The 72,029-nt window shown below is 40.2% G+C and overlaps 4 protein-coding genes across 5 annotated transcripts; 2 read left to right on the top strand and 2 right to left on the bottom strand.

Moving 5' to 3' along the window:
• Positions 1 to 2,153: 2,153 nt before the first annotated feature.
• Positions 2,154 to 5,567, top strand: LOC135466176 (proton-coupled folate transporter-like). The gene is made up of 4 exons (XM_064743557.1): positions 2,154 to 3,147; positions 3,528 to 3,611; positions 4,733 to 4,893; positions 5,475 to 5,567. The coding sequence occupies exons 1-4, from the start codon at positions 2,154 to 2,156 to the stop codon at positions 5,565 to 5,567; spliced, it is 1,332 nt and encodes a 443-aa protein (XP_064599627.1).
• A 5,411-nt stretch (positions 5,568 to 10,978) lies between these two features.
• LOC135466175 (proton-coupled folate transporter-like) lies at positions 10,979 to 15,252 on the bottom strand. Its single transcript, XM_064743556.1, has 5 exons — positions 15,213 to 15,252; positions 12,613 to 13,730; positions 12,358 to 12,441; positions 11,202 to 11,283; positions 10,979 to 11,144 (listed from the first exon to the last, which is right to left on the bottom strand). The coding sequence occupies exons 2-5, from the start codon at positions 13,709 to 13,711 to the stop codon at positions 10,979 to 10,981; spliced, it is 1,431 nt and encodes a 476-aa protein (XP_064599626.1). The 5' UTR covers positions 13,712 to 13,730; positions 15,213 to 15,252.
• Positions 15,253 to 22,417: 7,165 nt separating this feature from the next.
• On the bottom strand, positions 22,418 to 26,440 carry LOC135468440 (microtubule-associated protein 10-like). The gene has a single exon (XM_064746703.1). It carries the CDS (start codon positions 26,301 to 26,303, stop codon positions 23,271 to 23,273), a length of 3,033 nt encoding a protein of 1,010 aa, XP_064602773.1. The 5' UTR covers positions 26,304 to 26,440; the 3' UTR covers positions 22,418 to 23,270.
• A 301-nt stretch (positions 26,441 to 26,741) lies between these two features.
• Positions 26,742 to 68,008, top strand: LOC135466739 (Fanconi anemia group M protein-like). Of its 2 annotated transcripts, XM_064744398.1 has the most exons (29): positions 26,774 to 26,786; positions 28,499 to 28,564; positions 28,671 to 29,374; positions 29,734 to 29,906; positions 30,303 to 30,380; positions 30,715 to 30,873; positions 31,677 to 31,808; positions 32,383 to 32,606; positions 32,786 to 32,913; positions 34,203 to 34,369; positions 38,188 to 38,394; positions 39,093 to 39,324; positions 39,757 to 39,899; positions 40,454 to 40,610; positions 41,270 to 43,909; positions 44,556 to 44,684; positions 45,384 to 45,487; positions 45,684 to 45,819; positions 46,073 to 46,137; positions 46,666 to 46,831; positions 48,250 to 48,441; positions 49,991 to 50,889; positions 51,459 to 51,524; positions 53,492 to 53,606; positions 54,380 to 54,512; positions 54,728 to 54,807; positions 63,384 to 63,481; positions 65,002 to 65,096; positions 67,781 to 68,008. In XM_064744398.1, exons 3-29 carry the CDS (start codon positions 28,705 to 28,707, stop codon positions 67,896 to 67,898), a joined length of 7,506 nt encoding a protein of 2,501 aa, XP_064600468.1. In that variant the 5' UTR covers positions 26,774 to 26,786; positions 28,499 to 28,564; positions 28,671 to 28,704; the 3' UTR covers positions 67,899 to 68,008. The 2 variants fall into 2 exon arrangements, with proteins under 2 accessions (XP_064600469.1, XP_064600468.1); XM_064744399.1 differs by lacking the exon at positions 28,499 to 28,564 and having other exon boundaries at positions 26,742 to 26,786.
• The last annotated feature ends 4,021 nt before the right edge of the window (positions 68,009 to 72,029 follow it).

The raw sequence follows: 72,029 nt of genomic DNA, 5'->3' as shown, positions 1-72,029 counted from the left end.
CGCGGCGTCTCTTTGTATCAGCTCAGGATAGTACGGTTGTTAGTCAAATCGCGGCGTCCCTTTGGATCAGCTGAGCATGGTACGGTTGTTAATCAAATCGCGGCGTCCCTTTGGATCAGCTGAGGATGGTACGGTTGTTAATCAAATCGCGGCGTCTCTTTGTATCAGCTGAGGATGGTACGGTTGTAAATCAAATCGCGGCGTCCCTTTGTATTAGATGAGCATGGTACGGTTGTTAGTCAAATCGCGGCGTCCCTTTGTATCAGCTGATGATGGTACGGTTGTTAATCAAATCGCGGCGTCCCTTTGTATTAGGTGAGCATGGTACGGTTGTTAATCAAATCGCGGCGTCCCTTTGTATTAGATGAGCATGGTACGGTTGTTAATCAAATCGCGGCGTCCCTTTGTATCAGCTGAGGATGGTACGGTTGTTAATCAAATCGCGGCGTCCCTTTGAATTAGATGATGATGGTACGGTTGTTAATCAGATCGCGGCGTCACTTTGTATTAGATGAGCATGGTACGGTTGTTAATCAAATCGCGACGTCTCTTTGTATCAGCTGGGCATGGTACGGTTGTTAATCAAATCGCGGCGTCCCTTTGTATCAGCTGAGCATGGTACGGTTGTTAATCAAATCGCGGCGGCTCTTTGTATCAGCTGAGGATGGTACGGTTGTTAATCAAATCGCGGCGTCCCTTTGTATTAGATGAGCATGGTACGGTTGTTAATCAAATCGCGGCGGCTCTTTGTGTCAGCTGAGGATGGTACGGTTGTTAATCAAATCGCGGCGTCCCTTTGGATCAGATGAGCATGGCACGGTTGTTAATCAAATCGCGGCGTCCCTTTGTATCAGCTGAGTATGATAGGGGATTTAATCCAAGTCTTCAGTATTGTACTAGGCCTAAATAATATTGTGTACCAGTGTATTAAATATGAACTAAAACTTCTGATGTTATACTTTGAGTATGGAAAACTGCATTGACTGCTGAGTTTGGCCGACATTTTGTATATAAAATATGACTTAATACCAGTATGAGCTAATACATAACTTCTCCAAGATATGTAGGTTCGAACGTCGCCAGGAATCAGACACAGTCGGGCACTGAAACATAAGCACGAAAATGTATCTTCTGAGACTCAAGAACGGCAGATCGAAAATTTGGCTTCTTCAAATGTTACTTTTACGTTTATTAATTCCTTAAGTACAGTTTATATACACACAAAAAATAATCGATGTGGAAACAAAAGCTGTTATGCATCCGCATATCAAAAACACACTCCACAATACAGATTAAGGACAAGAGCGGCAAGGAGAACACCAAAAACGCCTTCTTATACTAATGACCTGCGCGTCGCTGATCATAAGTATACACTATGTTAATGTAAGGGGGCTCCAGCGTCTGGTAACCGTGAAGAAATAATCTAAACGCCATGCATGCATCTAAGACGGGACCCTTTATGTGATTTTCTAGTAGGCATATAGCTTTAACCATCTAGATTACACGCTGCGTAGACCGGTCAGACTTATCTAAGTTTTAGGCCTACATATGATCCAGGGCTACATACATGCGATATCAGTCACTGATAAGTCTGACATGTATACTGTTAGGCCGCAAGGCTGACAGTAGGACGGATATCTGGACGAAGTGCATAGTGGTCACGGGATAGTGCCCATTGCCGTCCCAGTATAACTAACAGATAATAATATTACAGCCGACAGTTTACTATACTTGCTGTATTACGTTTTCTTGGCACAGGTCTTTAGTACTTATTACCTCTGAGGAATCAAGCAAGAGTTTGGATGTGATGCGGCTTTATGTCAAGCGGTTGATCAGCCTACCTTGCGAGTTGCGGTGGTTTCACCAAGTGGTCGGTTTCTTTCATTCATGAGCCTCCTGAGTGATTGGACATTGTGCGCTGCCGAAATTATTCATTTAAACCGCACTATATCAGTTGTAAATTTTATTCACCGTTCTCCATTTCAGCACGTGTTAGTATAGAAACATCGTTAAAGATGGATGGCGGTAAAAACTCCACTGACACAGATCCTTTAATTATGCCAAACGATGTCCAGCTGTCTAGCACAGCCCGTACATCCTACAGACAGTATCTTCTTGAATTCGTATTACTTTCTTATATGACCAATTACGTTATGGGAGACATGGTGTGTTACCAGTACATGTACAAGTTTGCCTCTGTTAAGCTGAATTTCAACCCGGACAATTTCAGTGACAACAGTTCGGTGTGTGATGTCAATAAGAGCAGCCGCCAGTACCAGCTGCAACAGCAAGTAAGTGCCTACGCATCCTCCTGGCAGCTGTACTTTGCCCTGGCCAGCGGAGTCCCTGGCTTATTTTCTGGAGTAATCTATGGAACCTACTCGGACAAAATTGGTCGCCGGTTCCTGATGGTTCTTTCTACAGTATTGGTGGCTTGCAGATACATTGCTTACATTATCGCCATACAGTTCAATTTGTCTTTGAGCTATGTGATTGTGGGATATATTCTCGAAGGCCTCGGTGGTTCTTTCAACACGATGATACTCGCATGTTCAGCCTACACTGCTGACGTCACACAGTCTGGCAAGAGTCGATCATTGAGGTTGATGATCGTGCTATCTGTATCAGGATTTTCCGAGATTGTGGCGTATTTGTCGTATGGTTATGCTACCCAATTCCTTGGTTTCAAATGCACGTTTCTGATCGTTCTCGGTACTGATGCCTTTACACTTTCTTTCATAGCCTTCTTACCCGAAAGCCGATCCGGGAAGCATATGCAGACTTTGTCATTCAGACAATACATCAACAGAGCTTTCCGCTTCTACACTGAAAAGTCCAAAACCAACCCTTACAGATATTTGTATTTCCTTTGCGGTGGGTCGTTGTTTTTCGCCGTCTTGGGAAGCATTCAGAGGCATGGAATGGAAGTGTTGTATCTACTAGATTCACCCTTTTGCTGGGATTCTGCGCGGATTGGAGACTACCAAGCTATATCTTCAGGCATTCGTAATGCGATTAGTCTAGCTGCTTTGGTAGTTCTTTTGAAATGCGCGACGGAAGAGCTCTCTGCTGTATTTCTTGGTCTTGTACTTGTTGGATCATTCTGTCTCGAGGCCTTTTCCAAAACAGCCATAATGATGTATGCAGGTAAGTTGAATTGTGTTTCAAAATTTGCCCTTTTGCTGCGTAAGGAAACGTCTGTGATAATTATAAACTCGTTTCAAAACCCGTAATATGTATGCAAATATTTGTTCATCGTATATTATTATATATCATGACATGATATCATGTATCTCATGAAGGACCGTAATCTTCCATCCACTTTCATCAACGTATAAACCTGTCCCCAACATAAACCCACATCATAAACAATCATCAAATAAACAAGTAAACAGATAACAATTTCATTCAATTCCGATTGCTGTATCAAATGACTATTCAACTGTCAGTCCTGGTAATTATATGAGCGTTTACTATGATTGCTTTTAAACGAGGTCTAAGGTCTTCACTGACCATCTTTTTTTCAGTGGCAACATTGGGATTCTCAGATACACCATATAAGTTGTTATTAAAAACAATGGCATCCTCCAAAACTGATGTCGACCACCAAGGTAATATAGTCTTTGTTATGTCTTTTTGGTCAGCAAGTGTTCGAATCCAGCAGCCGTTATGTCAATTTCAGCTTAATGTCTGTAGGTTTGACGCCTGTCTTGGTTCTTTTCAGTTTTTTCTCTTTCCATATTTTGTGAATTCTTCGTGAACACTGTTACGTTGCATGATTAACAATCTTGCATGTTATTGCTACATGTATTTTGTGAATTCTTCGTGAACCCTGTTACGTTGCATGCTTAACAGTCTTGCATGTTATTGCTGCAGGTATGTAGTAATTATGAGAGCTCTTCAGCAAAGTCTGTTTATTTGCATGCTTAGCAATCCTGGATGATTTCTTCATTGCACATACCTAAAGCTTACCTCTATATTTAGTGCTTGTGAAATGACCTCCTCGTTTGTTTGTTTTTTTTTTTTTGTTTTTTTTTTTCATGTATGACCGCTTCTTATTTTGTTCAACATTGTTCAACTCACACCTTTGTATTGGAGCACATTATCCAGCTGAAAGGAGACGCCAATAACTTCAACCAACCACCCAACCAATTTTCCGTATCTCACTGATCCATTATAAATACTTGTACACAAGTCTTCTAGCTCATCTTCTACGACCGTTGCCTGCTGGGGAAGCCCTATATTCCACAAGGGCTTGTTTCATCGGGCTGTGTTTAATTCCGTATTAGCCATGATGCATGATGGAATTTGTAGATTCCGGCGAGCAGGCTCTCGTTGTTCATAGAACCATGGTGATAATACGTATTCCAAGGCGATTAACCAAACTGGCTTGCAAGCGTGTACCTCGCATGTGGAAAGGTTGTTCAGTAATTTGCCAAAGGACGGTGGTTATCCCGAGCACTCAGGCCTTCTCCATCCATAACTCTAACTTCCATCGTATCAAGCAAACATTCTTGAGTGTGGTATTAGCAACAATCTACCAATCAGTTTGTCGGTAAATTGACAGCGACATATTCTCACTTCCAAATTATTCGTTTTGTTTCCAGAGTTAATCTCATGATTGATGTAGGAGATAATGTAACATCTAGATCTCCTGTCTGAGGAACAATTCTCAGAAGTACTCTAATATACTGAGTAGTAACTTGAATATGAATCAGTTCCATCATTCCAGGCGCCCTCTTCGCCAGCCTCCAGTTGGTTGATTCTTTCTGCAATACAGCCGGGACTGTGCTATGTAACATGGTGTACGAGTTGACCGTTGGGTTCATGAGAGGCGCCGTGTTCCTTTACATGGCAGGCCTCTGCATGATTAGTGCTCTTCTCATAATGCAAGTATTTCATCTGCCATTTCTGTTACTCTGTAGAAATACCTCACCGGAATTGAAATTGATACTTTAGTGTTTTTTGTGCATGTCCAAAATATTTCGATGTTTTAACAATTTTGTCATCGAAGTAAAGGCAAGTCATCATGACGATGAGATTAATATTCACAATATTTAATAGGTGTTAAAATTTCTCATAAACATCACTTTACTTTTACATCGAAGGACACGCTGTTAAAGAGTCCTGCACCTGTTTCCCCTCAATTTCCTAACCGTCATTCAGAGTTTGCTAAAACCAAAAGATCTCTTGAACAGTACCGTTATTCTTGCCTATATCGCAGCATGGTATATTAAATTATAACATTTTGATATGATATATTATTATGTTATATTATAAAGCAATTGGTCAACTACGGACCCATGAAAGGAACATGGCGGTTCCCTTATTTTTTTAAATGTGCTTTTTTTTTATTTTTTCCACCCTTGCATTCCGAATTTTTCTGTTTTTGTTTTTAAGCAGGTTAAAAAAAATTCCAGAAAAAGAGATTGCAGTTTTTCTTTCTTTCTTTTTTTTTTTTTTTTTTTGAGCAGACGAAAAACAAAAAGAAAAACTCAAAGAAAAAGACCTCGGACCCCAAGATAATCAGCCAATGGGATTACAACTTCGTTCGTGGTTTCGTCTAAATCGCGATAAATGATTGGCTGGTAACAGCCAGTCTTAGTATCACATACATGAGTGTTTCAACAAAAACGCGAAACAAAACGTACTCCGACTGGCTGATTATCTCGGGGTCGGAGATCTTTTTTCTGGGAATTCTTCTTTGTTTTGGAACTGCTTAAAAAAAAAGAGAAAAACAGCACAGTTAAAAAAAAAGAAAGTAAGCCCCCATGTCCATTTTACGCCTCCGTAGTAAACTGTCTAAATATCAAAAATAAGCCTTTTCAATCTTTACATTCTCATCAGAATTGTTCAAGTCAGGATGAAACGATGGAATTCCAATGCGGTTTTGACGGTGAATTAGATGTCAGGTAGACAGTCCGTTTGTAGACAAAACACAATTTTGCCTGTGGTGAACAATTTGTGTCGACGGTAAAGGATTATGGTGATGTCATCTTTTGACAAGAATTGAAAAGACAAGATGAAATAAAAAAAGAAAGAAAAAGAATGTCTTCTTTATACGTCTTCTAAAACCATAGCTTTACACTCGACCTTTCAGTGTTTGATTTTATTTATTTGATTGGTGTTTTACTCCGTACTCAAGAATATTTCACTTATAGGACTGCGGCCAGCATTATGGTGAGAGAAAACCCGGCAGAGCCCGGGGTAAACCCTCGACCTTCTGTGTTTGAAATGAGTTCATACATATCACGGAATAAACTGTGATGCTATATTAGACCCAGAAATAGCGCTGTCACAGATCTTCTGAAAACTTTTGTAGTGCTTCTTTTGTCACACATGGTTTCTTTCAGAGAGTTGATAATTCTGAAAACGGAATTCAGACAATGGAAATTCAGATGATGGTAAAAGGTATTGAATGAATCATTACTTCGGCAGTATTTCAAGTATATCGTCACGGGAAAAAGAGGAAGATCTAAGACGAAAAGCTGTTAAAGGTCAAGCTGTGCTATTTCTGAGGGGGACCCATGATTCCCAACAAGGTGTTGCTCTCGTTCAAATCTTGTGCATTATCCATATGGTAGCTTTGGGTTTGTCCCCACGATTTCTGACATATAATGACATTGTCTTCTCGGAGCGCCATGGCGAAGAAACGAGAAACACAGTTTATTGACACTAAGCCGAAAAGTATATACATGACTCCCCATGCCGAGCACTAAGTGTTGAATAAAGCCAGATAAGCAGCAGTATTAATTTAAACAAGTTGTCGAATGAGGAGAAATAATTCAGATTAAATTCTCCCACAAGGCAATACATATTGAAACTACGAACCGTATATAGGCGATTGATATAATTAACACAAAAATTAATCTTATCTTACTGATATGAAACACGTGAAAACAGTGCGCTAACCGGTAACAGTTCTTCGTCACAAATGACAACTTCTGTGGACATGGCCAATTGTCACTTTCATTAACACATGCAAAATCATTATCGTATGACTCAAACGAAATGGTTCCCTGAGATCAATACTGATTCATGACTTATCCCAAACGTCTCTAACCAAAAAGCTAAAAGCCACGTATAGCCCCAGCATTTTCTTGTGTGAAGTAAGCTTATAGGTCCTCCTTTGCCAATACCGGTTAAGCCACTTGAATATCAGGAAATGGGCGTAACGCCCTGTAACTGTATCTCTTGGCATGTTTACAAGAGTCGAACTATAATTTAACAGTTCACGACAGATTGTTGCAGATTTTACAAGTGATCATACCTAGTGAATGTTTCATTAATATAATGAAAAGTATCATTAAACTTTGTTGAGACAAGTTGAGGTCTGTTGTCTGTCGCAAGCTCTCTGGGAAATTTTGTTCAGGTGTGGGTTTTTCTACGCACAGGCAGGCATAGCTCGATTCTAGTAGTATTAGATTGATGTGAGTGTGTGGAGTTTTATCATGCTTTCTGCACGCGTAACACGGAGGTTTATTGATGCGAATCTCTGTTAAGGCCACCATAATGTCTGTATGAATCTCTTGGTTCCCTCAAAACGATATTTTCGTAAATCAGTATAGATCCTCAATTCCTCAGAACAAACTCAGGACTCCTATTCAAGGTAATTCCGCTCAGCTGATCTCAAGAAACATGACGACAAGTAACTGTACGTTCGGGACTATCGGGTTTCTCAACGCAGCACAAGATCTTTGATTTTTACATATTTATTTATATTATTTGTTCCTTTGGGGTTGAGAAAGTATGTAACACATATAGATTTATCAGCAGATCGAACTCAAAGCGTATGCTATATTGAGGGGAGGCTTGCGATCGCTCATAATCGGCCATGAACTCCATGTAAAAGCAACACACAATGGCACGAAGCGATGAGAGAAAGGTATGAAGCAATGACACGATGGCACCAAGGGATAACACTATATATGTGGTACGAGGCGATGGTCATCGTGTCATCGCTACTACGACGAAGGCGATGCTACAATGTTAACCTTTAGGTTAACACATTTCTCCAGCTGTCTAACCTGTGTTGCGAATTTTCTCTAGCTGTCTGAGGTCTTTCTCACATTTGTGTCTCACTTCTATGGACAATTAATAGTTGGGTGATTGTGACAGTTAGAACAGAAGCATTGGTTTTGATTATAGTTACTCCGTCTTGCTGTTTTATCGTGCCAATGGTCTCTACCTAAACAGTGTCACAGTCTTCTGAATATTATATGAATGGCATTAAATGAATAGTATTGAATTATACACTCTGATTTTCAGATGAATGGTATTGAATTATGCACTCTGGTTTTCAGATGAATGGTATAGAAATATGCACTTTTTTGGAGACGCATTGAATGATGCAATTTGAATTATAATGAATCAATCGTATCGAATGGCGCATTGTGGTTTTCAGATGAATCCTACCGAACAGCGCACTGTGGTTTTCAGATGAATCGTATCGAATGGCGCACTGTGGTTTTCAGATGAATCCTACCGAACGGCGCACTGTGGTTTTCAGATGAATGGTATTAAATGATGCTCTCTGGTTTTCAGATGAATGATGCTCTCTGTTTTTAAACTGAGTGTCGGTAGAAGTTAACGTTTGATTCTTTCGTGACGCTCTGTATTTCACGACAAAAAGGGTTTCTAAGGCTTTTGACTCGTTAAAAATTCGTCTGTAAGATTTCCCAAATCACAGGTCACCACTAGTACACGTGAGGTATGGACGTAATGAACAAACAGTTGTACCCGCTATTTGGGTCGTTCAGTAACAACATTTGATTCGGATGCGAAGAACTCTTTTTTCTACTTCGAATATTGACATGAACATGTAATTCTATATTTCGCCTTAGTATGCAGCTATGAATTAACAGGAATAGATATTCCTTTCGATGGCTGCTTAGTAAGCCCAAATGTAATATATCATATTGACTTTCAATATTTGAAGTTTCTTTGTTTTACGCAAAACTAATCTCCATAGTTCTTTATGAATTAAATTCTTTGACAAAAAGGGGTCTGATTTTAAATATCTGAGTAACAGACCTTCATGTCAAAATTGATTTAAATCCCGTAATGCATGGCATCATTAAAACATTAATCAATCGAGATCCTTTAAAAAACCTCAGACTTTATAACACTTTTGATATGGACGAATCGTCGAGACGTCAGTTATTTAATCACCAGGCGCACTGATTTTAAGAATAGAACTTGTGCAACTACTGTATGTATATAATTGCAACTAGGTGGTGAACATCTATTCCTCAAAATATATGCTCAGCTTATACGGCATGCACATGTACAGAACATGATAAAAAAAAGTGTGGGGCATCTGAAAAATAGGTGACATACTGTGAAATTCAATAGACATGTTTAAAATATGCAAATATTTCTTTCAAAAGGGTATCAATAGCATGCTTATGTAAAAAACCAAAGTTACAATTCAATAAGTACCAATCCATAGTGAGTTTTATGTTCGCTTGAGAGTCATGATCTAAACAAAGTCAATACAGCATATGATTTAACTAGCACTATATAGTGTACAAGCCATAACCTATAATCCACGCCGGTCTCAGAATTATCTCCCCTGTTTTAATATTTTTTTTATTTGATTGGCGTTTTACGCCGTACTCGAGAATATTTCGCTTATACGACGACGACCAGCATTATGGTGGGAGGAAACCGGGGAAACCCACGACCATCCGCAGGTTGCTGACAAACCTTCCCACGTATACCCGGAGCCCCTGTTTTAATAGTATATGTACCTAGTTTATAGAGAGTGGTCGGAGTTTTGAACAGCCAATCATGGCTTTCATTATCCGTTGCTCCTGGTGATTACATGTGTAGTGTCAACTCTAAAGCTGTGGCGACCGACAAACAAACAGGACATAGTTTCTCACTCTGGGCTGTAAGAAGCTCGTATTACTTAACACCCACACATCTCTGAGCACTACTGGCATTATTTCCGGCGTATTGTGACTGATATTGAAATATTTGTTTTTAACTTTGGAGGAAGTTGTTTGCTTGTGTATGTATGGTTGTTTATAACAGTTGAGTAATAACACTGGGAACAGCTCTGTTGGACTGTGTGCATTGATTGTCTACTTGTGTAAAACCACAGGAGACTGTGCTTATAATCTCACTTACAAGGATGATTTTTTGCCTTTTTGGTAATAATTTGCATTGTCCACATCACGTTGCATACATTAACAATTAATAGCAGATTTACAACTGAGAACCAGTATTTTCAGGAGAAATTATATTTCACAGACCATCTACGATGAGAAAAACAAACGATAAATTTGAAATGTTCTCTGAAACATAATCGTCGTATAGTATCTGGTAATTCATTTCATATTGTCTTCAAAGAAATATCTTCGCGTCTGGTTATCAAGTAATGGACGATCCTAGAAAGAAAGGAAAACATGTATGTCTATGTTGCACCGCTGTTAAAATAAATGTGTTTTCTAGTTATACTGACATGAGTATTTAACAACACATATATACATACATATGTGTACAATATATTCCACACTGTTTACATCATGAACTGCCTCAAAGGAACCAATTTATTTATTATGGGTATGTGATCAATCGTATTCTAATTTATTTATTTATTTGTTTGATTGGTATTTGTACTCAAGAATATTTAACTTGTACGACGGCGGCCAGCATTATGGTGGGAGAAAACCGGGCAGAGCCCGGGCGAAACCCACGACCATCCGCAGGTTGCTGCTAGACCTTCCCACGTACTGCCGGAGAGGAAGCCAGCATGAGCGTCAAAGCGACCACATTGGTGAGAGCCCCCTAGGGCATTACGCTGCGCTACCGCGCTAACCAACTGAGCGACATAGGCCCCCTGTATTCTAATTAAACTCATGGTCACTTATGTAATTGTGTTTGTTAAATTTCTTGTGAATGTCTTGTCACCAAATATTTAATAAAGTTCAGTGTCATTGATACCAACGTGTTCTCTTTGTCAACACAATAATTACCATTTTAGACTCTCTACGTACCCCATGAAAGCCATGGCGAGCAATATAATGCCGGCCATTACCAGAAACACTCCACCTGGCATTAGCTCTACTGTCCACTCATATATGGCGCTGAGCAAGATAGTTCCGGTGGCGGTAAAGATGGACGAACAGAGCTGAGTACTGGCGAAAAGGGCTCCTATCAAAACAACAGAGGTAACAGAGGCCAGGTTTCTCTACTGCTTGGAATTCTCAAGAGAATCTTGAAACTTGGCGTTGTAACACAAATTCACATTCCAGTCGTCAAACATACCGGACGATTCTGGTCAATAATCAAAAGGCCTGTTTAGAAAACAATGTTCAATACAAACAAGCAAAGAACTTGAAAGGTAAAAAAAAAACAATTAGGGCTAGGAAGGGCATATTTATATGTACCAATTTGTATGTGTCGACTTCCTACCAACGGATCTTAATTGGTTTATTAGTCGTAAGGAATTGTTGCAAAATTTGGTCTAAAGTACAATTTATGCTCAGTGGTTATATGTCTGTAGCGACTTTATTTAAGGCAATGAATGTCTTTGATATAATCCTAACTTTTTACAAAATACACTGTATGTCTCCGAGTTTACTGAAATTACTGATTGGTTCCGTTTAAAGAGACTATACCTGAGGGTTTTTTTTTTTATTTTTAAAAAAATTCCATATTCGCTAATCAAATCTATCCAAGAGTAGCTCTAATCATTGCCTTTCAGTAAATATCAGACTCGCACCTGTACTATTTATAGTGCTAAAAGGATTCTAAAGTTTAACCCGGTTGATAATCGGTATAACTTTTTTGCCGATTTTGAGCGCAAGACAAGCGCAGATGAGACTGATATTTTGTGAAAGGTTATTATACAGTCTATTCTAAATTAATAGGAAAAATTTAACTGGATTTGCGCTAAAAGATTTTTGGCCAAAAATCTCCGGTATAATTTTCAAACGTGGCTTTTTGTATGGAAATGGAAGTGTCTTGTGGAACTCGTCTTAGTTCGAACCGTTGTGATACAAAATACTGTAGAGTGCGCTTGTGAATGGTACTTCATGCCCTTTGCAATACACGCTGATCTGCTCTGGCGTATCACACACACGATAAACAACCTACCTCACGAGTTCAGTTTACTGTAAAACCTGCAGGAGACATACTGTATGTTCTTCCAGTCATTTGGTTGAATGCTTATTCAAAATCAAGTTAAATCTATACAGAGAAAGTTTTGTGGCATAAAACTGTAAACAACTGGGTGTGATAGAGTTTACAATGTACAATAGTACTGTATGTTATACACGTTTGGGGAATTTGGGAAGCTAAGGAGAAAGGGAAGCAAACCCTCGACTCATATTGGATCTGCCCACAAACCTTGATGATCTTTATCCGTGTTGCCAGATAGAACACTTCGTATAACTGTAGAAAATGAAGGACTTCCGACTCCCAAGCCTGCAGCTATATAGAGACAGAAAGAGTAGAACAGGCCCGTTAACCGTGTTATGAGGTTTGGCATAGAATACAGAAGGATATATATATGAAAGAACATCAGTCCAATCTCATGAAACACCAGGGAAACAACTACGACGAGTGCATCCAATTTGGGAAGACGTATCATAGATAACTTACCGATGATCATGAACATATCGTTCGTGGCAAAGGCCTCCACAGACAAGGATGAAATGTACAAGATGCCAATGACAACGATAATGGTATGCTCTCTACAACACCTGAGTAGTAGAGCTATTAGGCTTACACCAAGTACTCTCTCGAACGTCTGCTTGGCAGCGCCGAAGTCACCAATCTTAACAGACATCCAGCACAATGGAGAATTTAACATGAACAGAGTTTCTGTGCCGAATATACAGTTGTTAATGATGATTGCACAGGTAAAAGCTAACATACTGAATATGTAAAAATATCTGTTTGGATTCGTCCTGGATCCTTCGAAGTAGAATTTCACGGCCCTGTAAAGGTATTGTCTGAAAGTCATGTCTTCCATGCCTTGTCCTTGACGACTTTCAGGAAGGAAGAGAATCAGAATACAAGCGACAAGAAAGGTTCCGACCACCACTGCAAAAGTGTAATCGTACCCCAACCACACAATGGTATAACCCGATATGACATAAGCGGCAGCCGTTGCCAAACCTCCAACAGCATTGACCACAACCAAACGCAAGGTACGAGCTTTACCCACTGCGGAAATATCAGCTGAGTATGCCATGATTCCGAGTACCATGGTGGGTAACGATCCTGAGATGCCCTCAACTGCGTAGCCTATATAAAGGTAATACAATGACAGATTCCAGTGGCACACTCCAACATAGACTGCAGCTCGACCTCCAATCCCAACCATAGAGATTACCATCATAAATCTCCGCCCGATCTTGTCCGAGTACGTTCCAAAGATGACACAGGCCAGGACACCTGGGATTCCGGCAGCCAACCCGAAGTACAACTGGTACATTGCAGCTTCCTTGGCCACCTTCTGCTCCAGCACATAATTTGGATAGGATTTGTTAGCGATGCATTCCTTATCATTCGTGGAATTCTTGTCTTCTGTGTAGTTGAGTGCTGAAGCCACGCTTGTGTAGACATACTGGTAAGAAGTCAGGTCACCAATGGAATGAGCTGCGCAGAAGAGGAAGACGATCACTTCTAGCAGGTAATACCGCCAGGTGGAGCGTTTGGGTTGACCAGCCAGCAGGGGAGTGCTCTCTTCAGACATATCTGTTAGCTATATATACCTGAAACCAAGATCACAACCGGGATTAGAAGATCACCTGGAGCAGGTAATCCCACCAGGTGGAGCGTTTGTGATGACCATCTCTATATTGATAACGTCTAAATTCCATATCGTGCTGCTCTTTTGCTAGTCAGTCCATGCAAGAAGTCCAAGCAGGCAGGTTCCCCAAGATACTAGCAAGCGTAATAGTCGAAGCCAATGAATACTACTAAAATAAGCCGTGTACATCTTTCCCCATGCATAGATTTTTTATGTAACTTTGTAATAAAAACTTCATAGGGTTATATATCCTGGCACTATAGCCATATGATTCTTGAGTAAGCACGTATGAAGGTCGCCTATGTTGTAAGTCTTATCGATGCTGACGACAATACTGACTGCTCTTCCTTCAAACCCTCTGGCTTGAAGACTCGATCACTGAGCCTGATTCAGAGATAGGCTCTCTTTGGTCAATGACCTGTCATGTGCCCGGACAATGACGTCCTAGACGAATGGGTTGAGGCCTCCGGATATGATGCTAAAAAGTACTATGTAAAGTAAAAAAAAAAAACGAATGCGATTGTCTGAAACAGCTATGCATCGATTCTCAAAGAATCTCATGAGCACCAGTGTGGACATTGTCTGTTTCTTCTCTCTAATATTAATGTCCAGGTCCTGTCAACGCCTATGACAATTTGCCAGTTGTGTAGGTATTCTCTTTCAGTCGCGGTGTAAACAGCGAATTTATACCTCAAATATATACAAAAATAATGTACATGCATAGAATTTTGGTAAAAGACGAGGCGATATACATCACTGGGCCATATACAAGTGTATTACTCTGCACAAAAGGTCATCCCAGATAGAGATATAGCTTTCACCTTGCCATTTCGGGACGTATCTTTAAATAGATTGTGTAAATACTGATATTACGGGTCCATTGTAGCTTGTATTGTGTTATCTTGTGATTTTCAAGTGATAAACAAGGTCACTACAAAACTAAATGTCCTTGATAAACAGTTATACCAAGGGATGCATAAACCCACTCAGGCAAGAAATAAAGCGTACAGCGGTAGCACTGTGGGCAAAGTGGTGCAAAGTTAAGTAGGCCTACTAGTCATGATCGCTAACAACCTTGCCGCGAACAGTCCACCATCAATTTCAAAAAATAAAATAAAGCTGTATATAAGTTGGTATCATGCATGCATGCATACTGTTTTAAACTATGTCAGAAGTTTTGCCGCACTTTGATTACTAAAATGTCTATTAACCAACGCACCAAGTTAAGACTGGCAAACCTAAAAAGTATTGATAAAATTAGCCAATTATCAGTTAGACCTACAATTGCCACGAACACTTATTTTCACGCGTGGTTGCACTTGAATTGACGAAGGACTAAATTGAATCTTTTTTTGGGAAAACTGGGGATCTTGTTCACAGCGAGATGCTGTAACTTGTTAATCAATGGCATTTTCAATCACTGAGTTTACATGGCAATACATACAACTTTAAGCGGGCTCTGCCTTTGGTTCCAGTCTGTGATGTTCACTCACCTTTCGCGAGTCATTCAAACCTTGATTCAACCTCTATTTCCGCTGTATCACGGATTACTCAAAACAAATCAAAGTTCAGGTCGCAGAAGTTATACTGCTGAATCCTCCAAGTACGATAAATTTCTCCAAAACTTGTCAATAATTAATAGCTGCTCAGAAGTAAAATATTTAAGGTAAACACCGCATACATTTCCGCATGTAGACATTCGGGACAAATGAAACTATTCCATAAATTCTATATATCCTGGATCATTCGTGGTATACCTTCTGCACGTGAACTGTTTACACATTTAGCAAACACATTTCAAAGACATGTAGATAGTCAATAACATGAACTGTTCAGTAGACGACACTACCTATCACGTAACTCGTGCACATCACATGCGAAGCGAACAAAGGTTTGCAGACTATACTGGCCTATACTGTACCAATAAGACCGTGCCTTAATGTGACCTAGAGATTACTCCGTGCACTCTAGATCGGGATGTACGTTAGGCGGCCGTAGGTGACTATGATCATAGTTTTGAGAAGTACTAATAAGGACGTGTATGCGCACAGTTTTAAGACAAAAAGTAGAAATAAATCATGAAACTCTCGTGCCTTCGAACTGTGGTAAAGAGATGACGCAACGACCAAAATTTGTAGTTATCATCGCTAAATGTCCTTAATGACGGCAACTACGGCAAATCAGTAATTTAGAGAACTTTGTGATGACGGATTATGAGCGTGAAAAAAAAGTGGGGAGAGTGGTGACTGTTGGTCGCAAGGATTGTTGCAAACACTCGCAATTTATGCGATCATTTCGACCACTGCTAGTCGCTTATAACTATATAAGAAACTATACCCTCAGTAACACGTTTACAGGGACGTAGGGTGCTATCTGGGTTATACAAACATAATGGGAAAGATACATGTTCGGTTATGCCATATGCCATATGTAAACAATCCGTATATATGGCAAAGGCTGTGAAAGAAATTTGCCCACCTTTGATGGATTTAAAGGAAACCACAGACTCTCAAGAGGGTACATCACATCTGGACCTATATTTGTACAAAGGCCAAAAAACTTTCCTTTCTCGCAGACTTCACGACACGAGGGATAGTTTCAATTTTGACAGTGTAAACTATCCATACTGCTACAGCAATATACTGAAGGGTCCAGTATTTGTTGCGTGTACATCTCTCGCCTTGTAGCATTTGTTAGATCAGGTGTGGTTTAGGACGATTTCAATCAACGTCACACGTTATTACTGCAAAAACTAGTGTGTCAAGGCTTTTCCATCAAACGCTTTCGCTAAGTTTCGTAAGTTTTTACAGTGAGTTAACATGGACATAGCGTCCAGAATCCTTGGCTCTCTACGATTCACGATTGTGTCTATAGGGGCTCTCTATTTATTGTGTTGAATTGGATCGCCACTTTGGATGTATGAAAAGTTGCATTAAAAGCGCAACTGAGATACATATATTATAATTATCGACAACTTATATACCAGCAAGGTACACGATTTGAATGCTGATTTCCCCCATTCACCTAGAACATACCTTGCGTCTTTCCATCACTGGAAACTGTTGACTACTTCTCTTTGCATGAGTCCGTCCTATTTTCGTAGTTAATATACCTTCTTAGTTCTTTGATATTTTGTGATAAACGAAACCGTGAGTGTCTGTTTCGAGGCGTATATTATAGGAGCTATATTTATATACCACTGACATCAGAAACTCGAACGACAGCATTCTCGCCAAATGGAACTGCGCCATTGCTTTACACATGTTGGGAGTACACCGCGATAATATATCAACCAACTATACGACCAGTGACGTTGATTATTCAACAAACTGGAAAAGAAACATCGGCATCTACAAAGACTAACAACCGACTGTAGTGATAACCGCCATATGGTAATAAGCCATTTGATCACGTATCTATTCGGAGTCTACACCGGTATATCCATCGTTTATATTCTGAGTTACTCGCTTTTATACACTCTAGTTGATAATCGCATAATGAGGGATAGAGTTACGGCGTTGCATGTATTGTATGTATGTCTACGACTAACTGTAATTTTCACGGCATCTGTATAGCTCTGAACAAATGAATAACGAATGAACGCTTGAGGTTTAACGTCGTGCTTAACAATTTTCAGACATCTGACGACGAGTCATTAGGTACTGTGTCTCTTTGTGACAGGGCGAGTCCATGACAAGGTGCTGTTGTCACTGAAGTATCATGCCCAAGGCACCAGACATGACACCCCATCCAGTCACATTATATACTGACACCGGAACAAACAGTCCTGTTTCCTTGCTCTAACCCCATTAGAGTTGAACGCCAAGCGAGGCAGCTACGAGTACCATTTTAAAGTCTTTCGTATGACCCGACCCAGGTTTCATCCCGGACGAAGCCACCGAAGGGTTCCTGTATAGCTCTGAAGTAACACGTGTAATCGTACTGAATGGTGTACACCTTGTGTATACAGTATTATAGTGTGACTGTGTTGGGAATTCTGTCGCAGTCTTGGCATGGTATTTCAAATCATGTGGATGGCAATGGGTTTCCCCCGGGCTCTGACCAGTTTCCTAACTCCACGTCACCGTCGTATTAGTGAAACATTGTTGAGTAGGATTGAAACACGAATCAAATAAATAAATGACATTAAATAAATGACGTTATGCTCTTCTTGCCTGACAAGTGCAACCAGATGAAGTCTCTTACGGGTGAATGTTTGCTGTACTGTTCATCCTCATGCTGAGCAGCATGGCTGAGCCCTGGTACGTGTTCGTTTGATGGAAACCATGAGTTGGTGGAGAAGATGCAGTACATGGGAAACAAACTTGGTTGTGCGTTTGCGAATAACAGTATTAACTATACACTTTTCAAATGCAGCTTCAGTATCTGGCCCACAAATTTTTAAGGAGTCCATTATCCACAAAGGAAGGACAAAGTAGATATACACCTGTAAAGAATTAATTTTTCGCCCTAGGGAAATAGGAACCAGTGATATTGAGGTTGACCTTTTACATGTCAATTGACCCCGGTATATAAGCCTTGTTACGTTTTTAGTGAAGAGTGTCTCCACTGTATCGTTTTCATTAGTCAGTATATTTTTTGTAGTGAGTCATATATATTTACATGATGTAGATCACATACGTGGCGCATGAACATAGCAAATCGAACTCCCTAGCATGTATCACCTAGTAAAACTTGCGGTCACGTGCGAATTTGATCCAGTTAAACCATCATGCATGTTTAGAGACCTGTGGAGTGTGGACTTGGGTTAACGTGTCACTTTCAGGCCGAACATAATGTATGCATGAATATTTATACTCACATCACAAAGTTCAATCAAAGACTGTTACATGTAGTTAATATTCTAATGCCAGCTGACCTGCAATGTTAATAAAAGGTTCTGATGTCAAACAAAAGTCAAGGTTGTGATGTACTGTTTTACAGGTGTTGGCACCGTACAATTGAGAGCATTGCCAGGTGTTGTCATCGTTTCATTTGATTAGCTTATTTATGTATTTGATTGGTGTTTTACTCCGTTCTTAAGACTATTCCACTTATACAACGGCGGCCAGCATTATGGTAGAAGGCAAACTGGTAGAGCGACCATCCGCAGATTACTGGAGATCTTCCCATGTACCGCCGGACAGGAAACCAGTAGATGGACTTGACCTCACAGCAGCCGTAGTGGTGAGAGGCTTCTGGTCATTACGCTGGCACTCTACTCACCTCAACCACGGAGGCTCCCTTGTGGTCAAGTACTGTGTCAAATGTGCTTTCACCGTGCCATTGACAAGTGTAAAGTACTATGCTACAGATGCTTTCACTGTCTCATTTGAACATTTGAAGTGTTACGAAGCACTATGTCAAAGGTACTTTTACTGTGTCACTAAGAAGTAATGTGTCCAAGGTGTTTTCGTTGTGTCGTTTAAGTGTGCCAAAATACTGTGCCAAAGGTGCTTTCACCGTGTCATTAAGACATGACATATTGAAGCTGAGACGCTGACAACTTATCATCGAGAGGTGTGGAGAAGTACTGTATGACAGATGTTATAATGATATAATTGAGTAGTATGGAGAATTACTGTGTAACAGGTTCTGTCACTGTGTCTTTTACAAATGTGGTGAAGTACTGTATGACAGATGTTATAACGATATAATTGAGTAGTGTGGAGAATTACCGTGTAACAGGTTCTGTCACTGTGTCATTTAGAAATGTGGAGTACTGTATGACAGATGTTATAACAGTATAATTGAGTAGTGTGGTGAATTACCGTGTAACAGGTTCTATCACTGTGTCATTTAGAAATGTGGTGAAGTACTGTATGACAGATGCTTTCAATGTGACATTGGGGGGAGCGGTAAAGCACTGTGTGACAGGCGCTTTCACCGTGACATTGAGAAGAGTGGTGAAGGACTGTGAGACAGGTGCTTTCACTGTGATATTGGGGAGAGCGGTAAAGCACTGTGTGACAGGCGCTTTCACCGTGACATTGAGAAGAGTGGTGAAGGATTGTGAGACAGGTGCTTTCAACGTGACATTGGGGAGAGCGGTAAAGCACCGTGTGACAGGCGCTTTCACCGTGACATTGAGAAGAGTGGTGAAGGACTGTGAGACAGGTGCTTTCAACGTGACATTGAGACGAGTGAAGTATTGTCTAACAGGTGCCCTCACCGTGACGTTAAGAAGAGTGGTGAAGTACTGTCTGACACGTGATTTCACCTTGAAATATTCTGGTCTATGGAGTGAACACTAATGCTCATACATATCAAAGCCTGTAACAAATCCATTACTTATTCATGCCATATTTTGTGAGATAAAAAGGATCCACACGATCGTAGCAGTTTGACATCTTCTCAATGTTCTATTCTCATAATGATTCAGCACAAGTATATAAACATTTGAAACATGCAGCATGGTTTCGTTCTTGCAATATTTTTAATACTGGAAATTTACGTCACTATTTTTTATCAGCATTAAACAGATTACAATATATATGTATTTATAATGCTGCTGAAGTGACAGGTAAGAGCCTAATGGATATCACATCTTTCTATTTACATAAATTTATTTCACTCTCCTAATAGTGGATGACTCGTATACAATCAAACATTGGTATTCAATATACACGAAATAGAGCCTATATATATACTAGACTACAGTTAGTGTAAATAATCACTGATGTATTCATATAAATGGAACCTACTAAACATGTCAATAACCTGGCAATATAAAAGTTTTGGTCATGTTATGACGATGTTTGCGTCAAAAGTAACATTTCTGAGACTCGCCTTTTGCTTGTCTCCATTTCTCCAACAAAGCATTCAGCAACACCGGTAGCTCGCCTGATTGAGCAGTTCTTAAAACTGCATACTAAATGTTCAAGTCACGTGATACGTTCCAATACAGACCTCTAAACCAAAATAAAGTATAATGACATCGTCATACACGTCACATTATTTTCACAAATTCACAGAAATTATCAACGTGAGGAATAAAACTTTGAGTAGATTACGATGATGAAATCTGTCTTCAGCTGGCCGATTTATTACACTATGTACCTGAATGACGTTAACTATGAATATAAAAACTATAATCAGACTGTCATTATTATTAAGCCTGTAAATGTTTTGAGGATATAAAAGATATACACAAAGTTTCAAGGACATTGGTGCGAGCCTTTAGCAGGAGTTTCATGGACAAATCCGTGACACAAAAATCCTTTAGTGCACTGAAGGTTCCTGGAAGGAAGTAATTATGAAAATAAATACCCGATTGTAATTTAACTTAAGCAAGCACAAGTTCAGATGGTAGGCAAGATGTGTGCTAAGCTTAATGGAAATTGGTCCAGTACTTTAGGAATGTCATAAATGGATTGGTGCAATAAAACTTAAGCATGCACAGGTTCAGATAATAGGCAGTATGTATGGCAAGTTTCATCCAAATCAGAGTAGTAGTTTGGGAGGCAACATATGGCCAACATCGTGTCTACAGACAGACACAAGGATAGGGTGACAGGGTGATTCCAGTATACTGTGCCCATCCAAGTGGTGGGCAGGTATAATTATAAAAAAAAAACAAAAAAAAAAACAATTTCTACTGCTGTTAAAAAAAAAAAAAGGACTTAAGCTTCAATCCATATACAGTATGAGTGCCTATTATACAGGAGATAAAAGGAAATCTTAACCTTTCATCGGAGAACATACATTTACACACCATACCGTAGACTAGGGAAGTCTTCCCTGGGCCCTACCCGGTTTTTTCCAACCATAATGCTGGCCTCCATCTTAACAGTGATATATTTTGTGTACGGTATTAAACAACCATCAAGTAAATAGATAAATTAAATTAGGGAGCTAAAAAAAAAAACCCTTAACCTTCAATCCATGTATACAGCCCAATGTGCAGGAGATAAAAAAAAAATAAGCCTTAACCTTGCATCCAAGTATGTACATTTACATGCATACATGTACCTTAGATGAGGGAGCTAAAAAAAAAAAACAACTTCGCCTTCAACCTATGGATGAGAGATCATTATACAGGAGCGAAATAAAATGTTTAACCGGACACTAACACTGCCACTTTCCCCTCCTCTCACAATACCTCTCCTTACTTCGTACAGGCGAGCTAAAAACGCCAGATGTCATCCTTTCTTCAGTATGTCTTATCACATAAGCAAGTGCAAATCTGACGAGTTGATGATGGCCCGTTCTTGGTTCATAGTCCAATTGATCACATATGAGGCTTATGAAAGTAATCCATCAAATGAGGCATATGAAAGTAATCCATCACATGAGGCTTATGGAAGTAATCATCACATGAGGCATATGAAAGTAATCCATCACATGAGGCATATGAAAGTAATCCATCACATGAGGCATATGAAAGTAATCCATCACATGAGGCATATGAAAGTAATCCATCACATGAGCCATATGAAAGTAATCCATCACATGAGGCATATGAAAGTAATCCATCACATGAGGCATATGAAAGTAATCCATCACATGAGGCATATGAAAGTAATCCATCACATGAGGCTTATGGAAGTAATCCATCACATGAGGCTTATGAAAGTAATCCATCACATGAGGCTTATGAAAGTAATCCATCACATGAGGCATATGAAAGTAATCCATCACATGAGGCATATGAAAGTAATCCATCACATGAGGCTTATGAAAGTAATCCATCACATGAGGCTTATGAAAGTAATCCATCACATGAGGCATATGAAAGTAATCCATCACATGAGGCTTATGAAAGTAATCCATCACATGAGGCATATGAAAGTAATCCATCACATGAGGTATATGACACCAATACAGTAATTACATGTATGAAGGATTAAGTTAACACTGAACATCTGACCTGACCACAACATCAAAATAGTAGAGAGAGATGCATGATATTCCATAAACTCACCTTTAACATACAACAGTTTTTTGAGAATGCAGTTTGTTTTCACATCAATTATTGATAATCACATACTTTACAAAAACTTGAACACAAGAATTATAACTTTATACTACTTAAATTGTCACTATTTACCCTGATAGCGCTACAAATAAATAAGAAAATTCCTGTTCTCATTGACTGAACCTGAAAATCCCTAGAAATCTGCCATTCATTTCCAGCAAATTTTAGAGATATTATTTTCTTCTAGAAAATTTAAATTTCTCAATCACCAATATAAACTGGGAATAAATATTAACACTAATATGATTAAAATATTACAAAGAATAAAATATATGGTTAATAATATACAGTTTAATTAATAGTACAAGGGCCACTTTAAAATAACTTAATAAATCTGATTTTCCATAACTATTGTTGTCTTTGATTAAAAGCGATTCAATTTATAAGGAAATTCAAAATCAAACTGAAGCAAAAAGTTTGTAAAATGAATAAGTTCATGTGAATAACAATCACACTATCCTCTCAACCAGTGGCAAGCTTGAACAAAAATTTAACATTTGACTCTGGACAAAAACACAGAGCATGCTATGATATAGTATAGCCAAGTTTTGTGGATGGGATATAGCGGGGGAGAGGTGATACACTGTCATCATCACTGCCTAGGTTATGAAAGTCTTCAGAATAAGTAGCGTCACTGGCAAGAGAAGTGTTCACATTGTCAGCATCTGATGGCATATACGTACTAACAGATTCTGTGTGAATGGATTCCTTTTTCTCCAGTTCTCTAGCTTTCTTACCGCGTGGTCTCGGAGTGGGACGCTTGGAGCTGCTGGGAGAGGCCTCAGCGAGATCCGTGGCAGGGGCTGTGCTTAATTCCGCCCTCGCTACAGAGCGTCTTGTGGAGGGCACAGGTGAGGATTCAGACAACAAGGGATTCAGAACAGGGATCCTTAGCACAGTGGAAACACTGGCCTTGTCAGAGGATTTTGTTTTCCCAGAGGCTGCTTCTGAGACCCCAGCCTGGGCTGAGTGGTAAGAGGAGTCCTCGGCATTATCGCTGAGCAGGTCTAATAGCTCCTGTTCCTCTGTAGACCGAAATTGTCGAGAATCCAAGTCCCCTGTGGAGCTGAAGAGGCCAGACGACTGATGCTGCCTTTCCACATCACTGTTCATACCCCATGAAGGGACATAACTGCTATTTCCTACCTCATCGTCATCACTTCTGTCACCAGTCCATTTGCCTGCTTCTAAGGAATCCCAATAATTAGAGTCCTTGGGAAAACCAGCAAATGAATGGAGTTTGCTCATTTTACTTGCACCATTTTCCGGTCTCTCTGGAGAACTCGCATTGCTCTCCTCGCCAGAGGCTGGCTCAACACTGGGTAATCGGACTTCAATACTTTTACCACTTCTGTGACTCAATGATTCTTGTTCTTCACTATCAGTAGAATCAGGCTCATAGGGCACATACTGTGGCAGATCGGGCATCATGGCCATTACTGGCTGAGCACTTTCCTCTGTGCCCTTGGTTTGCCTGGGTGTGTCATCTGTACCAGTGTCAGTTACCTGGTTGTTATCCTCATTGCTGTTACTGGCCCTTATATTCACATTAAGTTCAGACTGAAGAGTCTTTGTTGCTTTTCTCGTTCTGGTTTGAGTTGATGGTGTAAACTTCCTTTCTCTCCTTGTGCTATCTGGTGAATATTGTCTTTGTGTTGTTTTCTTGCGTCTCCGTGAATTTGGGCTGGAGAATTTCGCCACATTTTCATTGAAGGATACCCTCAAGGACTTGTTCGCTTCACCACTTTGTCTCTGCTGGTTATTATCCTCCACAGAGGAGGGGGCATTATCTCCTGCTGTCTCTGCCATCTCATCTAGTGTATGCCTGCGAATTTCTGTGGACATGTCTGAGAGATTTCCCTCCTCAAACTCTTCCTGAGGTGGTCTTGACTGTTGAGCAGCCTGAATGCCACCTCTCTCTCGCTCCAAAGCTCTGTACATTTGGGGATTAGCTTTTGCTAGTCTAAGTCTCTGTGTATTTGTCATGCCAAAGGTTAATTTTGACTTTTTAACAGCTTGCCCAGGCGTTTTACGAAGCCAGCTTTTGTTTTTGGGAACACTTTGGTGATCCCCAGCACAGCTCCTGTGGCTTAAATGTCCAGCTTTCTGTTCTGGTGAATGTGCGATTTGATTGTGAATATGATCTCCAGACACAGTATGATCTGGCCGGATAGTAGATGCAGGCTTTACAGAATCCTGTACAAGTTTATGACCAGTTCTCCCATCTGTTGCCCTCTTTCTGGTTGCATTAAACTGTGACAAGTTCGGCACAACATTTTGGCGTAATTGATGAGGTAACATTGGCATCCCTTGAGGAACTGGCAAGCAACTGAGCTCCTGCAATAATGCAGACAGGAAAGGAAACATGTTGTTTTCTGTGACATTTTGTGTTTTTCCTTGCCTTGAGTGAACTGCTACATTGCTGTGCTCATAATGAATCTCCTCAGGTGTGATATTTTCTTTGTTCACATATGATTTAGGTAGATTTGCACTTATTTCCTCATCCATGACACTGATAATGTCATTGTGATCTTCATACTTTGAATCAGAAATATCTGGTGACTCAATGTCCCTGTTTATCCACATGGTCTTTCTATTTTTGTTCCCAGTGTAGAACAGTGGGGGTGGGCAGGAGATATTTGTGAAGATTATGTCTTCATTCTCATTTGTATTATCCCTGAGAGTCAATTTTTCAGGTTGTACTAGCCTCATTCCAGACCTTCTTGATGTCTGAGTCGAAATGGAATGAACAGCTTTCTGTGCTGGTACAGCCACCTCATTTCCAGAATATGGCATATCAACATGAATGCTTTTATCTTCAGTTGTAAATTCATGATCAGTCTGCACTATTGAGTCATTATGCTTAAGATGATCTGTGGATGTCCATGCAGTCTGACTTGATGGAAGTTGTTGTTGTTGAATTTCTGAGGTTTCAGCAGGTCTTGAATCAAATTTTGGCAGTTGCTGTGGCTTGCTGTCTTTCTGTGAAATCAACTGATCTGTTAAATGGGGTACAAGAGCAGGGCCTATGCTTAACATCCTGTAACCCAGAATCACATATCCTATTTCCTTTCCCATTAAACTGTAGATTTTAAATAATCCTTTATCACCATGCACACTAGGAATGGAATTTCCCACACTGGCAACATCCTTACTTATGTTTTCAATAATAGCATCTAGTGGAACAGTGCTGTTTCCAAGTAATTTAGGCACATCTGTGTACGAGTCAACAACCATCACATACAGTGGTGTACTTGTCAGATGGGCACGCAATGCCTCCAAGGAGATCTTGAACAGACACGACTTTCCCTTCTTCACCATGAAGTTTCCATGTTTGTCTTTCAGCTCAGCAAATTGTGGCGGTACACAGTAATCTGCATCCATAGATATCTTTGTTTTGATCCTTTCACCCAGTTCTTGTTCCACATGACTTATTAAAATCGTTGGAAAATCCAGAAGACGAAAAGCTAAAGCGGGAAATCGGCACACAACATGAGGTAGATAGAGCTTGTCGACGACAAGCTCCAAAGAAAATAAACAATCCACCTTTTCACCCATCCTGTCAGAGCATAGTCATCAAACAATGTTTCTCGATGATAACAAAGAGTCGGGTGATGAAAAAAACATCAGATAAAATCGTACAAAAACGCGTCAAATGTTCATAGCAACCACCTCACATTTTCTACCATCTTGTTTTAAACTTCAACTCTCCGTGCAGGAGCCAACAACAACGGGAAGATGCAAACTATAGATATAAACGGAAATCTTTAGCATTTTTTTTTTTTTTGTTTTTTTTTTTTGGCATAAGGGTATATAAAATATGACAGGGCCATTTATAATTTGCATATTACCACTGTAGGTTTACAACAGCAGGCTTAAAATGTGGAGCCTGAAGCATCATAATCAAACAATCCTGTGCGTAGAGAATATCGGTTTGATCTTTGAACATGTCTAAGTGTCTGACGGAGATTGTCACGTGATTGTGCGCGTGTTTCGGTTCCGAATAGTGCTTTACTTTTTTGCCTTCTCTGACCAACAGAGGTAATAATTATACTTTTATTTTAGTTACTATTTATATTAAGCTCGTGTTTGTTTTCTTTGCAGCTGAAACACTAACGTCATATGAAACCATGTATGGTATGTGTCTTATGCCTATGGTACTTCAGTAGCGTTGTTGTTGTTGTGCACAAGTCAGCCGTAATCAGATTTTTCAATTTCAGACAAGAACTACATGTAGCAGTAGCTATTGTCGTTAGCGTACCGGCATGCTGGAGTCCTAGTCAGAGGTTCCTCTGTTTAAGTTGATTAACCGTTTCCATGTGTATGACAGTATAAGCAGTTCGCACGCACACAAGCATAACCATGTCAGGTGCACAATTCAGCTTTTCAAACTGAAAGTGTTAACAGAGAAATGGTGTCGTACACGTTGTTTGTCAGAATATTCTGTAAAATGAAACCAAAGATGAGGATAAAAGGAAGACTGCCTTGGTGGTCTAATGGGAAGGGTGTCTGCAGACCCAGGATCAAACCCAGCTTGGGTCATATCCAGGTCGGGTCATATCAGAGACTTTGAAAAGCACTGTAATAGTGAATGTGTTGGAAGTGCAGTAGAGTACAGTGAAGTTTAGCGTTCTGACGGCAAGCCCATTGAGGCAAGTCTTGATGAGCGCAGATGGGTAGAGCCTTTTCATTGTGACTGTTACCTGATGTGAAAAATCATTCACAGACCACTTATCTTTTCTTAGTTCGAGTACACTGACTAGTAAGTTGAGAAATATTTGGATATGCCATAACATGTCTACTCAACCTCTAGCCAGAGACCCAATAAACATTCGACATACCCTTTGTGGGTCAAATCCATGATGTAACATCTCTCTTTCAAATTTTGTAATGATAATCCAAGAAAGTACTGCTGTTTGAGTCCTCATGAAAATAGCCTCCAGTCAATGCTGTCGCCGTTGATTTCAAGACAGCTCCTGTTACTTTTGTTGTTTAACCAGGTAATTTGAACTTCTGAACTGCATAATTTGTAGTTGATTTTATTTCAGATAGTGCAAACCTATGATCCTTTAAATAACTCGGTTCAAGAAAAATTCAAAATGACATTGAAACATAGTGCAAGAGACTAAAAACATCACTGTCAGAAATAAAAGCTACAAAGTCATCTTATGGGCATGTTCCCAAATTGATTTCATTTGTGTCACAATGTACCAGAGATGCTGTCTTCTGAAAAACAATACTGTGTCATGTTACCACTAAACAGTAGTGTGTAGTCATGGAAAGGAGAGATCTTATGACATGTAATGATCAGCATTTGACTGTTCCTCAATGCTTCAGGGAATGACAGGGTATCTGCGTAGAAGTGCTACAGCCATGATTATGTTGTATCCAAACATTTCTCAACATATTAGTTATTGTACTTGGACAAATCTTTACTTGTTCAAACAAGGATGAGCTAAAATTGCTGCATGTACCAACTCATGAGTTCGAACTTTGGATTGCTGTTTTGGTCGTGTGGTAGAGGATACTGTATGATGCCATATCATTGAAAAACATCTGAGAAGGTCGATGACATTAATTGGTAGCAACACGCTAAATGTTGGTCATTAGATGGGGTCAATATGGATAAGGTTCAAGCATCAGTAACAATTTAGCCAGATAGCTAAATATTGTCATAGCTTCACAGTATGTAATGTTCCTTTGTTTTAGGCAACATCCGTTCGACTAAATGTCTGTATGTCTTTTGTCTTCAGCATGACTCTTCAGTGGCAGTATGGATTCACCAAGTGACCCCTCATCGTCATATAACTGAAAAAGTGGTAGGTACAACATAAAACCCAGGCATTCATACATGTACACACGTACATACTAAATTCCTCTGAAAGAATCTATGCTAAAAAGTGTTCATATGACTTTTTTTCCCAGTTGGCACTAGTCCCTGCAAGAATGAAAGCAGAAAATGAATCCAGCTAAACAGTCAACATTGTTTCAAACATGGGCAAAAACAGGTAAATCTGTAGTGCAGCAATCCTCCAGTAGTGTCAGCTATGGCAGCCCAGAAATTGTGGGCTTGTGTGATGGGGATGAAGAGGAAGATGAATTATTGGCCAGGGCTTTGGAGGAAAGTCTGCTGTATGCACATCCGGCAGGAACAGCTACATCTACATCTTCTCATGGCGGGAAAGCTGTGCCAGATAGTTCAAAACCAGCATGCCAACCAAGCACCAGTGCAGGCGAGCATATGGAATTGTCAGAAGACCTCAACATTGCCTTGGACTCACATATGTTTGCAGCAGACTTTGAACCATCCCAGAGTCTTTCTCAGATTGAGGACATCCCAGGTTTTGACAAAGTGGCGGGCAAGATGTGGATTTACCCAACCAATTATCCTCTACGGGAATACCAGTATAACATTGTCAGTAAAGCCTTGTATAAGAACACAATGGTAACTCTGCCAACAGGCTTGGGAAAGACGTTTATAGCTGCTGTTCTCATGTATAATTTCTATCGATGGTACCCGCAAGGTAAAGTGGTTTTCATGGCTCCCACTAAACCACTTGTGGCTCAGCAGATAGAGGCCTGTTATAACATTATGGGCATTCCCCAAGAGGACACTGCGGAGATGACAGGTAAGGAGAGACAACTGCTTTTTTTTTTTTTTTTTTGCAAGTGAAAGTTTTACCCAAACCATAATATGGTTTAAAGTTCTGGATTAATTTTCTTTGTTGCTTGTTTTAAAATCGGAGATGTGCTGTTCATGTATTTGTAAATCCAATGAATACGGTTTACAGATGGGAAGACCTGGCAGCAGCCTCTCGCTATAATCACGGTCACCGTCTTATAAGTGAAATATTCTTGAGATCGCCCTAAAACACCAATCAAATAAAATAAATAAATACAGTTTACAGTGTATACCTGACAGTATTGGTGTAGTGGGAGATTTTCTAAATTTGTTGTTTAAAAATATGTGTTTTTATTTCCATTGCAGGTACAATGTCCCCTGCCGAAAGGCTGAAAGCTTGGAACTATAAACGTGTGTTTTTCCTGACCCCTCAAGTTTTAACTAATGATCTCAGTCGAGGGGCATGTCCATCTGTCGACATAAAATGTCTAGTGATTGATGAGGCACATAAGGCTCTGGGGAACCATGCTTACTGCCAGGTACTTGTATCAGCCTTTACCATTATCCCTGTGACTATATGTGTCATGTGGTGTGTGCAGCTTTTAAAGTACTTAAAGTGTGTATATTTACTGTGACTGTTTAAGTTTATAATAATTGTATTACTGTTCAGTTCAACAATGACAAGGGCAGTAATCAAGCCTTCTGCAAGCATTTTGAATTGTAAGCTTATATTGGATGTATACAGCATCTACTGTTTGAAAAGTGTCAATGGCCAACTTTTTAATCTTTAGCTATTTAAAAAAAAATATATCAATGAACACATAGTTTTGGTAATCTCTGTACCATTAACTAAATGATTGCAATTAAAAATAAGACAGTGTTTTTGTGATTTTATCTGTTACTCTGTGTGTGATTGTGACAAATTTTACTGACAGGTTGTTAGGGAGTTGGTCAAGTATACAAGGAACTTCAGGATTCTGGCATTGAGTGCAACACCTGGCAGTGATATTAAGGTAAACTCTGATTTAGTACGGTCCTTAAAGGCTGATTCCTGGTTTGACATGAACAGGTGTTCTACATACTGTTCTTGCCACAATTGAGAATCTATGTACATATTCCGTGTGAATCCTAACATGCCTGATTCAAAGTACATAGCAAATACATCATGGGCTTTATATGACTTATAAAGATGGTTTCAAAGTTTAACTTTTTTTAAGCTTTATTAAACATTGGTTAAATTTCTTTTATTTTAATTGAATGTGTAACCTTGAGTACGGTGTAAAACACCTATCAAATAAATATATATATTTATAACCTGTATAAGTTACGGTAGCATTGGTGTTGTAGGCAGTGCAGGAGGTTGTGGCTAAACTCTTAATCTCCCAAATAGAACTGAGGACTGAGGAGTCTATAGATATCAAGCCGTATGTCCACGACAGGAATGTTGTCAAGATTGTTGTCCCATTAGGAAAGGAATTAACAGCCATTAAAGAGAAGTATATCAGGGTAAGAATTAAGGAAATGAGTTAGCCTGGTGGCTACATGCTATGTTATTTTTGTGGTGACAGAAATTACTGAGATATATTCACAAGCAGACAAAAATGATTAAACAGCCAATAAAGGAAGGCACATCAGTGTAACTGTTGGGGGAAAGAGTCTCTCAAATCTTAGAACAGCTGACTCTACCATTAAGATTGTCATCTAATTAGGAACAGTTATTAAATAGAAATATATCAGGGAAAGAGTCTCTCAAAGCTTGACACTCCAAGGCAGGTATCACCTGTGTGCATATACTTGTAGTAGCATCACTATAATGTGTACATCACCTCAGTGCTGTAACATAATGCTTGCCAAACGTAGGTGAAACCGGCATAGGACAAGTGAATCGTGTGTTTTGGTTGCCCACCAAAACAAGATAAAAATGCATGAATGTGGATTAAAACAGGTGTTCCTTACATTTTTAATGTTTGCAGTAAGTTGTAAAACATATGGTTGCGTCATTGCATAGCAAATGAAAATGAGTGCGGTTAAGCAGTTTTCATTGTCAGCTTGTCCTGAGAGCAAGCACCCTAAAAAGTTAAGTTACATCACTGGACTCACTGATTGTAAGTCTGTTTAACATCCCAGGCTTTTTCTAAATCCCTCCTGTGAGGCTATGAAACGAATCATTTGGAATTTTTATCAGTATCTACCTGTAGGCAAGTGTTGATGAAGACTGACATCTGTATGTTTAAGCAGCTTAGTCTGACAACTTTGAGCTGAAGTAAGTTTATGATGATTATAAACAATGTATATTTTTCTGGTGACAGGTGATGGATGTCATAGTGAAGCGGTTAACTCGCCAGAGAGTCCTGTATAACAGGCAAACCACCAGTCTCTCCAAGTTCATGATTCTAAAGGCACGAGAAGCTTTCAGACAGAACCCCCCCCCAGAGCTACAGGTCAGTCCCGGGTGACTGGTAAACAGATCAGTTGTCATGTGATGGTTTAACTTTTGAGTTCATCCTTGGGTTGATTCACATGGATTTCCCTTTTGTCATAAATATGTTGACTACAAAAGGTGATCAATTAGCTAATTGATGTGTTGTACAGTGTTACACCTTGTCACTGACAATCGATACTATTTGTTTTCTAACTCTTTACTTAAATACTTCAGATCTTCTGCAAGCTAATCTAGGTAGGTCCTCATGTTTGATTTGGTTACAAACATGTTTACAATTGTATTTTGGATGTATAGTAGGTTATTTTTTAATGTATGTTTTTTTAAATGGAATAGTGAAGCCACAATATGCTTGTAAAATCACATGTAAAATGTAATCTTTTAATAATGTCATTCCCCATGTTAAACATGTAGTCATACCTGGATCAACTTGATCGCCAAGATGGCATGTATTTTATTGAAATAAACATCTTTATTTTAAGCAGGTAAACTTTCAGTTTAAACCCGTTATGGTTATTAAAACCATGTACTCACAAGGATATATCATTTATTATCAACAACTTTGATCATTTCAGAGAACTCAGTATGGTGCTATAGAGGGTGACTTTGCTCTGGCTATGAGCTTGTATCACGGGTTTGAGTTGCTACAATTGCACGGCCTTAAGTCTCTGTACACCTACTTGGAGGGTTTGTCATCTGGGGATAAAGGCTATGGCAGAACTCGTACTGAACTCAATAAGAATGGTGACTTCCGTGATCTCATGGACAATCTTCACAGCAAGTTTGCAAATACAAACAGGTATGTAGATTATGCGCTGTGTCAGTATTAGTTTCTACTATATTCATTGGATCTTGTGTACAGGAGCACTAGATTTTACTGATATTTTAACAATACAGATGTCCTAGCTGATATGTACAATTTTTCTTTTTCATGTTTAGTTCGTGTTTAATTACACTTAACATACTGTTTCTTTCAAGTGATGAGAACCAGACAAATCCATTTGCCTTGTCTCAGCGACAGACACCAAATCATCCTTTTGTATCAGGACACCCCAAAATAGAGAAACTCAGAGAAGTGGTTCTTCAGCATTTTGAGAAATATAAAGGTAGGTCTAATCTCTGTTAAGTGTGCAGAACTATTGAATGGAAAACTCTCATATCTGCCTATCTTCAACTCTACTGTACATACATGAATGCCAGAGGCACTGTGACATCATCTTGTTCATATAACCTTTGGTCTTAATTTCCCCACGCTTTTTTGTTGAAAATGTAATGTATTGATCAGTGAGCTGTGCAACAGGGATTTTCTAAACATAAAGGAGGGATTAGTTTTGAGTCCAGTACTCACTTCATCTACAGTGTTCCAACCCAGACCGCTGTCCTGATGTGAGCCCAGTCACCCTTTGAACGTGAACAATCATACCATTTTAGCTCGTCTTACGAAATAAGCAGAGGTATTGGGAGAGGAGAATCATATGCTGTTGGTGGCCGTGTCAGTGTCCAGTTTGTTTAAAAGTTTTGGTCAATCGTAGGGTTGCAGTGACCACCCATAGTACACAGATAGCCTATTATCAGTAGTGATTTGCATGTCAAAAGACTTCTGTGGTTGTGCACTGACTCCCCACAGTTTCTTTTACCACCACAGTGATTTACAACTCCATAACATATGTGCTCTGCAATCCTTACACATACAATAAACAGTCATAGTTTGTAACAGTATAATAATTTTGTTTTTTCTTGTTGATTTAATGGCAAAATCTGACCACAATCTGAGGTCAATATCTGAATGTATAACATGACTTGAACATTGTGTAGTTTTACAGACTGCTCATTCAGGCGAGCTGCTGGTATTCTCTGAATGCCTTGTTGACTTGTGTAATCCCACATGGGCAGAGAGCTTTGTTTAGTGGGCACAAGCAATGTTATGTTTTCATATTGTAGACTAGTGGATTCTTTTTTTTTGACATGTACTATAAAAAGATACAGCGTTGTTGTTGAAATGAAGTAAAGACAAGTACAGTAGACTTAAAGCCAGTGCAGGTATCAGGTTTATAGAAGTCGATGAGGACTGAATGTATCTTGCAATTGTCCTTTATGCTATCCTAGTTTATTATTTACAATTATAAGATCAAAACAGAAAGTTTTTTTTGTTAAACTTAAGTTATCGATGAATCCCCAGCAGGTCCCCTTTTTGTATCGGTTTGAACTGCATGTATTGTGTTTCTCTCATTTAGCTGCGATGAGAGCCCCCCCCCTCCCCTCTGTATCCCCTTCTTTTGGTACAGTGTGATAGGCATTCCCTAGTATAAAGGCTTACAACTGCACTCCCAGTGAGCCGCATTCTGGTTAACAGACTGATATTATGCAATATGATATGTTCTCCTGCACCTCTCAGGATCTTCCAGCACAAGGATCATGATCTTTGCTCAGTATCGGGACAGTGTGACAGAGATAACCGACATGCTTAGTCGTCACCGGCCTCTCGTTAAGGTGATGAGTTTTATCGGCCAGTCTTCTACAGGCAAGACAACTAAAGGGTTCACTCAGAAGGAGCAGCTTAAGGTATGTGAGACACATTTGGTAAGAAATCACCTTGAGGAAGCTTTGTTGAGCAGTTTTATATAAAACTGAAATAAGTGAGATAAAAATTTTGGTTTTCACTATGTAGTAATTTGATCAAATAAAAAGTAAAGTAAGTAGTCTAGTTTTTACAAAACACAGTATGTTATTATGTACCAATATGATAATTTTAAGATTGTCAGTTATTGATAATCTCATAAACAGCATGTCTGCATCATTCATCAGAGTACAATTACATAATTTTAAAAAATCATCTTGATCAATGTGCTCATTGTTATGAAATCACCATGATTTAGCAGTCTGGGAGAATGGTGCATTATTGCAGGAAGAATGGTGTGTTATTACGGGAAGAAAGGTGTGTTATTACGGGAAGAATAGTGCATTATTGCAGGAAGAATGGTGTGTTATTACGGGAAGAAAGGTGTGTTGTTACAGAAAGAATGGTGCATTTTTGCAGGAAGAATGGTGTGTTATTACGGGAAGAATGGTGTGTTGTTACAGGAAGAAAGGTGTGTTGTTACAGGAAGAATGGTGTGTTGTTACAGGAAGAATGATGTGTTATTACGGGAAGAAAGGTGTGTTGTTACAGAAAGAATGGTGCATTTTTGCAGGAAGAATGGTGTGTTGTTACAGGAAGAATGGTGCATTATTGCAGGAAGAATGGTGTCTTATTACAGGACGAATGGTGTGTTGTTACAGGAAGAATGGTGCATTTTTGCAGGAAGAAAGGTGTGTTGTTACAGGAAGAATGGTGCATTATTGCAGGAAGAATGGTTTGGTATTACAGGCAGAATTCTGCGTTTTTACAGGAAGGAATTGTGCGTTATTACAGCAGGATTCACACAGATCAGGGAAAATCTGAAATATTAGGGAAAACTGAACTGCGTGTTCCAGACACCGAAATATCAGAGAATTTAAAATTTTAATAGTTTTGTCCTGGAATATCAGGGAATTTGATGTCAAGTCTGCTGTAGCAAGTTCAAAAGCCAAAGGGCTCTAAATTCCTTGATGTTTGCTGTTATAAGATATAAAATTCACACATACCTGTACTCGAAATTTTTTCCGTGTTTTTAATGAAGTGGTATCAGAATGCCAATGTACAACTGTTGCGGGTAACGGCAAAGGCTTGGATAAGGTTTCCAAAAGTAAGCTACGGGGGATAGCTCCTGACTATACTTCCACATCATCAGCACCATGTGGTTTGTATCCCTCATTCGATCAGCATCAGAACGCAAAGTCATTCCAAGTCACAGAAGCTTGAGACATTGACTCAGTTTATCAGAAATGATAGCAAGGAAAACTGAGCTTGTAGTTCCACACTACCTGTTACTCTCAATACTGACTATCGACCTTGTACAGACAACATCGTGACCAGTATGCATCTAGCAACAAAACATTGGAGGTGGAGATTTGGTGGTGTCTGAAATCAATCCTGTGTCACTGGCCCACAACTCTTCGGCTGATACAGGTACTTACGTGTGGCCTGCTGTTTCTGTTAGTTATATTTTGTTATCATTGTTCAAGTATCAATATCTTGACAGATTTCTAACTTTTTCTTTGGGCCAACATAATTGTTACACTAGTAAAAGGTTTACTCTTTTTTTTAAATGTGAAATTTTTTCTTACCTTTTAATAAAGTTATTATGGTAAAAATAAACTGGTCACTATTTTTCTGAAAATTCTAAATATAATGTGTGCTTTGTATTTGTATCACCATATGTTTTTAATATTTATTCTTAATTTATTGATTTAAATTTTCTGTTTTTAGGAAAGCTCTTCAGATGTATGTTTCCAGATGGTTTCATTGCCTCATGAGTCCAGTGTGGGGAGGGAAACATTGGAATGAAATTGGAAGTGATTGATGAAGAAATATATGAGTAAAGAAGTGACCATCCCATGAGAGACACTCAAGGAATCATTAAATGTCGTTTTACAACACCAAAAACTAACTTACCACAAACTCGGAAGCTAAGATCGATAACTGCTGTGCTTGTTACTCATCCCTGCCAATGTTTCACATTGCAATGACTGTCCACCATCTTGCAGTGAGAATCATGATGTCATTACTCAACCAATGAGAGGCCTTGTTTCGTCCCTACTCACCCAATCAGGGAGTGTAGTGCATCATTTGGTAACGTAACACTTCCGCTCTTTACAGTATAAAAAGCGGGACATTCAGATGACAAGCCAGTCTAGTTACCGAATTTGTAGTGGCATATATTGTGCCAATGAAGGTGATGTGCACAAAATACCTAGTTTCTGGTGCCAATAAATAGGAAGGACTGGACCATTCTTTTACTGGGATGATTAATTGGTAACACTCAAGATATACAGATGTAAAAGTGACTAGCATTAACTGGTAGGGTTACCTTCCAGTTATTAATTTTAAAAGGGTGGAACAAAGCTACTGAACAGAGTTACCGTTACCTACAGCTTATTTGGTTTCCCTCCCTCTTGCCATTGCTTAACCAGAGCGTTATCATTGTCCGGAACAGGTGAACAAATGCTGTACAGTATGCTGTACAATGTGAATGGACTGGTTATAGTAGCTTACCACACTTACGGTCACAAATGTGGAATAATAGCGTGGACACGACTAAGTTGAGAACTTAAAATTTACCACAGTTCATGTATACAACATTGTTGTGCTATGTAATAAAGTGTTGAACTGTTCATCACTCTTTTATTGGTTCGTTGTTGTTGACATCCCTATCATATCCAAAGTCGGCTTGATTTTTAATTAAGCCATACCTAGCTGGATTAGGTTATTAATACCTTATTGGACGACCGGCCTTGATGTATGAACTCTGTGACGAGTCTATTCATATCAGCCGGTTGAAGCCGGTTGATCACATACCCATAATAAATAAATTTAAGTCAGACTGGTTGAAGCCAGTTGGGCCAACTGGATTGTACTTCGAAGACTGATCAATACAGCACGCCTACTGCCCAGTACCGTGTTACAATATATCACACCACATAAATATCATGAAAGTGTTTTTGATCAAAGAGAATATATAAAGACAAAAAACAAATAGATGGGTAGCGTTGTCACCGCTAGATACTTCTCCATATTCATGAGACCTGCCACAGCAGAGGATATTCTAGAGACCTTATACATACATACATACATATATGCATGTATGTATGTATGTAACTTATTGTTCCCTCTTCCTGTTTGTGCCCAGGATGGATCCCCATCGATTCTCTTCTGTTCAACTTCAGTGATAAGAATGTTAAACAAGTTATATGAACAGTATATTGTTCATTAAGATCACTTCTCTTTCCCACACAAAATGTGCATACATTTATCTGAATGTTAACACTAAGCAGATAAAATGATATGACTGAAAAAATGTTAAAATCATAGTGAAACCATGCACAACAATCTAAACTTCTTCCATCACTTAGCACTAACATTCCCACCAAACATCTGATTGACAGTTTGAATTTAACCGTTGAACGGCCCTGAATTTTAGTAACAATGACCTGGAAAATCATGGAATATTGTAGAATTTAAAACCCCATTTCTGTATGAACCCTGTTACAGGAAGAATTCTGTGCTATGGCAAGAAAAATTGTGGGCTATTGCAGTAAGAATTGTGGGCTATTGCAGGAAGAATTGTGGGCTATTGCAGGAAGAATTGTATCAACAGCTTACTGCCAGTATTTTAATTTGTTGTATTAATCCAATCCTGGAATGCTGTCTTCTGATACATTATTATCCTCTGTCGCGTGATCTAGAAGTGTTTCAGTTGGATTGGATGCTAACAATATGATACATATGTGTTTGTTGACAGGTGATGAAGAAGTTCCGTGAGGGTGGTTACAACACGTTGGTGTCTACATGTGTTGGGGAGGAGGGCCTGGATATAGGTGATGTGGACCTGATTGTCTGCTTTGATGCCAGTAAGAGCCCAATACGCCTGGTACAGAGGATGGGGAGGACAGGGAGGAAGAGAGAGGGCAGTATTGTCATGCTGATGACCGAGGGAAAGGAAGAACAGGTCAGCTACCTCCATTTTCACCACAATGACCAAAATAGTAACCATTTTATATTGTACTTGGCTCAATGATACGGGATCATTGTTTTTTTGTTTGTTTTTTTTTTAAGTAATATGTGAAAAATTTCCTGAAACTACATGTAATATGTGAAAAATTTCCTGTATGTCAGAATACAGTATATGGTGATGTGAATCATTTCTGGATTCTTGGTAAAATTGTGCAACATTATTTCTGTAAAACTTCGCATAGGCTAATGCTTATGCGAAACCTCTGGTCCCAGATGGCTGTTCTGTGTCCAACACGCATGGAGCTCCATATTTGGACTCCACAATAGTGATGAAGATTTGATACAAATCTGTCCTGTGGTGGTGTAAGAGCGATTCTATTGGGTATGTTGGTTTGAGCTCTGCAACCAATTGATGGTCAGTGGAAGGGGTGAGAGCAGATTTTACCTCGGATCTATGTGTAGTTAGCAAGAATTCAGTACAAGGCGAGACTGGCACTTGTAGAACTGAGTGGAATGGGATTGGGAGAGGTACTAGTTTGCCTGGTGTCAGTGTAATGTGACTGGTTGTGTGTCATGTTTTCAGCATGCTAGCTACATGTACATGTATGCATATGTCAAGCGCTATTATCCTGTTTTCGATGGGTCAAAATAATGTTTGACTGATGTGACTTTTGTGAGTTTTCTTCTGTGTAGATATATAACCAGAGTCAGTACAGTAAGAAGAGCATACACAAGGCTATACTGAATGGTGCCAAGTCCCTGCAGTTCTACCCCCACAGCCCGTGCATGATCCCTGAAAACCTCAAGCCTCGCTGCCATAAGATGCACATCACTGTACAGAAGGCCTTCAAAAGTACAGCCAAAGGAAGAGCAGCCAATGATGCCAACAAAGCTCAGAAAAATTCAGGGATGTTTGATCAGCCCAGTAAGTTTCGCTCACTGAATAATATAAACGTACTTAAAGATAAAAACTTGATTTCTAATGTTCAGATAGATCACTTCCTTTCAGGAGGAAGTTGTTGATTTCAATTTCCAATAAAAATTTGTTATTCTTGAAAAGCAAGTAATTCGTTATAACAGTGTAGTAAAAAAATAACTCAAGCTTTGTCAACCAAGTTGAAGTACATACTAAATGTCCCTGTACAGGTGTTCTGTCAGAGCTTCCAAATGATAGCACAGGTGTTGTACATGCATGTGCGTGTAGGTGTGAATGTAAACTGCTTTTTCATATACATGTGTGATACAGATACACTTAGGATTGTATGTATTGCCTTAATTGTTGAAATACATGTAATTAGTGACAGACTGATGAGTTTGTGTCACATGGGTATGGTTCTACTGTTTTGTCTGTACCCAGGTAAGAAACCCCATAAGAGTGATGGCTTGCTGACAGAGGCAGAGCTACAATATTGGTCTGAGAACTTCAAACTGCCAGATAACCAGGTACCCAAGTTACCTGAAAGTGACTTCAGGTGTTTTAAGAAGAAGAACCAGCCACAGGTAATGAGAACTTTAGGATTAATTTAAATTAACTCAGAAGACTTTCAACTTTAGACTTGCATGTACTTCAGTATTTTTTTACTGGAGTGTTTAGCTTTAACTTTTAAAATTCAATGGCAGGTAGTTTCTTTGGAGGAAACCAAAGTGTATGGCATAAACTACTGACGTTTGGCAAGGTACTGATGAACTTTGCTGCGTGTGATGTACATATACATGTACATGTGTGCACAACATATTGGCAGAAGACGTTAGAACTGAAACTTTTACGAGCGTCACCAACATGTTGGCGCTAAGGCCCCAAAAACTTTGAGAGCGGAGAAATGTACAAAATTCCAAGTCCCAGACAGAATTAAACCCATACACCCACATGTACTTTAATAGTTTTATAATTTTGCATAAAACTCTGGTAAAAGATGGGAAATGTGATATTTGATTGAACACTACTTGGGCATTTCATGTACAGAAATGAAATATCTGTGCCATCTTTATCACCATATTATGTGTTGTCAACCTTATTTGTTACGTGTCTCTTTAAGGTATGCTCCTGTTTTCAGAGTCTTCCTGAGGATGACATCAACGAGGACCTAGGTCCCCAGTTGAGGCTATCTGAGTGGATGCCATGGCAGAACCGTAAACACACCACACACAAAATTGACCACTCCCTGGACACAGAGCACCTTGTGGAGATGATGGAGTTCATTGACGTACAACGTGAGTAGTGAGGCTTCATGTGGTCGTGAGGCTCCATGTGGTGGTGAGGCTCTATATCGGCGTGAGGCTTCTTCTGGTAGTGAGGCTCCATGTGTTGGTGAGGCTTCATGTGGTGGTGAGGCTTCATGTAGTGGTGAGGCTCCATGTGGTGGTGAGGCTCCATGTGGGCGTGAGGCTTCTTCTGGTAGTGAGGCTCCATGTGATGGTGAGGCTCCATGTGGTGGTGAGGCTTCATGTGGTGGTGAGGCTCCATGTGGTAGTGAGGCTCCATGTGATGCTTTAGGTTTAGTGAATCAGAAATCTAACAGGTCGTGTTGTCACTTATCAGTGCGACTGCAGATTATTACCATACATCTAAATAAATAACGTAACTTATAATGTTATGTTGATTACATCAAAGATAAAACATAATATAATCATAAAATGATTATACACAATTTCTGATGCAGATTAATGGGAGTCTTTGTGGTGCTGAGGCTGACCTCTCAGTTTTATATCCCTGTCAAAGATGCTCCATTCCGGCTTCATGTACCCATCAACCTGACAGCAGTCTTCTTGAGCATGGCATTGGACTGTAATCAAACAATCAAAAGCTCCATCTGTCTCTCCATTTTATATTATATATAAGTATACTGTAGTTTTATTTTTGTGTTTCACAGAATCTCTCGGTGAAGATGATGACAGTTATGGCATGGAAATGGCAGCTTATCTGAAAACTGAAGACATTGTATGTGCAGAGAAAAAGACTGTAGAAAATGTGGGAATCAGGAAATTCTCTTCAGCAAATAATACTGAAGATAATGGTGTATTTGAATGTAAGGATTCAAAATCATCTCGAGGTCATGTGAGACGGAGTGAAGCACTGTTTGCAGTTCTGTGTGATTTGACAAAAAGTAGTAGTGATGAAGGGTTACCTCCCTTCATGGCATCATTTTCACATTCCAAAGCTTTGGACACAAAAATGGACACAAATAACAAAGGTGTATCACCTGAGGGAATGAATGGGGACAAGTTTAAGGATGGAGAGTCTGTTTCAATTCTAAAAACTTCTGTGTCCCCTGCAACTTTTAAATTTGGTGAAGGAAAACTGGAGACTTTCACAGAAAAATGTGCCATGAATAATGGTCTGAAGCCATCAGCAAAGGTTCATTCTACTTCGGTGAAATTTAGTAAACGGAAGAAGAAACGAGAATCAGGATCCAGTAGAACAGTAGTTGAAATTATACTGGATGATGATGATGATGATGATTTTGCTGCTCCAGTAGAAGATGGGCTGCGTGCTATAACAGAGGAAATGCCTGGTGGACTGATAGAGGAGGCCATGGAGGTAGAAAGATTAGTACCTGATAAGCAGCAAACTAAATCTGAGGAAGAGAAGAAAGTGGCATTTGACTTAGAAATGGGCAGGCTGTCTCAGCTCCTCCCAGACGTAATGTCATTTAATAAAGGGCTTAACTGCCCGGACTTTTTACACGGAAGCTACGATAGGTCTGATAAACCTATAGCTACACCAGATGATCTGGCTAAGCAGAGATACCGTGTGAGTATTCCTTCACCACCACCAATAGAGGAGATAAGAGTAGCTTTCTCAAAGATGGGAAGTGGCAAATCTTTTCCTGAACTTGATGTAGTTCAGCTTGTGGATGAGTGGGAACAAGAAAAGTTAGAAGCAGGGCTAAATCACAGTAATACTAGATCATCTAGAGAAAGTCGGCTTTCACACAGGTTATTTGATACTCCCGTGAAAGTGAGGACATGTGCCAGTCCTAGTAGAGTACGGGCATTACTTAGATGTGAGTTTGATACTTCTGATGGACCATACAAAAACTTAGAGAAAAACTCTTCAGGGAAAATGGACAATGATGAAAATTTAAATGACATGTTTGATCAACCATTGTCAGAGGGACACTGTTTCAGTATTAATGAATGGCAGCCAAGCAAATCAGTTATACCATGCAAGAAAGATTGTTTTGTGGAAAATGATGTCAGCAGTGGTGATATTCACGTGTTGAATAAGTGCGGTGCTAAAGATGAATTCAGTCAGTGCTGTAGTGATGGAACAGAAAACTGTGTTGATTTACTTACAACAGCTTCTCATCAAGTGGATGAGAAAACTGTTCTCAGTAGTGATTTGTTGCATGATGTGCCACCTAGCCCTTGGGACACTACTGGTTTGAAAAATGGCAAACTTCAGACAGTACCAGATGAGATAGGTGCGTGCGATTCCCAGGAATGTTCTGACCACTCTCCAATTTTAGAGGGAGATCCAACTTATACAAAGGAATCCAAACCAGAGGCTTCTGCAGTGTGCGTAGATCAGCAAGAGATGTGTGAAGATTATGGAGAATGGGACTTCACAGTGTCCGATTTAGAAGATGATGTGGAAGCAGAAGGAGAAGAGGATTTACCTGTGTCAGAATGGCCTAAGTCACCTGTCAGTAAGCCTTATTCGTTACCTTTTGAAAGGTATGCCGAGCCAAAGAGTGCTGCTGTAACTCCAGTCAAACCTGTGATTATTAAACAGGCCAATGATCCTGACTTTGATAACTGTTTTGATCAATCTGATTTGTTTCTTCCTACAATGAATACTCCCGTGACTGTGTCCAAAGGTTCACACCTAAAGTCACCTGATTCTGCCTGTAAACCCACTCCAGGTAAAACTCCTGCTGCTGGCCTGGATGAGTCCCATTTTACATTCACACAGGCCCTGGCCTGCCTTCATGATAGTCCTGCTCCCACCCATGCTTTCAGGCCAGAGTCACTGGGGAAATCAGCGGTGAATAAGGAGCCAGGGACAGATGATACTTTGGATTCAAAGGCCGGCATAAGCTTGTTGTCACCACCTTCTGACTGGGGCAGCAGTGACAAAGGAGACTTTGAGCTGGGTTTTAGCTGGGATGATGTGGATGTGGTTCCCCCCTCACCTGTCCATGACCAGTCCATCTGTCAGAAACCATCCAAGTGCAGTCAAAGTCTGGTGTTTGGAAAACGCAAATTTCCAACCATGGCCAAAGAAGACATTACAGCATCTTCTCACTGCCATGTCGATGCTAATCCTGATCAATCAGAGCTTGATGATGTCTTTGCAATCCCTTTTGAAGAATCTGTTGTGTTCTCAAAGTCAGGTGCTACATATGAACCCTCTTCAAGAAAACTGAGCCCAGGATCACCCCCAAGCGTGTCAAAGAATGTCAGAGAGTTACATGGAAACCCACGCGCACCCTCAACCATATTCAGGAAGGTCCCGGAGCTGCCTGGTAGTCCTGTGTTCACACCCTCAGCTTTTCTCTCAGCTAGAGGTAAGATAAAAGAGAGACATTTGGTTTGACTTTTTTCGCAGTGAATTTTAACACAAAATCTATGTGTACAGCCATTCCATGATCATGCAAAAAAAGTCTTTGAGTTTGCACCAGTATTTTTCAATCATGTTGGAGGAAATGGAAAATTCTGAAAAAGGCCTGAATAATACAGCCTTAGCAGAAACAGCAATTAAGCATGTATTTTTTTTGTTTATTTTATTGGTGTTTTGCACCATACTCAAGAATGTTTCACTTATTCAACAGCATCCATTATTATGGTGGGAGGAAAGCAGGGCAAATCCATGACCATTTATGGGTTGCTGGCAGACGTTCCCACATATGCCAGCATTAACTGGAGTTGAACTCACAGGGACTGCATTCGTGAGAGCCTCCTGGAGTGAGAGGCCCTCAAACAGATTTGAGTATGACCCTAAAGGTGGCAGGCTTACTAGATTTAATTCTGATACTGAATCTAAGTCAAGAGTTACATGTACCTGTACTATGACTAATAACACTAACAGGACTCTCCTGTCATCTTTGACTTAGGCTGTCAGTGACCAGTCTAGCAGGGTTTTTAGAAATGCACAAGGTGAACTAATGCTTTAGAAGTTGACTGATATTGCATTTATATATATTGTATTTGAAGTTGCCGAGACCAAAACAGTAGAGCAGGATAACAGCATTACTGACGATGACGATGATTTTTGCGTCCTGAAAAGGAGCGGGCGGAAAGCCTCCATCATTGATTCTCCAGCTGTATCCTTCACACACACTGGTGGGTATTTTATTGGTCGTGTTGTTATGAAACTTTCCATATGTCCTGCATATCATCCTAACTTGTGCATGCTGAAGTTTAATGGCCATAGGACTTTTCAGTGTATTCAGATTTTGCTCTTCCTAAAGTACTGAACGTATTTCCATGAAACTTAGCTTACATTATCCCAATCATCTAAACTTGTGAATGCTCTATTTACAAGCTGGTAATTATTTTCATGCTTTCTGCTGCTCGGGTACTAAATGTAATACTGGATTTTCATGTACACAGATTCTGTCCATGCAACTCCTGCTAAGGTGTTGCACCAATTCCTAAACATCTACATGCTTTTGACAGTCTGATTATTATTTTATTTTCATTTTGCTTTTACTCTTGGAAATATTGGTGGATGAAGGGGGGTATTTCTGACATCCAGACAGTTTAGATATGATTTTTGTCATTCATCCTCCAAAAATTTAAGTAATTCTGCAAGTATATACCTGTACATTTACACGGCAGTTACCCAATTTTGAAGCAGTCCTAACTTGTGCTTGGAATAATGTCCAGGACATCACATAGTGAAGACACGTCACCATGGAGAATAAGCTGTACACACTGGTTAAGTGGTTATTCATGCATGACTGGTAAAGATTTCTACTGAAATCAGTTTAAACAATCACTCATATGTACAATGGATTTCCTGTATTTTTGTGTTTACAGACAAAGCCCAGCTATCACCTTCAAAACCATTTGAATTTAGAACACCAACCAGACCAAGTGAGAGAATACCAGCAATGCGACAGAATAACAACTCACATCCCAAGGTAAGGTACAAGTATACAAGGTAAGTATGTTTTTATTTTATTAAAGTGCATCAGTTTTCTTCCCCACTTCTCAGAGTAAAAAGAATTGTCAAGTGCCTATTTTAATCCCCAAGTTAAAATCCAAAATTTGTGATGTAATACTGGATTATCTGACTCTGTAAATTTAACAGTGTGACGTTGATATGGTTTGTTGTAGAATTTGATTTCCTCAAGTGAGTCTGAAGATAGTCCAGTTGTGGTGAAGAGAAGGAAGTTTGGAGGAGTAGTAAAGTCCCGACGGTTGGGACTATCACCCAGTGAGGGGAAGGACGAAGAGGATGGGGACTTTGCAGGTCAGACATAGGGACATGGGTGCACATCTAATGTGTTCATCATTCATAATGAACAGAGAGAAGTTTTTTGCAAATTTAATGTCTTCGAATTATCTGCCAAATATTTCAAGAATAGAATCAAGTCAGACTTGTTTGCAGATAAAGCGTAGGTAAACTACGTGCGTGTAAGTTTTATTGCAGTCATTTGGTATGATAAGTTGTGACCAAGATGGAAACACAATTTTGTGATGATATGTGACCGTTATTCTTTCAGACAGACCCATGAAGATGCTCAATAGCCTTAAAAAGAAAGCTCCTACTGCCAAGCAGTATAAAAAGGTACAGATCATGAACATAGTAGGCTATTTTGTATTGCATTGTACTCAGTTCAAAAGCTTTGTGAGAAGTTTAATGACCTTTTTAGCGTCAGGTTTTTAGCTGGGACAAGCAGCTCTAAGTTACCAACAATAAAGTCTTGTGGGTGGTTAGTCAAGTTTTTCCATATGTCTTATATGTATGTTTTGACAGGAGCCATTCATTTACTGAGGGACTGAAGTGCAAGATAACATGCAGAATATCACTAATGTTACAAATTTACTACTTTGTTTTATAACCTAATAATGAATTTAACATTTTACTTGAAACAATTTAACAAAAATTTGAAAAATATATATGGAAATACATCATTAAATATCTCATCAAAGCTTTTGTTGTATTTAACTTTTTTTAGTCTTCAATGCATCTATTAAAAATGCAGTGAGTTTTCTTTGCTAACACGAAAATAGATTTATCTGTGATAATGACAGTGTAAAACAGGTATCCCCCATTCCTCAGACTGAGAAAATGTATGTATGTGTGTATATCTAGAAGCGGTCTGCAGCAGCCTGTGCCTTCATTGACCATGAGGCAGAGTTATCAGAGGATGGAGCCAGTGATGTGTCGGATGATGAAGTAGACAACAGTCAGATGGACTCCATCCTGCAGGACTTTATCTACGATGGATCACAGCTCTTCCATGCGTCACAGGCTGAAGGTGGGATTCATACGGATGGCTTTGTGTATGAAATGTGAACATGGTTTTGTAGGAAACCGTGTTGCTGCTGAATAATGAAAGTTGATATCAGTGTGTATCAGTACGTACCCTAGTCCCTATTTTATGACAATAAGGTCCCTGTCATCATATGGCCAGTGCTTTTTGACAGGAGGGATATTAATTTAGAGGAGTCGCTCAGTCAGGTAATCGGAAGTAAATCCCACCGAAGCAGCGTTTACACACTATATTTATCTCCAGTTTGAAGAACAGCCCACAAGTTCTGTATAGATATGTTCAGCATTGTTTACTTATTAATATGAATATGTGTTACGCTGGGTTCAGTGATAATGATGTAGAAGTTAAGGCGTCACATATTAGCATTTGTTTTACATTTATGTGGTGAATCATCAACTTCTTCATTATGATATAAATATGTATTACATGGATAACAGTTGTAGGCTATTTTAAACGACATCACTTGCTGATGTTTATCTTGTGTGAAATGCAAGAGGTCCTTAATCCTTGTTAATCTGATTAACATTCATGTTTATTTTATTTATTTGATTGGTGTTTTACGCTGTACTCAAGAACATTTCACTTATACGACAGTCCGCCAGCATTATGGTGGGAGGAAACTGGGCAGAGTGACCATCCAGAGGTTGCTGGCAGATCCTCCCACTTGTGGCCGGAGAGGAAGCCTACATGAACTGAACTTGAACTCACAGTGACCTTATTCGTGAGAGGCTGACGAGGCTCTTGGGTGATTGTGCCATGCTGGTGTGCTAACCCCCTCAGCCACGGAGGCATCCAAGACATTCACGTTAATACTGACCCTATCAGATCTGTAACACTAAGGCTTTATTACATGTCTCTGTAGGGCGCTCTGATGTTACATGTCTCTGTAGGGTGCTCTAATGTTACATGTCTCTGTAGGGCTCTCTAATGTTACATGTCTCTGTAGGGCTCTCTAATATTACATGTCTCTGTAGGGTGCTCTGGTGTTACATATGTCTGTAGGGCTCTCTAATGTTTCATGGCTCTGTTGGGTGTTCTGATGTCACATGCCTCTGTAGGGCTCTGTAATGTTACATGGCTCTGTAGGACTGTCTAATGTTACATGTCTCTGTAGGGCTATCTAATGTTACATGTCTCTGTAGGGTTCTCTGATGTTACGTGTCTCTGTAGGGCTTTCTGATGTTACATGTCTCTGTAGGGCTGTCTAATGTTACATGTCTCTGTAGGGCTCTCTAATGTTACGTGTCTCTGTAGGGCTGTCTAATGTGTCTCTGTAGGGCTTTCTGATGTTACATGTCTCTGTAGGGCTCTCAAACCAATGATTCTTTCTCTGTAAAGAAGTCACTTTTTCACTATTTATTCACGTAATTTCACTTTATCCCATGTGCCTTATTACCTTACAGAGCATGTGGATGAGACAGCAATGTACCTGAGGTCTGTGATGAGTCCCCGGGTGAAGGACCATGACGGTGTGTACAGACGGGACAGAAGGCCACCTGTCATGGATGTGTACTCACAGATCCCACAGGAGGATTACTCTGAGTATCTGGAGGATAGCTTCTGTGTGTTGGAGGATGAGGAGGAGTGGGGAACAGGTGAGGAGTGGGCTGTGATGGGTGAGCAAACTGTATCGAGTAAACAGACTGTATGGTGACAACACTGTAACAGATATTAGCAGAGTCATTGTTCTGGTTGTAATGGGTGATTAGACTGTAATGATTGAGCAGACTGTATCGGGTGAGCAGACTGGATGCTCTGGCTGTAATGAGTGAGCAGACAGTGATGGGTGTGCAGGTTGTAGTTGGTGAGCAGACAGTGATGGGTATGCAGGCTGTAATGGGTGAGCACACTGTAAGTGGTGATCAGACTGATGGGTATGCAGGCTATAGTGGGTGAGCAGGCTGTAATTGGTAAGTAGGCTGTAATTGGTGAGCAGACAATGATGGGTAGGTAGGCTGTAATGGGTGAGCAGGCTGTAATGAGTGAGCAGACAGTAGTGGGTGTGCAGGTTGTAATTGGTGAGCAGACAATGATGGGTATGCAGGCTATAATGGGTGAGCAGACTGTAATGGGTATGGAGGTTGTAATTGGCTAGCAGACAATGATGGGTATGCAGGCTGTAATGGGTAAGCAGACAGTGATGGGTATACAGGCTGTAATGAGTGAGCAGACAGTAATTGGCGTGCAGTTTGTAATTGGTGAGCAGACAATGATGGGTATGCAGGCTGTAATGGGTGAGCAGACAATGATGGGTATGCAGGCTATAATGGGTGAGCAGACTGTAATGGGTATGCAGGTTGTAATTGGTTAGCAGACAATGATGGGTATGCAGGCTGCAATGGATGAGCAGACTAATGGGTATGCAGGTTGTAATTGGTGAGCAGACAATGATGGGTATGCAGGTTGTAATGGGTGAGCAGGCTGTAACAAGTGAGCATACAGTAATGAGTATGCAAGTTGTAATTGGTGAGCAGGCAGTGATGGGTCTGCAGACTGTAATGGGTGAGCAGGCTGTAATTGGTGAGCAGACAATGATGGGTATGCAGGCTGTAATGGGTGAGCAGACTGTAATGGGTATGCAGGTTGTAATTGGTTAGACAATGATGGGTATGCAGGCTGTAATGGGTGAGCAGGCTGTAACAAGTGACCATACAGTTGAGGATGCAAGTTGTAATTGGTGAGCAGGCAATGATGGGTATGCTGGCTGTAATGGGTGAGCAGACAATGATGGGTCTGCAGGCTGTAATGGGTGAGCAGGCTGTAACAAGTGAGCATACAGTAATGAGGATGCAAGTTCTAATTGGTGAGCAGACAATGATGGGTATGCAGGCTGTAATGGGTGAGCAGACATTGATGGGTTTGCAGGCTGTAATGGGTGAGCAGACAGTGATGGGTATGCAGGCTGTAATGGGTGAGCAGGCTGTAACAAGTGAGCATACAGTAATGAGGATGCAAGTTCTAATTGGTGAGCAGACAATGATGGGTATGCAGGCTGTAATGGGTGAGCAGACAATGATGGGTATGCAGGGTGTAATGGGTGCGTAGACTGTAACAAAATGAGCAATTGAAGAATGTACATGGTGTGATCTCAGTGTGGGTAGATAAGCATCAAGTAACATTAGTCTACTTTCTCTTTTTTGTCAGATGAAAATGACCCAGGAGAAATCACATGTTTCTACCTACCAAAGAAGCGCTCCAGAGAAAAGCCAAGGAAAAGGCGAGACAGACATACTGCTGAACAGGAGAGAGGTGTTGGTAGGAAGAGGATTGTGTGCCAGGCTGATTCCTCCAGTGAGGATGATATACACCAGAAGCCAGATCTCAGCCTCATGTTGACACAAGAATTCTCAAGTAAACAGACGAAGAGGGCGAGGATAGTCTCCAGCAGTGAGGAGGATACGCGTGCTGATTCCCGTGCTGATCAGGAAGATGTGAATTGTCATCATTCTCATGGGAAGCAAGAAGATGAATTAAGCCCACCTTTACTGAGTCTGAGAAGTCGCCTGCAGGCTGGGTCAAATAGGAGACAAAGAGAATCAAGTATGAATTTATCTGTGATAGAGAAAAATCCCAGAGTGGATACTAGGTCTGGGTGTGGGCAGTCCATTAATGAGATTTCCTCAGATGGGAAAGATCTTGTTTTATCCAGAACAAACCCAGAGAATTGTAAAATATCTTGTGGAAAAAGTGCAATAGAAACTCTGGGTTCTAAACCTGGTCTTAAAAAGTCACCTGACCTTGAACGTGAGGAAAGGCTGAGAAGACAAAGAGAAAAACAAGAAGAGTTCAGAAGGAAAATGGCTGAGAAAAACAGATCTGCTATGTCTCTTAAGGGAGATAACTCCAGGGCACGTGTGGAAGCCATTTGTGATGACAAGGAAGCAGATAATAACAAAACACTTTCTGTAGATCAAGAAAAACTGGATGCTAGAAATTCACTAAGTGAGAATGGGGATAGCAACTTTACCAAACTGCTGAATCCATCGCTGAGAATTATGAAGAGTGATCTCCCATCAGAAAACTTTCTTGTCACTAACCCTTCAGTGAGTAATATCTGGCTCCAGCATCTCACATCTATATAATGTCTCCAATGCATGAAACTTTCTCCATGAGTATTATGACACAAATACAGTATCTCTATAACACACACTGATGAGTTCAGTGATCTTAAGTCAGGTTAAACACTTGTTTTTATCAGTCCACTGTAATTCAGTCAACTTTTTTCACATGTTTGCAAGATGTTTGTTCAAGCATATTCCAGGGGCATTATTCTGTTGAGGTAGATAAAGTTATACTTTTTGTGGTGCCTGAAAATTGGCCAACCAAACCAGTGTAGTTTCATCTCCAAAATCAAATCAAATCTAAAAGATGCATAGATCCCACTAAAAGTTTATTGCCCTTTCTGAAATTGTTAAGAAATTAGAGCAATTATAATACATGGAAGTGTGTTGCTGCTCTATCCATATTTATGTACCATCAATTGTTTTTGATGTTTGTTTTGAATCAAATAACTTATAATAAATACACATGTACATATTCAGGTTGTATGTATGGTTAGTGTATGTTATTTATTATTCGAGATATTAAAAAATGTAATTTTGTGCAAAAACAGGTAAACAGATTGCAAGAAAAGAAAATCGTCATTTTGGTGGATTCAAGGGAGATAACTGGTGGTCAGGTAAAAACAACAGACGTTTTATGCACATTGCCACACCTCAGTTTTGTGATTGATATGTATGATACTCTGTTAATTGTTACAGGTTTCCCAGCAGTAATATTTCACCATAACTAAATTCTCCATTTTTAATAGCTATTGTGCAAATCTTACACGTACCCAGCTGACTCATTGTTTGTTGGGGGTTTTTTTTGTGTCTTGGCTAAACATGAATTTCAGCATGATTTCAGCCATACAGGGATAGTACATTCTATCATGTTGTAGTGACTAGTCCCAATATCAGTATATAAGTTTGTCCTCTAAATATAACCTGACAGTCCTGTCTCGGGCTTGAACCTGAGTCTCTCTCGCACAGGACCGGGATAGGGAACACTAAGCCACTGTAAAGTAATTTGATGTATTCTGTATAGAGGTGACATATACAATGTAATGCCGTCTATAGTGACTGTGTTTGCTCTGTTAGTAATAGCTTGTGTAACAGATGTATATAGGTGTGTTTGCTGTGCCTCCAGGAGGAGGTGTCCTACCTGAGAGTCAGTCATAGTAACAGTTTGTGTATCAGATGTTTATAAGTGTGTTTGCTGTACTTCCATGAGGTGGTGTCCTACCTGAGAGTCAGTCATCAGTTTGGTTCATTCTGTTACAGTAACAGCTTGTGTAACAAGTGTGTGTAAGTGTATTTGTTGTGATTCCAGGAGGTGGTGTCCTACCTGAGAGTCAGTCATCAGTTTGGTGTATTCTGTTATAGTAACAGCTTGTGTGACAAGTGTGTGTAAGTGTATTTGTTGTGATTCCAGGAGGTGGTGTCCTACCTGAAAGTCAGTCATCAGTTTGGTGCATTCTGTTATAGTAACAGCTTGTGTAACAAGTGTGTGTAAGTGTATTTGTTGTGATTCCAGGAGGTGGTGTCCTACCTGAGAGTTAGTCATCAGTTTGGTGCATTCTGTTATAGTAACAGCTTGTGTGACAAGTGTGTGTAAGTGTATTTGTTGTGATTCCAGGAGGTGGTGTCCTACCTGAAAGTCAGTCATCAGTTTGGTGCATTCTGTTATAGTAACAGCTTGTGTAACAAGTGTGTGTAAGTGTATTTGTTGTGATTCCAGGAGGTGGTGTCCTACCTGAAAGTCAGTCATCAGTTTGGTGCATTCTGTTATAGTAACAGCTTGTGTGACAAGTGTGTGTAAGTGTATTTGTTGTGATTCCAGGAGGTGGTGTCCTACCTGAGAGTTAGTCATCAGTTTGGTGCATTCTGTTGTAGTAACAGCTTGTGTAACAAGTGTGTGTAAGTGTATTTGTTGTGATTCCAGGAGGTGGTGTCCTACCTGAGAGTCAGTCATCAGTTTGGTGCATTCTGTTATAGTAACAGCTTGTGTGACAAGTGTGTGTAAGTGTATTTGTTGTGATTCCAGGAGGTGGTGTCCTACCTGAGAGTCAGTCATCAGTTTGGTGCATTCTGTTATATTTATTTATTTATTTATTTGATTGGTGATTTACGCCGTACTCAAGAATATTTCACTTATACGACCGCTGCCACCATTATGGTGGGTGGAAACCGGGCACAGCCCGGGGGAAACCCACGACCATCTGCAGGTTGCTGGCAGACCTTCCCACTTACGACCGGAGAGGAAGCCAGCATGAGCTGGACGAACTCACAGCGACAGCATTGGTGAGAGGCTCCTGGGTCATTACGCTGCGCTAGCGTGCTAACCGACTGAGCCACGGAGGCCCCAACAACTGTGTGTAAGTGTATTTGTTGTGATTCCATGAGTTGCTGTCCTACCTGAGAGTCAGTCATCAGTTTGGTGCATTCTGTTATAGTAACAGCTTATGTAACAAGTGTGTGTAAGTGTATTTGTTGTGATTCCATGAGGTGCTGTCCTACCTGAGAGTCAGTCATCAGTTTGGTGCATTCTGTTATAGTAACAGCTTATGTAATAAATGTGTTTGAGTGTGTTCATCTGTGCTTCCAGGAGGTGGTGTCCTGCCTAAGAGTCAGTCATCAGTTTAATGTGGCAGTCCGTCAGCTCTCTGGTTGTGACTACATACTCAGCAACAGACTGGGTGTGGAGAGAAAACTGTGGGCAGGTAATTACATCCTCTTTCGTTTTCATAAAAATTCACCAGCCTGGGGATACACAGGATTCAGTGTGGGTATTTTTCAGTCTGCAATACTCAGCAGGTTGACCTCCAGTTCACAGACAAGGATCCAACCACCGTCAAGCATAACTGTCACCTACTTTGCAGCCATCTTGTATTTAGCCAACATTGGTTGGGACACAGTGCTTTGTGAATGCTTTTCACTTCATTTATGTACGTCTTGACAAAATGGCATGATTGTTGACAGACTTTGCCAATAGTTCTCACTGCTATGCTTGATTGTTGACAGACTTTGCCAAAGGTTCTCACTTTCACACTTGATTGTTGACAGCAAATGATACTTATTATCGCGCTTTATTGATGACAGATTTTGCCATTGGTTCTCACCATCACACTTGATTGTTGACAGATTTGCCAATGGTTCTGTATGTCACACTTGATTGTTGACAGACTTTGCAAGTGGTTCTCACCATCACACTTGATTGTTGACAGACTTTGCCAGTGGTTTTCAACATCACACTTGATTGTTTACAGACTTTGCCAATTGTTCTCACTGTCACGCTTGATTGTTGACAGGCTTTGCCATTGGTTCTCACTCTCAAACTTGATTGTTGACAGAGTGTGCAAGTGGTTTTCACCATCATTTTTGATTGTCAACAGACTTTGATTGTTGGCAGACTTTGCCAGTGGTTCTCACCATCACACTTGATTGTCAACAGGCTTTGCCAATGGTTCTCACTGTCACACCTGATTATTTCCAGATTTTGCGAATGGCTCTCACCGTGCCAAGTTACAGGAGAGGGTTCAAGAGATGTGTACACTCTTTGATCGACCATGTTTGATCATAGAGAGAGATAAGACAAAGCCAGGAGAAGAAAAAGTGGCCAGGCCACAGTAAGTACAGTAATTACATATTCATGCTTAACTCTAAACTTGGCAAATATAGGGGGGAAGGACAGATGAAACTAAAGTACATTTCATTGTCCTAATTCACATTCACATGTATACTATTTGAGCAGTTAAGATACTTACATGTATGTGCTGAGAAAAAGAGAAATGTATGACTTAAGGCTGTATAAAGCTTGGCATGTTTTTTCATTCTAATTCAGAGTGAGGACGAAGTATGTTGACACAACCCTTGCCTGGCTGGCTAAGTCAAGTGTACAGATATTTTTCACAGAGTCACAAGGTAGATGTAGCCTTTGTCATTTTGTACATGTGTATTTAGATGTGAGTCTCTCAGTTAACGTTTACATAATACATCATGACCTGATAATAATTCTCTTAAGGACTGTTAACATTAGCATGCAGACTTAACCCTTGCTTAATGAGAAATGTTTCCACTGCAATCTGCTAGCTTTCAGCCCAGAAGGTTTCACGTTTTACTGTTATAGGCCCTGTTACTTGGTCTGATATGTTGGATCTGTTGTGAAGCCAAAACAATTCATCACATGCCGAAGCTTTATGAATCACGAGTTGAATTCTCAGGAAGGTACAAGTACCGGTATTGTTGTTTTCCAAGGCGTGTTCTCACTTCCACTCTCTGCTGAGCTGTGTTGGAGACCTGCTGAGCTGCGTAAGATTTGTGTCGAAGGTGTGAATATAGTTCTGTCTACTGACTGATCCTAGCTAGTTTTCAAGCGAAGGTGCTGTCCTCATATATTCAGCTATGTGACCGTATATTAGCTGTGAAAAGCAGAAATTTTATCTTGCAATATGTAGCCTACCTCAGCAAAACCAAATCAGTTCAACTTGATTAATCAAATTATTTAAGGGAGTAAATGTGCGATCGAAATCATTGACAGTCAGCGTACTAATTTTGATATACATTTATGTTATGCCATATAAAACATTACAGCAGATATTTTATAGCAAACTCGACAAATCTTCCCATAAAATTTAAAACCAACATAATTTTCTTGTGAATAAAGCACGTGCAATACCGCATGCCTCCCCACCTAGGACATCGCCCCAACACAGGCAGACAGCAGTCTCCTGTGGCCGTGTCTCAGCGTGAACCTTGCCCTCACCTCAACATTAGCAGACAGCAGTCTCCTGTGGCCGTGCCTGTGCGTGAACCTTGCCCTTACCCCAACACAGGCAGACAGCAGTCTCGTGTGGCCATGCCTGTGCGTGAACCTTGCCCTCACCCCAACATTGGCAGACAGCAGTCTCCTGTGGCCGTGCCTGTGTGTGAACCTTGCCCTCACCCCAACATTGGCAGACAGCAGTCTCGTGTGGCCGTGCCTGTGCGTGAACCTTGCCCTCACCCCAACATTGGCAGACAGCAGTCTCGTGTGGCCGTGCCTGTGCGTGAACCCTGCCCTCACCCCAACATTGGCAGACAGCAGTCTCGTGTGGCCGTGCCTGTGCGTGAACCTTGCCCTCACCCCAACATTGGCAGACAGCAGTCTCGTGTGGCCGTGCCTGTGCGTGAACCTTGCCCTCACCCCAACATTGGCAGACAGCAGTCTCGTGTGGCCGTGCCTGTGCGTGAACCTTGCCCTTACCCCAACACAGGCAGACAGCAGTCTCGTGTGGCCGTGCCTGTGCGTGAACCTTGCCCTCACCCCAACGTTGGCAGACAGCAGTCTCGTGTGGCCTTGCCTGTGCGTGAACCTTGCCCTCACCCCAACATTGGCAGACAGCAGTCTCGTGTGGCCGTGCCTGTGCGTGAACCTTGCCCTCACCCCAACGTTGGCAGACAGCAGTCTCGTGTGGCCGTGCCTGTGCGTGAACCTTGCCCTCACCCCAACATTGGCAGACAGCAGTCTCGTGTGGCCGTGCCTGTGCGTGAACCTTGCCCTCACCCCAACGTTGGCAGACAGCAGTCTCGTGTGGCCGTGCCTGTGCGTGAACCTTGCCCTCACCCCAACATTGGCAGACAGCAGTCTCGTGTGGCCGTGCCTGTGCGTGAACCTTGCCCTCACCCCAACATTGGCAGACAGCAGTCTCGTGTGGCCGTGCCTGTGCGTGAACCTTGCCCTTACCCCAACATTGGCAGACAGCAGTCTCCTGTGGCCGTGCCTGTGCGTGAACCTTGCCCTCACCCCAACATTGGCAGACAGCAGTCTCGTGTGGCCGTGCCTGTGCGTGAACCTTGCCCTCACCCCAACATTGGCAGACAGCAGTCTCGTGTGGCCGTGCCTGTGCGTGAACCTTGCCCTCACCCCAACATTGGCAGACAGCAGTCTCGTGTGACCGTGCCTGTGCGTGAACCTTGCCCTCACCACAACATTGGCAGACAGCAGTCTCATGTGGCCGTGCCTGTGCGTGAACCTTGCCCTCACCCCAACATTGGCAGACAGCAGTCTCGTGTGGCCGTGCCTGTGCGTGAACCTTGCCCTTACCCCAACATTGGCAGACAGCAGTCTCGTGTGGCCGTGCCTGTGCGTGAACCTTGCCCTCACCCCAACATTGGCAGACAGCAGTCTCGTGTGGCCGTGCCTGTGCGTGAACCTTGCCCTCACCCCAACATTGGCAGACAGCAGTCTCGTGTGGCCGTGCCTGTGCGTGAACCCTGCCCTCACCCAAACACAGGAAGACAGCAGTCTTGTGTGGCTGTGCCTTTGCATGATAATTCAGTCATGCCTTATCATTGGTCACGTTTGTATAAAAACACATCTAAAAGACATCATGTATTTATATTTCTGAAAGAATCGTGTAAGCCTCATATCGAAAAGACTAAAAAAAACCCAAAGAACATGTATGTTCAGGACAGAATCTGACATCAGCAGGCTGCAGACTTTTTACTGCAGGCTACTTCTGGTTGACGGACATGTTGGCCTGACAGCAGTTATTGGTGTTTTATTTTCTTTGATTTGACTGGTGTGTTAAGGGAGTTTTCAAGATTAGCCTACATTATTGATTGTCTACAGATGTAATTGCTGACCAAAATGCCACCTGGAAAGTTATGCAGAAGAGGGATTTACACAGAAACAGTGAATCCAGCCCCTGCAGTGTTGGGAGATTGATTAATTTCTATTGTTTAAGATTTTCAAAACCATACAGTGTGTGTCAGTTAGTAAAGTTTGACACTTGTGAGTATTATTTACTTATTCCAATACATCATGCCTATTGTTCTTCAATCTTGGCAAAGTGTCACAGCTGGACACTAAGCTTGCATGAGTTCTTCTTGCAGGTCTCTGCATGAAACTTCTGAGTATTTTAATTAAGCCTACAATAATCCACTTTGCCGTTGCTGCTAACACCCATGATATTTTTTACACAAATATAGTATACACCAAGACATTACTGTCCAAACCAAAAAAAAAAAACACCTCATAAACATGTAATTGATACACGTATAAGCTATTCACATACTTTTTTTTTCAACTTTTATTCAAGTTCCGGTTCACAAATAAAATTTGGTATCCGGTTTCATCTGGATGTTGGTTCAAATAATGTATTGATAAGCATAAATTAATAGAGTGGAATTATTTTTTTGAAGGCATTTTGTAATCAGAGAGAGTCATTGAAGAGAATATTTAAGGTAGCCTAGGCTACACTGTGCCCGGTAAGCCAAAAATGCAAATAAAGTGTATTGGAGCAGATGGGAAATTCTTTCTTTTTCTGTGAGAAAAACTTTTCTTTCATGTGTTTGCTATGTAGTTGCTTTTCCTGCATGGTTTGGTACAAACTACAAATTCTCCACAAAGTAATATTATATAGACAAAATCTTACTTGTCTTCATCATGTTTTTCACTTTTTGCCAGGTTTGTACTTGAAATTTGTATTGTAATACCGCATTGTTGTTGTTGCACAGCATGTCAGAGTCAAAGTGTCAATTTTGTCTGCTAATTTACTGAGTGGCAGATACTTTTTGTCACAACAGGGAAACCCTTCTAGCTTCAGCAGCTGTGGTGATCCATGATGAACTTCGCATGGACTCACTTGTAATTCACTACTTTATAAGAAGATTGCCATTTTGCGATCAAAGAGACACACATCAGATATTTTACTTCAATTTCATGTATGGTGTGAGTCTTTCAAAAATTCTTTTAAAGCATTCTAACAAAATTAATTTAAGAACTGAATTTTCCAAACTTCCCACAGCCAACGTGTAGGCATAAAAATGCTCAGCCATGTGTGTGTGATCAGTTATGTGGACAGATCATTGATTCTGCAGTCGACTGTCTGTCCCGAAGCTCTCTCCAGGCACTCTACAAGGCCTCCAGGATGGTTATGATCTTCTGTCTGGTTTTGACTTTAGCCTGAGCTGTACTGTACATGCACATCAGATTACTGGCTTTCACTGTTATGCATGCATGCATGTACCCATTCCTTCCATGAACAGCAACCTGCAACAGCCATGATATTTCACAGGTCCAGCTCATTTGCAGGTAAAGTCTCTAAATAAATCGAAATAGAGAAGCAAAATTTGGCCTTTGATATGTTTCGGCCAAACTTTTTTCATGGCTCATGATGCCTCTTGACCTTCCAGTGACGTCATTTAATGTTGCCAGCGATGCTCAACATTTTTCAGTGTGAAGTGTCCATAGTACGAATGGTGCATTAATATACAAGCTGCACTTTGGTGAAATGCCTTATGAAATGCAACTGCCAGTACTTTGAAAATGCTTATTCGTCAAACAGATCTATTCAGTAACATAAACTGTAAAAATGCAGTCCCCAATTCAGCTAGTTACAATCCCCAATTTAGCTGGTTACAATCCCCAATTCAGCTGGTTACAGTCCCCAATTGTTAGAGAATTCAGGTAAGGCCATCATGAAAAATGTGTTGTAAAAACAGAACCTACTCTAAAGTTTTTAAGCTTTTGATGTAATTTCTTATTTTTTTTTCTTTCTCTCAATGTTAATTTCTTCAAAACCCCTATATTTTCATTTGCCCGGTGAAAAAAAAAATTCCCTACAAAGTGGACTTACCTCTTTTGATAGGATAGGGGTTTTAAGGATAAACTAACTACATGTATTTGGACAAGAAAAAAATTACAAAAGTTCTTTGGTGATCATTTTGAATTTCTAAGACGTTGCTTTCTCTCAGGTAGGCCAGGTATCCCAAGTGTTTTTCTTTAATGATGTCATAAGACTGCTCAGTGTTGTTCTGTGAGTACTACTGTCACTGACTCATTGGCAGGCATTTGCATGGATTTTGTTCATGTATTCGTTGGGTGTTATACTTTATAGGGTACATTGAAAACTCGCATTAATGTATGTGTTAAAACGAGACTGACAATTGGTGTAAAGTTAGTAGCATCATTAAACCTTGCCCTCAGGAATTAAATGTAGTTTTATTTCCTCTGTTTTTTCCTCATTATTTTCAGTATTAAACTTTATTTTTTAATTTTTTGTTTTTTTTTTTCTTTATTTTTTACATGCCTTATTTTTTAATATGTTTTTTCTTTCATTGTTCTTCTTTCATCCATTTTTTTTTTTGCCCTTGTTTTCATTGTGTTCATGGTTGAGTGTTTATCTGATGTGTGTAGGGATCGTTAGTCTTTGTGTTAATCCAGACCTCAGCCTATTAGCTTCCTGCAGGTAATACTAACTGTAGCAGGAGATTATTGACAAACAACTCTAACATTCGGCTCTTTTGTGTAAAAGGCCAGGTTAACAATTGTCTGACTACGTTTTCTTAAACTTGTTAACCCTGACATCTAATGTATTTAATATCATAATCAATTATTAAATGCCATTGGCAGGGTCAGGTCTTGACAGTATAATTAATTATTAGTCTGAGGTAAATCTGTGAACCCTTAGTGTTCAGGTTGTATGTTTAAATCCACCCTTTGATGACTCATCTGGGTTAATATAGGTGGGATATTTTTTGTCAGGTACTTGACATTTGTGGGTTTTTTTACATGCACTCATGTAGGCTTAACATAGTTTGCTACAGTCAAATGTACAAAATCTTAATAAGTTTGTTTGTCCAACCTTTATAGAAGTATACACTTTATGTGATGTTTGTGACATGACTGTAACCAAGTGGTGTTTGTGACATGACTGAAGCCAAGTGGTGTTTATGACATGACTGAAGCCAAGTGGTGTTTGTAAAATGACTGAAGCCAAGTGATGTTTGTGACATGACTGAAGCCAAGTGGTGTTTGTGACATGACTGAAACAAAGTAACTGCATGTGTTGCACCAATCAAAATATATATGAGGTGTCTTTATATATAGTCCATCAAGGAATGAAAAGCTGATGTAGAAGTAGAACCAATAACCAATCAAAAGTTAATCTTACTTTTCTTAAAAAACAAAAAATAAACTAAAAAAACCCCCCAAAAACACCACACATAGATATGATAATGATTTCATTACATGCAGATGGGTGTATGTTTTGCACCCTCTCTTTTTTGTAAATAAGAGGTTGACGAAGTAATCTTGGGGTCCTATGTTCTGAAGTTCAGCATTAGAAAGAGGGAAGCTTACCTACGTGTATCTCCACCAGTGTTATACCTACGTGTAACTCAACCAGTGTTATACCTCCTTGTATCTCCACCAATGTTATACCTACGGGTATCTCCACCAATGTTATACCTACGGGTATCTCCACCAATGTTATGCCTACGTGTATCTCCTCCAGTGTTATAGCTACGTGTATCTCCTCCAGTGTTATACCTTTGTGTATCTCCACCAGTGTTATACCTTCGTGTATCTCCACCAATGTTATACCTACATGTATCTCCACCAATGTTATACCTACGGTATCTCCACCAATGTTATACCTACATGTATGTGTATTTCCACCAATGTTATACCTACATGTACGTGTATCTCCATCAATGTTATACCTACATGTATGTGTATCTCCATCAATGTTATACCTACATGTACGTGTATCTCCATTAATGTTATACCTACATGTATGTGTATTTCCACCAATGTTATACCTACATGTATGTGTATTTCCACCAATGTTATACCTACATGTACGTGTATCTCCATCAATGTTATACCTACATGTATGTGTATCTCCATCAATGTTATACCTACATGTATGTGTATTTCCACCAATGTTATACCTACATGTACATGTATCTCCACCAATGTTATACCTACATGTACGTGTATCTCCATCAATGTTATACCTACATGTATGTGTATCTCCATCAATGTTATACCTACATGTATGTGTATTTCCACCAATGTTATACCTACATGTACATGTATCTCCATCAATGTTATACCTACATGTATGTGTATCTCCATCAATGTTATACCTACATGTATGTGTATTTCCACCAATGTTATACCTACATGTACATGTATCTCCACCAATGTTATACCTACATGTATGTGTATCTCCATCAATGTTATACCTACATGTACGTGTATCTCCATTAATGTTATACCTACATGTATGTGTATCTCCATCAATGTTATACCTACATGTACGTGTATCTCCATTAATGTTATACCTACATGTACGTGTATCTCCATTAATGTTATACCTACATGTACGTGTATCTCCATTAATGTTATACCTACATGTACGTGTATCTCCATTAATGTTATACCTACATGTATGTGTATCTCCATCAATGTTATACCTACATGTACGTGTATCTCCATTAATGTTATACCTACATGTACGTGTATCTCCATTAATGTTATACCTACATGTACGTGTATCTCCATCAATGTTATACCTACATGTACGTGTATCTCCATTAATGTTATACCTACATGTATCTCCACCTGTGTTATACCTACATGTACATGTATCTCCACCAATGTTATACCTATGTGTATCTCCACCAATGTTATACCAATGAAACCTTTTTATTGGTATTACATGTATTTTATCATCGGAATGTCTGTCCAGTATTAACCAGAAATGATTAACTTTCCCTTTTATACATGTAGGCATAATCGAGATGCATGCTACTTGTAGGAAAATATTGGCTGGAAGAGTTGCTTGACTGTGCAGTCAAAACACCTTTCCTGGCAGTAGGTCATGTGTGGTGTGTTCAACATGGCTTTCCAGTGCAGCAGCACTGTATTTAAATATGTCAACATTTGGTCTACCCTGTTAGAAGACACTATGATGATGTGTCTGTAATACATGTGTAGTAGAAAGCATGTTTAACTGCATACAACAAAACAAGCCTAATGGAGCATCTTTCATGTCATGCTATAAGGATACACCAAATCAGAATAGTAGATGTAACTGGTATTTTTCCTCAAACAAGCTAACTTTCTGATGACGGACTTCAGATTGAAGTATTCTACATGGAATATGATGTGGAGGTCATGTATTTGTATTATATTGCCACATATGTGTACATATAGGTCATCTACACTGTAATTGATGTGAAATAGTGTGGATATAGTACTGACAAGAGGAGAAAAGTTACACATGTATACATGTTTTGAGGGGGAAATCATCTGGGAGAAAATCTGCTCCAAATGGGTTGGTGATTGACATGTAGACATGTAAGCATGCTTGCGGTGGGATAATTTAACACTTGACCACTTTGTCAGGGGCCTTTGCTCTGGCAGTTATATATTGTGTGGGCTGGCTCTCTGCGGCTGTTGGACCCTTCATCTTTAATTTTAACAGGTTTAACAAACTTTAAACAGGTTTTCTTGATGGATTCCTCTTGGTTCTATGAATTCCTCGGCTTGACAATCCGACTTCCATGATATAAAAATGATGTAAGGAATTCTTGAGTATGGCGTAAACTCCAATCAAATAAATAAACAAACACTTTTATTTTCAAATTTAGAGATACATGTATATGTATGGATGGGACAAGTTGTCCACTTCAGTTTGTAAACTGGCGTGTATTTTGTGCTTCAGAGGAATCCGCTGGGCTGCTGACAGACCTGTGCAAGTTGGAGGAGAGGAAAGGAATGGCCATCCGTGCGAATCTAGATCTCAACCCATATCAGCAACAGGTATTTATTCATTTTTTGTAGATGGGTACTTGAAAGAAAGGCAGTAGAAAATATAAGTTGAGTTATTTTGGAAGAGAGTTCAGAATTGATAGCCACAGATATTTTTTTCTGGCATTCTTGTTAACGATATAAATCAGCTTATAATGCAGAATTGTTACAAGGTCATGGTTGCGCAACAGGACCCAGGATGTCTCATCACTTGTACCCCATGGTCGTATGGTTACAAGGCAAAAATGGGTTCAGCTGATCCAAGCAGAAACAGCTGCATTCTCAAGTTATAGATACATCAGCTGATTGTCTCAATGTGTGCCATTTTGCTTTAAATATCTCAGTTATGCTACATGACAAAAACAAAAAGTTATACTGTTTCAACTTCCTCTGGGATACTTTGTTGATGCATATATACATTTGGCCTCGAGTTGTCTCTTCTTTTTTAACATAAAATGCTTTATTGTCATTTCATCTCGAACCAACTGATTGGTTTCCAACTTATTCTGGAACATACCACCATGACTTTCAGCTCTTTGTTATTCTAGGCATAAAATGTCACTTTTAACTCGGCTGCATTTCAGAAAAATATAGTTTTTTTAAGACCTTTATTGACTTCTTTTTGACAGAGACAAGAATTAATATCTTCTTGAAAGTAAAACAATTTGACTTCTTAACTAAAATGTTTGTAAAGAACCATAGTATCTGCTTGACTTTAATGCCAGCACTTGTGTCTTAAAAATAATCATTATATCAAGTGTGTAAGAAGTTTTTCTATTTTGATTGGTTAGATAATATCATATTTAAAGCATCAGTCAGCCAGTGAAAATGCACATGTAACCTGTCACCTGTGCAGAGAACCATTTAGTCATGTAACACTAATTTGTACATGTATATTAATTTTCATGTGTCCATATGAACAGGGTTATGAGAAAAAATATATAAACAAAATATAAAACCTAAATGAAGTAATTAAACAGTTATACAGGTAAATATTTTGACAGAAGCAAAACTGATTGATGTCTTTACAAATGTCTATACAGGAATGATCTGAGCGTTCATGTGGTTTACCTTGCTATCCTGAACATGTCAGTATGAGAATGTATCCTTATGTCATATACCTTCCCTGCCATCTCCTAGTTTACATTCTCTGACTTCAATTTAAAAATGTCTTTTGTTTGTGTACAAAATAGCTTTTGCCATAAACATGGATGTTGAATGGAGTGGCTACTCCAATGCTTATTCAAGGATATTTTTTCCAGCTAATGTAATTTGACATCTTATTTGCTATCCTCAGATATCTGCTGTACATGTTTTCATTATGTTAAGGCTTTTTTACTCAGGATATTTTTCATTTTTGCATGCATTTGGCAAGTCTTCCTGATTGTGTAATCACTGCAATTATTAAGATTGAATGTGAGTTGTGTCTGTGTGATGTCATATTCTTTGTCTGTATTATGCTATATTTTCTTGTATTATGTCCTATTTCCTGATATACAACATTTACCTGTATGAAACGTTTTTTTTGGCAGTGGCTGAACTTTTTCACCAACTTGCCACGGATCAGTTACATAAATGCCCTAAACTTGTGTCACGGATTTAAAAACCTCACAGAATTATGTAACAGGTAAGATACGAAGTATTTTTGTCATCCTGTCTATGTATACCATCAGTTACATGTGTATCACATGCACCTTCCATCACGTCCTCACGCAGTTTTGCTACGCGTACCGTCCACCGTCTTCACACGCACCTTCCATCACATCCTCACGCAGCTTGCTACGCATACCGTCCACCGTCTTCACACGCATTTTTCATCACGTCCTCACGCAGTTTGAATGCATACTGTCCACTGTCTTCACACGCATCTTCCATCACGTCCTCACGCAGTTTTGCTACGCGTACCGTCCACCATCTTCACACACAACTTCCATCACGTCCTCACGCAGTTTGATTGCATACCGTCCACCGTCTCCACCTCATGTAGTGAACCCCTTCCATCGTGACATACAGTTTCCATCACGTCTACATGCACCTTCCATCGTGTTGACGTAGACCTTCTATCATGTCTACATGCACTTTCCAACACGTCTACATACACCTTCCATCACGTCCTCATGTAGTGAACCCCATCCATTGTGTTGACATACAGTTCCATCACGTCTACATACAACTTCCATCACGTCAACATACACTTTCCATCGTGTTGACGTAGACCTTCCATGATGTTTACGTACACCTTCCAACATATCTACATACACCTTCCATTATGTCTACAGGCACTTTCCAACACGTCTACATACACCTTCCATCACATCTATATGCACCTTCCATCACGTCTACATGCACTTTTCATCGTGTTGACGTAGACCTTCCATCATGCTTACGTAGACCTTCCATTACATCTATATGCACCTTCCATCACATCTATATGCACCTTCCATCACGTCTACATGCGCCTTCCATCACATCTATATGCACCTCCCATCAAGTCTACATGCGCCTTCCATCATGTATATATGCACCTCCCATCGTCTGCATGGGCCTTCCATCATGTATATATGCACCTTCCATCAAGTCTACATGCGCCTTCCATCATGTATATATGCACCTCCCATCGTCTGCATGGGCCTTCCATCATGTATATATGCACCTTCCATCAAGTCTACATGCGCCTTCCATCATGTATATATGCACCTTCCATCACATCTATATGCACCTTACATCACGTCTACATGCACTTTCCATCACTTCTACATACACCTTCTATTATGTCGACATACACCTTCCATCATGTCTACATGCACCTTCCATCACGTCTAAATGCACTTTCCATCACTTCTACATACACCTTCCATCATGTCTACATACACTTTCCATCGTGTTGACATAGACCTTCCATCATGTTTACGTACACCTTCCATCACATCTATATGCACCTTCCATCACGTCTACATAGACCTTCCATCACGTCTACATAGACCTTCCATGATGTTGACATACAGTCCCATCACGTCTACATACACCTTCCATCATGTTGACATACACTTTCCATCACATCTATATGCACCTTACATCACGTCTACATGCACTTTCCACCACTTCTACATACACCTTCTATCATGTCGACATACACCTTCTATCACGTCTACATGCACCTTCCATCACGTCTACATGCACTTTCCATCACTTCTACATACACCTTCCATCATGTCTACATACACTTTCCATCGTGTTGACATAGACCTTCCATCATGTTGACATACAGTCCCATCACGTCTACATACACCTTCCATCATGTTGACATACACTTTCCATCACGTCTACATGCGCCTTCCATCATGTATATATGCACCTTCCGTCACATCAATATGCATCTTCCATCACGTCTACATGCACTTTCCAATACATCTACATACATCTTCTATCATGTCGACATACGCCTTCCATCACGTCTACATGCACCTTCCATCACGTCTACATGCACCTTCCATCACGTCTACATGCACTTTCCAATACGTCTACATACACCTTCCATCATGTCTACATGCACTTTCCAACACGTCTACATACACCTTCTATCACGTCTACATGCACCTTCCATCACGTCTACATGCGCTTTCCATCACTTCTACATACACCTTCCATCGTGTTGATGTAGACCTTCCATCATGTTTACATACACGTTTCATCATGTCAACATACACCTTCCATGAGTTCTTTACCTGAACTCACAGCAAACGCATTGGTGAGAGGCTCCTGGGTCATACCCTGTTCTTTGTGTAGGTGTGTATTGCTATATGAAGATGACCTGTCTTCCTATCCACCTTAAACAAGCTACGTGTGGTTAAATGACTTTAGATTTTCAGGAACGGTCATATGGCAATTTGTTGTGGCAAATATCACCATCTGATTATGGTTCAAAAACATTTTCAGCAGTTCTCACTATAAAAGTGGATTGATTGGTTTATTGGTGTTAAAAACCATACACAAAAATGTTTCACCTGGCTGACATGTACATGTATGATTACAGTTAGCTTTATGGGTGGAGGAAACTGAGGTAAACCAGTGCTCTCTGCAGGTACCTGACAAATCTCTTCACAGCAAAACCAGTGAAAACTGGATTTGAACCTGTGGCTTTGTGGGTCTTGGGCAGTTGCAGTAAGCCCGCACTTCAACGGTCTGAGCTAGTGAGCTAGGTTGAAAGTAACAATAAACGAAAAGAAAGCAAATCAAACAAATTTTACTGATGTTAAATTACTGTCACTATGGTTATTACTCAATCACCTTGATTTATGGCTCTTGTTTCAGTTCAATCAGAGCTATACAAACAAAAGGACAGCTCTCAGAATCAAAAGCGAAGGCCGTGCGAGACATGCTACAACATCATTTCTGCCTGACAATGGTCCCTGCCAGCTCAATGACATAAGTACCAACTGATGAAATTTTCTTACGGAAATGTAGTAATATTCTGTGGTAGCATCTTGTGGATATGTGCAAATGAGGGAGTATGCCGGTCATACAACCAGTTTCTCAGATTGCAAGAAGTAAATAATTATATAAAACAAATGTAGTTTGTGTCATATTTATTACTTATTATTTCCTTAAGGTGTATTCCGAAACTTGTACAAGTGAAGGCCCATTTTGTAGTTTGCCTTGATGGCAGGAGTGAGATATGGCTCTGTAAGACTCCTTACCAGAAGGCGCACAATGGATCGGATTTCCCTAGATATGATCTAATCTGAGATAAGCTCTTAACAGTATTCATGGTGAGGTATGCTCTGTCTTCTGTTCATGGAAGACCACTTGTCTTCCACCAGTATGGCATGTAATAAAGTCTGTACATCATTCTTTGGAAAGTTCGTCATTAACTTGCCAAAGGTCATTGGTTTACCCTGGTGCGTTTGTTTCCCTTACCCACAACATTGATACCTTTGGTATAAATGAAGAATTCCTCAGTAGAGCATAAACCTGAAATAGATGCGTTTAAGACAACAACATTAAACTCTGTGGAACACTTCCAGGCTGCAGAGAACATGCTAAAACTAGGAAACTGCCCTTTACATATGAGGACACACTTCTGTTCTCACACGTGAAAATGTTCCAATGGCCGATATCAGGGGACTCTAGCTTCCTCCACACATGGTATTAATATCTGTCGTGTAAGTGAAAAAATCTTGAGTGCGATGTTAAACCCAAATGACGTAAATACGATAAAGAGGAAGAAAGAAGAACCCCAAAAAGCTGACAACGGTTTGGCCGGCACACATCACTTCTATCAAGACTGGATGTTGTGGTTTAGAAAGGCGCACACTTGATGAGAAAGGTGGTGTGATACGGTGTTAAAATGCAGAAAATCTTACAGCTTGACAAGCGTTGTGTTTTATTAATATCTTAGATTTCCGAGATGCTTTGGAGAGAACTATGCCTGTATGTACTGACAGGTGGGGACATTGATTCCCAAATTACCACTGTTTCTGTACTTTCCAAAAAGACAGGTCACACAACCACACAGTGTCTTCCGACAAGGTCAGATGTCTACCGATTCCCCGCGGATTTTCAGTCCGTATAATTAAGTCCAATACGGTGGACTTATTCACAACTATGGTCACATCGAACAGGCCAAGCTCAGGGACAAACTCTAAATTGGGTCATTGTCCATAGATTTGTAGAACCCATATTGGTAATCCATACAACTGTAAAACCAATACAAGATAGTCAATATGGAAACAAACTGGAAATCGAGCCGAAGCCATCTCGGTAAGGAACAAGAGTACCGTAAATAAGACGTATTATGTATTCCCGTATGTCATCTGAGGAGCCGCAGTAGCACAAGGCGTTTGTCTCTCCACTCACACCCAGCCAACAGTCAACCGGTGGCTTAAATAATGCAGATAAGGGTCCATCTTCATACCTTTATTACACTACATTGTCAACAAAATTATACGTTTTCATTTCTAATGGATTTGAAAACAATTTATGCAATTTGGAGTATCCAACATTGGCACATTAATATCAAACTTTTGCCATCGTCTACGACTTTTCAGGCACGGAACAGCGCCATTATGTCGAAAATGCGGACGGCAGTGGTGATATAAAATGACACTTATGAATGAATATGTTTTTGATAAGTAAAACAGCGTGGCTGGTCGTTTAGCAAAGGGCACAGAATTCACTTTTGTAACACCATGTACTTAAGTACTCTAAGTGCAATGTTTAAACAATAAGATTGGACATAAATATGCACAAATTAGATTTTGGTTTTAGGCAGGTAGAATGTAATATGGAAAATGGCAAATTACTACGGAATATTTGACAAGGCCTTCTATTTGTTTTTAGCTCTCAGTTCCGTGAAGAGATTCCTGCTTTGTACTGTTGACCAAATCTGACGTGGAATTCTTGGATAATCCCGAAAATCCCTCGGCAAGATCCGAGATGTTTCTGTGTGATATTGCTGGAGGCCTCCTGTTTGACATTTCTTTCATTTGACGATAGAACTTGTCTGCCATTTTTCTGTTGGATGCGCCCGAAATTACTCGGGATATCTCTGACATTATTCTGCGGGCTCCGACTGAACGCCTCCTGTTGGATTCACCAGGGAAGGTACCGTTGGATACACCTTGAACGGTATCGATAGATACACCAGACATGTTGCCATTAGATACATCATGTTCGACAACAGGTACGGTACTGTTAGAGACGATAGATATAGAACTGTTATACCAGTCTGATTTCGTGTTGTTTGTTATGTCAGACATTGTCCTGTTGCCGGTCAAGGTGCCGAAGGTATCACTGACGCGTTCTTCTCTGGTTGTCACTATTTCTGTGACATTCATTGCTCTCTCCCCTTGTCTACCTTTTCTGGCTAAAGAGCTGCCGATGTTCTGACAGGAGCAATAAGCCGGAATTTCAAACGGCTCGAAACCAAAGAGTTCCGCGGGGTCTTGGGAAAATACCACCAGGTAAACTGTGGAGATCATCTGAACACACGTCCCAACACAGCCAACGTGATAGCTAGATGGCCTGAGGAAAGGAAGAGTGGGTATGTCTTAGTATCAGCGGTACCATTTAAATTTAACATAGGACACTTACTGTTTCGAAATCCTTTCACTGGAATGGATAGAAAATTTGTTCACAAGTTGCCTGGAATAGTTTCTGGTAGTGAAGTCACCCTGGACCTTCGCTCAACACGTTTATAAACGAGACGACCGTGAGCTCTGGTGAGTTCACTTCTTCCGCATGGCACAACAGCCCGTTTGTGTTTTTTCCATGACAGAGGTCTCCGGTGGCATATGGTATTGATTATATCAGACTACTTTATCAGCCCATGTATTTTCTGTGGGAAATAATTAATACATAAAGACTTACAGAGAGGCGTTTACTTTACATCGTATTCATGTAAAATTCATTTTCATATGAAGATCACCGGGTTAACATATAGATGAAACCGCATCCATTGTAATTGCACGACCTCCCATTTGATCGGTCAGGTCCAAACGCAAAGCAAGTTCATCAACTAAAAAGATATTCTGATTTTATTTTTATCTTCGTGAATATCTCTGGGCATGGTATTGCCAAAATGATTTTCTTAGGAATTTGTTGCTTACGAATTAAAAGCAATCCAGCTGTAAAGGATAAGTGACTTGAAAGTTCCTGCTACTAAAAACATTTGGAATATCTCACAAAGATGGCTACCGACACAGATCAAGTCTAGTCATACCGGAAGCTATAGAAACAGTCGCCTCAGATGACCCCGAGACGTAAAACTACAACCTAAAGTTGGCAGCTCTGATCTGGATTGTATCACGTCATACAGATTTCGTGTACGGTCGTAGTACTCTCAAAAATATTCTGTTAAATTTAACAGAAAGTCTTTTGTCTGATAAATCAACTCAAAGATTGCATTAAATTAACAATTGAATTAATTGAATATGGCAACGTAATATGTTATAATAATAAAATGCATTCTAGCATTTCTCAGACAACAAATTTTCGGCTAAAATGAACACGTTTGGAGTGTACCATGCATGCTATGACAGTGTCGCGCAGAATGGAAGACCAAAAACTATACAGATATGACCAACGCGGGGAGTGAAACGCAAAACTGTACCGATGTGACCAGCGTGGGTGTATAAAACCAAAACTATATCGATGTGACAAGCGTGGGCGTGAAACACCAAAACTATACCACTTGACCAGCGCGGGCGTGGAACACCAAAACTATACCAATGTGACAAGCGCGGGCGTGGAACACCAAAACTATACCCTCGTGACAAGCGCGGGCGTGAAACACCAAAAACTATACCACGTGACCAGCGCGGGCGTGGAACACCAAAACTATACCCTCGTGACAAGCGCGGGCGTGGAACACCAAAACTATACCCTCGTGACAAGCGCGGGCGTGGAACACCAAAACTATACCCTCGTGACAAGCGCGGGCGTGGAACACCAAAACTATACCCTCGTGACAAGCGCGGGCGTGGAACACCAAAACTATACCCTCGTGACAAGCGCGGGCGTGGAACACCAAAACTATACCCTCGTGACAAGCGCGGGCGTG

The sequence above is a fragment of the Liolophura sinensis genome, chromosome 6, assembly GCF_032854445.1.
Source record: "Liolophura sinensis isolate JHLJ2023 chromosome 6, CUHK_Ljap_v2, whole genome shotgun sequence".
Classification (NCBI taxonomy): Eukaryota; Metazoa; Mollusca; class Polyplacophora; order Chitonida; family Chitonidae; genus Liolophura; species Liolophura sinensis.
The sequence above is the reverse complement of the archived record's forward strand: the minus strand, read 5'-3'. Positions and strand labels throughout refer to the sequence as shown.

Excerpts from the sequence above, each read along its gene's own strand:
- LOC135466175 (XM_064743556.1), bottom strand. The coding sequence starts at position 13,711 with ATGTCTGAAGAGAGCACTCCCCTGCTGGCTGGTCAACCCAAACGCTCC. Across the intron at positions 12,442-12,612 it reads CGATATGTTCATGATCATCG|CTGCAGGCTTGGGAGTCGGA; the intron begins GTAAGTTATCTA and ends GTCTCTATATAG. Across the intron at positions 11,284-12,357 it reads CACGGATAAAGATCATCAAG|AATCGTCCGGTATGTTTGAC; the intron begins GTTTGTGGGCAG and ends ATTATTGACCAG.
- LOC135466739 (XM_064744399.1), top strand. The coding sequence starts at position 28,705 with ATGAATCCAGCTAAACAGTCAACATTGTTTCAAACATGGGCAAAAACA. Across the intron at positions 44,685-45,383 it reads TGTATCCTTCACACACACTG|ACAAAGCCCAGCTATCACCT; the intron begins GTGGGTATTTTA and ends TTGTGTTTACAG. Across the intron at positions 45,488-45,683 it reads ATAACAACTCACATCCCAAG|AATTTGATTTCCTCAAGTGA; the intron begins GTAAGGTACAAG and ends GGTTTGTTGTAG.
- LOC135468440 (XM_064746703.1), bottom strand. The coding sequence starts at position 26,303 with ATGGGTGAAAAGGTGGATTGTTTATTTTCTTTGGAGCTTGTCGTCGAC.
- LOC135466176 (XM_064743557.1), top strand. The coding sequence starts at position 2,154 with ATGGGAGACATGGTGTGTTACCAGTACATGTACAAGTTTGCCTCTGTT. Across the intron at positions 3,148-3,527 it reads AGCCATAATGATGTATGCAG|TGGCAACATTGGGATTCTCA; the intron begins GTAAGTTGAATT and ends TCTTTTTTTCAG. Across the intron at positions 3,612-4,732 it reads AACTGATGTCGACCACCAAG|GCGCCCTCTTCGCCAGCCTC; the intron begins GTAATATAGTCT and ends CCATCATTCCAG.